This window comes from Pongo pygmaeus, chromosome 1 (assembly GCF_028885625.2).
Source record: "Pongo pygmaeus isolate AG05252 chromosome 1, NHGRI_mPonPyg2-v2.0_pri, whole genome shotgun sequence".
In the NCBI taxonomy this organism is placed as follows: Eukaryota; Metazoa; Chordata; class Mammalia; order Primates; family Hominidae; genus Pongo; species Pongo pygmaeus.
Window position 1 is genome coordinate 199,345,002 of NC_072373.2, and position 71,500 is coordinate 199,416,501.

Genomic DNA, 71,500 nt, shown 5'->3' on the forward strand with positions numbered 1-71,500 from the left:
GATAAATTTAAAGCCTGCAGAAATCAAATAGCTGCAGGATGTAAGCCAATATTTTGGTGGGTAACAATTAATAAAAACGTAGATTGGATAAATTACATTTATTACAACCAACAGCAGTTTATTATAAACTACACTAGAGATGCTATTAAAGAAATAGCTGAGCAATTAGGGGCTACTAGCCAAATGGCTTGGGAAAATAGAATAGCCTTAGACACAATGTTAGCAGAAAAAGGAGAAGTGTGCATCATGATTAAAACTCAATGTTGTACCTTCATCCCAAACAATATCACTCCTGATGGAAGTATAACAAAGGCATTGCAAAGTCTAATTGCTCTATCTAATGAGTTAGCCAAAAACTCAGGAGTAAATGACCCCTTCACAGGGTGGCTAGAAAAATGATTTGGTAAATGGAAAGGAATTATAGCCTCAATTCTTACTTCTCTTGCAGCTGTAGTAGTATAGTCATTCTTTTCGGGTGTTGTGTCATACCATGCATCCGTAGGCTGGTGCAGAGGCTCATAAAGGCAGCACTTACTAAAAGCTCCCTTAATTCTCCTCCACCTTATTCAGAGAAGCTTTTTCTTTTAGAGAATCAAGCAGAACAACTAAGCCAAGACATGTTAAAGAAGTTTGAAGAGAAATAACTGTAAAATTTCAAGATGGGGGATTGTTAAAGATAGTGAACTCCAAGTTTCTTTTCAAAGAATCAGTATGTTAGTATGTTCAGCTCATTTATTCTTTATTCTCCATTTTAAAGTCTAGCTTCCTGGTTCTCTTGCCCCCCCTTGCCTCTAGTTTCAGTAAAAAACTTTCCTGCCAGTTCTAATCAGCAGTTCACATCTGTTCCCCTGGTCACCTGCTTTGACCTGAGTCACCCCGGCCACCTGCTCCATCCTGAGTCACCCCTGTTACCTGCTCTGACCTGAATCATCCTGAGTCACCTGTTCTGTAACCGCCCTTCCTGCCAAACTACTCACACTGCCACTCTGGCTCATACCCCTGCTCTCTTTAAAATAGCCCATTGGAATTAGCTTAGACTGTGCAGTCCAATCCTAGCTAATAGGAGAATGACACAACAGCAGGGGTTACCTGCATCAGGAATAAGAACCACTTCCCTTCTCTTGTTTAGGCATGCTTTCACCATTACTCCATCTGTGAGTCACACCCTTCTGTAGAAGTAAAAATTGCCTTGCTGAGAAAATTAATGTTCAAGTGCTATTTCTTTGTGGCATCGAGGAACAAGCATTTGTTTCTAACACCCTGAACAGACCAAAAACAAGCAACAGGATTTAAATGGTAATAAAAAGTTACCTAAAAAAAGTCCAGGATCAGACAGATTCACAGATGAATTCTACCAGACTTTCAAAGAAGAATTGGTACCAATCCTATTGACACTGTTCCACAAGATAAAGAAAGAGGGAATCCTACCTAAATCATTCTATGAAGCCAGTATTACCCTAATACTAAAACCAGGGAAGGACATAACCAAAAAAGAAAACTACAGACCAATATCCCTGATGAACATAGATGCATAAATCCTTAATGAAATACTAGCTAACCAAATCCAACAACATATCAAAAAGATAATCCACCATGATCAAGTGGGTTTCATATCAGGGATGCAGGGATGGTTTAAAATACGCAAGTCAATAAATGTAATACACCACATAAACAGAATTTAAAACAAAACTCACATGATCATCTCAATAGATGCAGAAAAAGCATTTGACAAAATTCAGTCTCCCTTTATGATTAAAACCCTCAGCAAAATCAGCATATAAGAGACATATCTCAATGTAATAAAAGCCATCTATGACAAACCCACAGCCAACATAATACTGAATGGGGAAAAGTTTAAAGCATTCCTTCTGAGAACTGGAACAAGACAAAGATGCCCACTCTCACTGCTGTTCTATTTAACATAGTACTGGAAGTGCTAACCAGATCAATCAGACAAGAGAAAGAAACAAAGGGCATCCAAATTGGTAAAGAGGAAGTCAAACTGTCCCTGTTTCCTGATGATATGATTATATACCTAGAAAACCCTAAAGACTCCTCCAAAAAGCTCCTAGATAAATGAATTCAGCAAAGTTTTGGGTTACAAAATCAATGTACACAAATCAGTAGCTCTCCTATACACCAACAGCAACTAAGCTGAGAATCAAATCAATAACTCAACCCCTTTTACAACAGCTGAAAAAAAACTCAGGAATATACCTAACCAAGGAGGTGAAAGGCCTCTATAAGGAAAATTACAAAACACTACTGGAAGAAATCATAGATGACACAAACAAATGGAAACACATCCCATGTTCATGGATGGGTAGAATCAATATTGTGAAAATGACCACACTGCCAAAAACAATATACAAACTCAATGCAATTTCCATCAAAATACCACCATCATTCTTCACAGAACTAGAAAAAATAATTTTAAAATTCATATGGAACCAAAATTCATTTATAGCCAAAGCAAGACTAAGCAAAAAGAACAAATCTGGAGGCATCACATTACCTGATTTTAAACTATTCTATAAGGCCATAGTCACTAAAACAGCATGGTACTGGTATAAAAATAGGCACTTAGACAATAGAACAGAATAGAGAACCCAGAAATAAACCCAAATACTTACAGCCAACTGATCTTCAACAAAGCAAACAAAAGCAAAAAGTGAGGAAAGGACCCTCTCTTCAACAAATGATGCTGGGATAATTGGCAAGCCACATGTAGGAGAATGAAACTGGATCCTTGTCTCTCACCTTGTACAAAAATCAACTCAAGATGGATCAAGGAGTTAAATCTAAAATATGAAATTATGAAAATTTTAGAACATCAGAAAAATCTTTGTAGATATTGGCTTAGGCAAGGATTTAATGACCAAGAACCCAAAAGCAAATGCTATAAAAACAATGATAAATAGGTTGGACTTAATTAAACTAAAGAGCTTTAGAACAGCAAGAGGAACAATCAACAGAGTAAACAGACAACCCACAGAGTGAGAGAAAATCTTTACAATCTGTACATCTGACAAAGGACTGATACCCAGAATCCACAACAAACTCAAACAAATTAGCAAGAAAAAAAAACAAACAATCCCATCAAAAAGTGGGCTAAGGACATGAATAGACAATTCTCAAAAGAAGATATACAAATGGCCAACAAACACATGAAAAAATGCTCAACAACACTAATGATCAGGGAAATGCAAATCAAAACCGCAATGCAATACCACCTTACTTCTGCAAGAATGGCCATAATAAAAAAATAACAGATGTTGGTGTGGTTGCCGTGAAAAGTAAACACTTCTACGTTGCTGATGGTAATGGAAACTAGTACAACCACTATAGAAAACAGTGTGGAGATTTCTTAAAGAACTAAAAGTAGAACTACCATTTGATCCAGCAATCCCACAACTGGGTATCTACCCAGAGGAAAAGAAATCATTCTATGAAACAGATAACTTGCACACGCATGTTTAAAGCAGCACAGTTGCAAAAATGTGGAACCTACCCAAATGCCCACCAACCAATGAGTGGATAAAGAAACTGTGGTATATATATATGATGGAATACTACTCAGCCATATAGGAATGAATTAATGGCATTCACAGCAACCTGGATGGGATTGGAGACTATTATTCTAAGTGAAGTAACTCAGGAATGGAAAACCAAACATTGTGTGTTCTCACTCATAAGTGGGAGCTAAGCTATGAGGATGCAAAGGCAGAAGAATGACACAAGGACTTTGGGGACTCAGTGGGAAAGTGTAGGAAGTGCGTGAGGGATAAAAGACTACAAATTAAATTCAGTGTATACTGGGTGACACTGTCAAACAGCTTAATCAAGTCTCATCTGATGCCAGACCTACCTCTGACCTTCTTAGTCATATGAATTAATAAATTTTCTTTATTTTTTAAAGCAGTTTGAATTGGGCTTTGTGTTGGCTATACTTCAAAGCATCCTAAATGATACACGAGGTCATGAGCCAAAACACATGTTTAATCAATCCATACAACAAACATTTAATCAAGCACCTACACTACACCAAGTCATTAGACAGACTCAAAGGTTAATAGAGGCCAGATGCAGTAGCTCATGCCTGTAATCCCAGCACTTTGGGAGGCCAAAGTGGATAGATCACTTGAGGTCAAGAGTTACAGACCAGCCTGGCCAACGTGGTGAAACTCTGTCTCTACTAAAAATGCAAAAATTAGCCAGGCGGGGTGGTGCACACCTGTAGTCCCAGCTACTTAGGAGGCTGAGGCAGGAGAATTGCTTGAACCTGGGAAGTGGAGGTTGCAGTGAGCCAAGATGCCAAGATCGTGCCACTGCACTCCAGCCTGGGTGACACAGAGAGACTCTGTCTTAAAAAAAAAAAAAAAAAAAAAAGAAGGTTAATAGAACTCTGCCCTCCTGGAACCCACTCCATCCAGTAAGAAAGACAGAAAAGAACATAATATCACCATACTTTGTGTGGTGTGATGTGATGTGATGGATACATTGGGTCAGCACCTTCTTCCAGCATGCTATGCCAGGATCCCTGGCAGCCAGGACTCTCGCAATTAAGACTCAGCCAATCAGATTCACTGACACAAGATGCAGAAAATGGAAGGAAGGTGAAGGCCATCTTCCTGTTACTTTTGCCATTTCTGCTAACAACACAGTTGTGGAGACATCTGGTTTTTCTGTCGTACAGTTGGTAAAGATGTGTTTTTCCTAGCTTAGTGGACATCAAGAATAAGACATGAACACGCATTTATTCTGCTGCCAAGGACTGTGGCAGGCGTGGTGTGACAGTGTGGCACATCAGTAGCAGCCTCCTGATAATGGCGGCTACCTAGTGGTAGCTGTGATACATTCTGGAGCCCGTGGCTTTCTGATTACAGCGGTTTTCTTGATGGCCTAGTCCTGGGAGTTGTTCATGCAACTTCAACTCAAAGTCTGTTTCTTCAGCCTTTGGTGAAGTCCTTATTATTTAAACCAGTTTGAATTGAGCTTTCTGTTGGCTATACTTCAAAGCATCCTAAATGATACACAAAGCCATGAGCCAAAACACATGTTTAATCATTTAACACCCTAATAAACTCCTTTCTACCTAAACCAGCTAATGTGGATCATGTTGTATGACACCACCATTTAACCTTCCAAAGCCACACCATTGGATAAACTGTTGACACTCCCTTTCACCAGCTTACCTCCACTCATTTCCAATCCATCACCAACCCCTGTTGATTTCACCTCCATCCTCTTCCTCCACCACCACTACCCTCATCCAGGCCACCACCATCTCCTCTTGGATTGGCAGTATTCTCCTACACATTCCCCTGGATCCACTCCACCACCAATCCATCGTCCACAATGCATCCAGAGTGAGCATTTCTGAAGGAAAATCTGAGGCTTGTTGAAAACCCTCCAATAACCAAAACAGAGAGCCCGGACACAGTAATGCATGTACAACCACCTGATTGATGACAGTTCTCCTGTGGGAGGGAAGGGATTGTCTTTTCCATAAGTAGTGCTGGGCCGATATGGAAAAATATGAACTTTGATTTCTACTTCACACTATAACAAGAAGTAATGAGATAGATCATAATCATATCCCTAAACGTAAAAAGCAAAACAATAAAGATTCCAGAAGAAAAAATAAAATAATATCTGACCTTGGAGGGAAGCAAAATTTTCTTAATAAGGGCAAAATAAGTATCATAAAAGAAAAGATTTAGGCCAGGTGCGGTGGCTCACGCCTGTAATCCCAACGCTTTGGGAGGCCGAGGCGGGAAGATCACCTGCGGTCAGGAGTTCAAGATCAGCCTGGCCAACATGGTGAAACCCCGACTCTAGTACAAATATAAAATTTAGGTGGGCGTGGTGGCATATGCCTGTAACCTCAGCTACTCGGGAGGCTGAGGCAAGAGAATTGCTTGAACCTGGGAGGCGGAGGTTTCAGTGAGCCGAGATCGCGCCATTGCACTCCAGCCTGGGCAACAAGAGTGAAACTCCATCTCAAAAAAAAAAATAATAATAATAAATAATTTTAAAAACTAAAGAAAATATTTAAAAATTAGACTTCTTTGAAATTAAGAATCACTGTTCATCAGAAGACAACATAAAGAGGGTGAAAAGATAAGACAGAGACTATGAGAAGATATTTGCAAAATATATATCCACCAAGGATTCACTTCCCACATAACTGCTACAAATCAGCAGGGAAAAAACCTTCCAATTTAAAAATGGGCTAAAGAGTTAAATAGGCACTTTACACACAACAAAAAAGGATATTCAGTCCAATAAGCACATGAAACAGTGTCCAACGCCGGTGGTCATGAAGGAGATGCAAATTAAAATCACAAGATACTTCCATACCCCTGCTTTGGACCTCAGCTCACCCCTTCCGGAGTGCGTGACATTGGCAGTCTTTCTATCATGGCCCTTGACACATTTACAGTGTACACATGTTTGTGTGGCTACTGGATTTACGTCCATCTCCTCCACCAGATCTCAGCCCCCAAATGGCAAGTGTGACAGCTGCTGCTGATCCTTGTGTAAACAAGGCCTGCTATGGAATAGGTGTGTGACACACAGCTAGTGGATGAATGAATGAAGGAAGGAATGAAGAAATGAAAAAGGCACTATCATTGCCATTTTACAGGTCGGGAAACTGAGTCTCCTTTGTTTGAGAAATTTGTCCAAAGTCCCATTACTCGCCTGTGGTTACTAATGCACTTCAGGGTTCAGATCCTACTAGGGAGCAGATGAGTTGTCCTGCCTTGGTTACTGAAAGTTCTAAAGACTCTCAGTGGGGGAGGCATCTTATTCAGACGTTCCTAGGTGATCTGAACAGAAAAGCCTTGTAAGTACAGTAAGATGAGGGTGTGGCTCAGGCTGATCTGTCCTAGGCACAAGCCAAGTTAAGATTTTGTTGTTTGGTCCAATTCAGGAAGAGACCTGCCTAGTGGACATTCTGGTTTTCTGCTCAGGGGAGAGTCAGGGTGAAGGAGGTCACAGTGTCCTCCCTTGCACCTCTCTGAGCAGCCAGTGGCATGGTGTAGCCTGATTTCCATGTGAGACATCCACACATTCAAAAACACAATTTTAGATACCACTCCTAGGTATATACCCAAGAGACATGAAAACAGCTGTTCAAATAAAAACCTGTGCATGCATGTGTACAGCAGCATTTTTCATAACAGTTAAAAAGTGAAACAACCCAATAATTTATCAAAGGATGATGAATGAACAAACAAAATGTGGATATTCACACAATGAAATATTATGCAGCCATAGAAAGGAATGAAGTAGGCTGGGCGCAGTGGCTCATGCCTGTAATCCTAGCACTTTGGGAGGCTGAGGCAGGCGGATTGCGAGGTCAGAGATCGGGGCCATCCTGGCTAACAAGGTGAAACCCCGTCTCTACTGAAAATACAAAAAAAAAAAAAAAAAAAAAAATTAGCCGGGTGTGGCAGCAGGTGCCTGTAGTCCCAGCTACTCGGGAGGCTGAGGTGGGAGAATGGTGTGAACCCGGGAGGCAGAGCTTGCAGTGAGCCGAGATCACACCACTGCTCTCCAGCCTGGGCAACAGAGCAAGACTCTGTCTCAAAAAAAAAAATTAAAAAAAAAAAAGAAAGGAATGAAGTAGTGCAATATGGATGAACCTTAAAAACATTATGCTAAGTGAAAGAAGTCAGACACAAAAAAGGTCACAGAGTGTATGATTCCATTCATATACAATATCCAGAATAGACAAACCCACAGAAACAGGAAGCAGATTAGTGGTTGCAAAGGCTGAGGGGAGGGGGAACGGGGAGTGATTGCTTCATGGATATGAGGTTTCCTTCTGGGGTGAGGAGAATGTTTTGGAACTGGATAGAGGCGATGGTTGCTTAACATTGTGAATGTACTCAATACCACTGAATTGTATCTTTAAAATGGTAAATTTTGTTATGTGAGGGGAACCCTGGCTCTAACTCAGAACCCCCTGCAGCATGGAGCAAAGGCACAGAAAAGTGGGGTGAATGGATATTGAATGTCAGCCCGTTGAATGCATTGCTGTGTGCAAGTATGCTCATGTCCGTTTGTGTACACATGCTATGTGCACGTGTGTGCATATGTGCATGCATGCATGTGTGTGTGAATCTGTGTGTGTGTGTGTGTGTGTGTGTGTGTGTGTGTGTGTGGTGGGAGGGCACTTGGGCCAGTAATAGGCCATTGAGACCAGAGGGAAAGAGGCATTCTCAAAGAGACCACCACAGACTCTTCTTCTGTGAGGACCTGGACCAGAGCTCCTAAGAGCCATTGGGCCAAGACAGGAAACAGACGTTAGCTGTCAAATTGCCTAAAACTACCCCTTATTTTACTAATGAGAAAAGCCAGGCCAGAAGAGTTCTACCCCTTGCCCAGGGCCACACTGCAAGTCAGTGGCACTGACTTAAACCCCAGCCAGGTCTCCAGGATTAGGGTCCATGTTTTCCACTTGAGGTGTGACTAGGGTCCTAGGTTTTACCCGGCTTGGGGGGGGGGGGTCCTCCCACTTTGGGCACCCAGCCCTGAAGACACCCAACAGTGCCAGGCCTCCATCACCCTCTGGCTGCTCAGCAGATCCTGGATCCTGGTGGTTCGGGGGCATGTTCCAATGCACTTCAACAACAGCAAACATTTACAGATGTCTGCTCTCTGCCAGTCCCCAGGGAGTGGAAGGTGACAGAATGCAGCAGTTATGATTCCTCCCCCCATTTGAGCAATCTCTAGGCTTGTGGAGGCATTAGGTAAACAATCTCATCAGAGTCAAGAGGCCAACAAGGAGGCAAAGGCCCCTGAGAGGGCATCTCGACTGCTATCAAAGAGGAAACTGAGCCTCAGAAGATCCCTGACCTGGCTGAGGCCACCCAACCCAGATGCAGCTGAGCCTAGAATTTGAACCTGATAACCTACAGGTCACATTTGGCAGGCTTCCAAATCCAGGGGAAGGTCTTGTGATTCATGGCAATACCCTGTCCCTGAATAAAGAATCTTATCACAAGTCCCTCAAATCTTACATGACTTCCTCCAACTGTTGACATGCTGATTAATATGTAACCTACTGACATGGAAAAGGACACTGATTTGTGTCTGAATCACGAAGTTTACTGCCTTACATATAGAGCATTTTCATCCGTGTGATATAACCTGTGGTCAATCATTGTAACCTCTGTATCGTGCCCTCCAATGAGAAAGGGCAAATCTGAAATGAGGAACCCCCTGCCCCTTTTCCTAAACTTTCCTATAAAAGCAATCCTGCTTGTTACAGACTTGGGAAGATGCCTAATTGTGTTGGTGTGTCTTCCAGGTCAATCTTCACATTTGGTTTCTGACAAACTTTTGCCAAATTACTTCTGCCCCAACAGCCTTAATTTCGGTCAACAAACCCAACATATTTGAGTCCAAACCCATGCTTTTAGAATATAGAAGGTAGCAGAGCAGAGAGTGTGGACTTAGATGTCACCTAGACTTGTGTCCAAATCCTAGGCTCAGCACCTTATTGGCTGTGTGCCTTGGGTGACACTTCTCCTTGCCTTAGTTTTCTCATACATGAAATAGAACCATGAATATGTCTACTTCAGGGGGTGGGTGGGAGAGTTAGTTGAGATAACACATGGAAGTGGTTGAGCCACTGTCTGGCACATAGCAAGTGCTCAGTAAGTATGAACCGTTTACCTTATGCCCTCAACCTGCCAGCCCCAGACTTTTCAGACAGTAAGAGAGGGTAGAGGCCAGGTGGCTCCTCTGGGATCTTCCAAGGGGCACAAGTCCCTCTTCCAGGCTGACCTTATGTACAGGAAAGACTTTAAGCTTGCCAAAAAGAGGTCTGGCCTTTGTCCTTGGTAAGTAATCTCTGTTTGTCTGGGGATCTTGGGCTAGCCAGATAGCAACAGTTTGATGTAGAGTGGGAAGACCAACCACATGATTTAGGGTAGGAGCTCTGGGTCACACTATCTCAGTTGACCTGGAGACTGAAATCAACCACATGGGCAATCAATCAATGATGCCTGCGTAATGGAGGCCCAATAAAAACTCTGAACTCCAGAGCTCAGGAGAGCCTCCATGGTTGACAATACTCCATGCACATCATCATACATGGATGCTGGGAAGTAATGCATCCTGGCTTCAGGGAGAGAGGACAGTGGGAACTCTGCATCTGATACTTCCCTAGACTCTGTTCTATGCACGTCTTGCCATAACTGATCTTAATCTTTATCCTTTCCCTGTAATAAACCATAACTCTGAGCCCAATAACTTTCAGTGGATTCTGTGAGTCCTTCTAGTGAATAATAAAACTCAAGGATGGTTTGGAAATTCCTGGACTTGCAATTGGTGTCAGAAGTGAGGGTGGGCCTGGCCAACATGGTGAAACCCCGTCTCTATTAAAGATACTAAAAATTAGCCTAATATTAGCTGGGTGTGGTGGTGGGCACCTGTAATCCCAGCTACTCGGGAGGCTGAGGCAGGAGAATCACTTGGAAACAGAAGGTGGAGGCTGCAGTGAGCCCAGATCGCACCACTGCACTCCAGCCTGGGCAACAGGGCAAGACTCCATCTCAAAAAAAAAGAAGTGAGGGTGGTTGGCTGGGCATGGTGGCTTATGCCCATAATCCTAGCATTTTGGAAGGCCAAGGTGGGTGGATTGCTTGAGCCCAGGAGTTGGGGATCAGCCTGGGCAACATGGCAGAACTTCATCTCTAGCTAAAAAAAAAGGAGGAGAAGAAGAAGTGAGGGTGATCTTGTGGACTGTGTTCCCTCTCAGCTATAGTTGGCCAAACGCTCACACCCTGGCATGTTAAACAAGTGAGAAAGTGACTGGGTTGTCCAGAACAGCTCATGGTCAAAGAAAATGTATCCAAACCCTGCACGGAGTGCTTTAAGTGCAGTGTGTCTCTATGTCTCTCCAGCAAGTCTGTGGGGTAGGAGCTCATCATCCCTTTTTACAGACAAGGAAGCTGGGGCTCAAAGAGGTGAGGTAAGGGGAGGAGCCGGATGTGAGCCCGGGCCTGCCTGACTCCACACTCAGGATCTGACCACCATATGGTACTGCCCTCTCCCAAGGGCCCTTCTACACTCACACGCTAAGATGTCACTAGTCTGGGACCTCTTGAGAAGTCAAATGGAGAAAGGCTGAGCCTTTTCAGAGCAGGGTGGTATCAGGCCTCTTTGGTGACCCCATGACAACATCTTCATCACTCTCAACAGCCCTGATCACAGTACTTGGCCCTGCATCAGGGCGTGCAAACACAAATGTCTTCACGGGCCAGACAGGTCCCTTAAAGGATGAAACACCAGGTGAACACTGAGGAGGAGCAGTGGGAAGTGGGGCGGATGGAGAAGGTGCTCTGTGGCCAGGTATCACAGTCTGTGTTGAGTTCTTGTTCGATTTTTTTTTTTCAGAAGCAGAGTCTGTTGTCCAGGCTGGAGTGCAGTGGCACAATCATAGCTCACTGCGGCCTTGAACTCCTGGGCTCAAGCGACCCTCCCACCTCAGCCTTTCAAGTAGCTGGGACTACAGGCACACGCCACCATGCCCAGCTAATTTTGGTATTTTTTGGTAGAGGTGGGGTTTTGCTATGTTGCCCAGGCTGGTCTCAAGCCCCTGGCCTCAAACAATCCTCCCATCTTGGCCTCCACAAGTGTGGGGATTACAGGCATGAGCCACCGCACCCTGCCTGTTCTTGTTTTTTTATACACAGTGAGGGCCAAACCAGACATGCCTTTGGGGCCCAGCCTGTGACCTCTGAACCACATAACCCTGCCCTTCTCCCTTCTGCAGCTTCACCCCAAACCGCAGAGCTCCAGCCCCTACCCTTCGCACAGCCGCTGTCCTCTCCCTGCAGAGCCTCTACAGGTGCTGTTCCCTGCCTGCACTCTCCCCAGCCTCTGTGCCCCTCTGGGTTCTCACCATTTCTGCAAGTCTCAGCTTCACAGTCATTTCTCAGAATTGTCCTCTGACCCTGCACACCTCAGTAAATAGAGCTCAGGCCTCTTGACCCAGTCCAGGGCTCCTCCTCTCCCAACTCCTTTATAAACTCACCACTCCTGCCCCCAGGCCTTCCCATGGCTGCTGCAGAATCAACTAATGTTCATTCAGATGGTCAGCCAATCAAGGAAGCTGGCGCTTGCTGAATAACTTCTCTTTATCAGGCTCTGTTCTAGGCACTGGGAAACTATAAACAACAAAGATAGATTCTCATCCTCATTGACCACATGAGGAGTCAGAGAATATAAATAGATACATGATTACAGCCAGTAACAAAGGCCATGCAGACCTGGGCAACATAGTGAAACCTCATCTGTACTAAAAATAAAAATAAAAAAATTAGCTGGGCATGGTGGTGTGTGCCTGTAGTCCTAGCTACTCAGGAGACCAAGGCAAGAGGATCGCTTGAGCCTGGGAGGTTGAGGCTGCAATGAGCTATGATACCACCACTGCACTCCAGCCTGGGTGACAGGAGGATTCTATCTCAAAACAAGAAGGAAAAAAGGCTATGCAGAGAATATGGAATGGGCTAATTAGACTAGGGGTCAGGGTCTCCATCTCTCTCTTCTGTTTCGAATTACTTTCTCTGTACACTAGCAGGCTTGCTATAGGGATTAAAGCTCCTTGCTCCAAGCGGGGGCACACAGAACTGTTCCATAAACAATGGCTCCTGTTATCATTTTCCCCCCACATCCTGCCATCTGTCATTCACAGCCACCTCCAGAGGGGCAAAAGGCAGGTGTCCCTGGAGGGAGAGGAAAGACTAAGGTGACCTCATCAGTCAGCCTAGCCTTCTCTCTTAGTACCTGAGAACTGATAGCCGGGGAAAGGAAGGGACTATATCTTCTTTGGCCCCCACTCTCCCAGCATGGTGCTACGCCCTTTACAGATGTGCTCTCACTGACACAGGCAGCATGCCATGGGGTGGATGCTACTACAATCTCCATTCTGCAGATGGAGAAACTGAGGCCCAGAGAGTCCCTAGAAGCTGGGGGGCAAAGCTGAGAGATGAGAACATAGAGGATCTTGGCTCTGAAGCCCATGTTCTTCCTGGAGCCCAGCAAGCTCCTAGAATCACCACAGCCGCAGATGGTAGCAATAACAAAACAGAACTACAAAACACTGAAGGCAGCATAGGTGCCCATCAATTGAGGATTAGTTACATAAACGATGGAATATTCATTCCATAGAATCCTATGCTGCTGCTTGAAAAAAGTCAAGTAGATAAATGCTTTTCATACTCCTGTACTGTTTAAATGGGGCTTTATTTTAAAACCATAAACTTGCAGCCAGGTGCGGTGGTTCACACCTGTAATCCCAACGCTTTGGGAGGCCGAGGTGGGCAGATCACTTGAGGTCAGGAGTTTGAGACCAGCCTGGCCAACATGGCAAAACCCTGTCTCTACTAAAAATACAAAAAGTAGCCGGGCATTGTAGCCCATGCCTGTAATCCCAGCTACTCAGGAGGCTGAGGCATAAGAATCACTTGCACCTGGGAGGCAGAGGCTGCAGTGAGCCAAGATCGTACCATTGCACTCCAGCCTGGGCAAGAGTGAGACTGTCTCAAAAAAGAAAAAGTAAAAACAAACAAACCATAAACTTGCATTATATCTAAAATTATTTTAAAGTGGATATGAGGCCTGGCGCAGTGGCTCATGACTGTAATCCCAGCACTTTGGGAGGCTGATGTGAGTGGATCACCTGAGGTCAGGAGTTTGAGACCAGCCTGACTAACATGGTGAAACCCGGTCTCTACCAAAGAAAAATAATAATAATACAAAAGTTAGCCAGGCATGATGGCATGCGCCTGTAGTCCCGGCTACTCGGGGGGCTGAGGCATAAGAATCGCTTGAACCTGGGAGGCAGAGGTTGCAGTGAGTGGAGATCGCACCACTGCACTCCAGCCTGGGCAACAGAGCGAGACCCTGTCTAAAAATAAAATAAAATTAAAAATAAATAAATAAAGTGGATATGACACTCAATTCACAGGTGTGCAAGAAACAGCACCATTCATTTGCTTTATATCAACATTTTCTCTCCCTTTTTTTGGAAACAGTCTCACTGTGACGCCCAGGCTAGAGTGCAGTGGCACAATCTTGGCCCACTGCAGCTTCGACCTCCTGGGCTCAAAGGACCCTCCCACCTCAGCCTCCCAAGTAGCTGGGACTACAGATGCATGCCACTACACTTGGCTAATTTTTTTGTGTTTAATAGAGATGAAGTCTCGCTATGTTGCCCAGACTGGTCTCAAGCTCTTGGGCTCAACTGATCCTCCTGCCCCTGCCTCCCAAAGTGCTGGCATTACTGGCGTGAGCCACTGCACCTGGCCCATTTGCTTTGCATCAACTTTCTATCCAAATTTTCCATCCCACCATGCTGGTGGGAAATTCAACCTCAGCCCATTCATCATTCTCTCTGACACACACACATCCCTCACTAGGACAGAGCAGAAGTCCTGGGGTCACCTGTGGGAAGAACCCAGCACCATTGGACACCAATCCACACTGGTTACTGCCAAAATACCCACTGTCCCAGCCCACCAGGGCGCACTGCAGGGCTGGGCTGGAGACTATGCTTCTCTCTCTCAAGGTCTCCAGCTGTGCTTCACTCTCTCCTCTCCCTCCAGGAAGCCCCTGTGCAGCCTCCATCACTGCCCCGTCCCTCACTACCCAGGAGCTCCTCAGTGAACCCAGGCTTTTGGAAACCAAAGTCAGGAGAGGAGTTATATTTTGCAGGTAACTCTCTCCTGCTTGCTGCGCCCCCACAAACTTCCTCCAAAAGGGGGAAGAAGGCCCAAAACCTTCAAAAAACTATCTTGTCATAATTTATCCTACTGGTAAACACATATGTATATTATACAAACATATATAATACATGTTTATAAATATACACATTGATATGGGGAGGTTGTGCACACAGAGTACACTATTGGCAGCCAATGTCCCTGAGTAATGGAGACAGGTTTCTCCTGTTTGTTATTTTTATTTTCACTAAAATGAATGACCATCTCACAAGTCATATCAGTTAGCAACACATTCAGTTGCAAGGAATGTAATACTCAACTAACAGGGCTTACATGTATTGGAGTTTGTTTTCCTCCTCACATAACAGGCATCTGGAGTCAAGGACAGCAGAGATGATGTAATGACTTAAAGATGCATCAAAGACCCAGAGTCTTCCTTTTTTTTTTCGAGACAGGATCTGGCTCTGTTGCCCAGGCTGGAGTGCAGTGGCACAATCACAGCTCACTGCAGCCTCGACCTGCCAGGCTCAAGCGATCCTCCCACCTCAGCCTCCTAAGTAGTTGGAACTACAGGCACATGCCACCACGCCTGGCTAATTTTTTTTTTTTTTTTTTGAGACAGAGTCTCACTCTGTCACCCAGGCTAGAGTGCAGTGGCACAATCTCGGCTCACTGCAAGTTCCGCCTCCCAGGTTCACGCCATTCTCCTGCCTCAGCCTCCCAAGAAGCTGGGACTACAGGCGCCCGCCACCATGCCCAGCTAATATTTTGTATTTTTAGTAGAGACGGGGTTTCACCATGTTAGCCAGGATGGTCTCGATCTCCTGACCTCGTGATCCGCCCGCCTCGGCCTCCCAAAGTGCTGGGATTACAAGTGTTTTGTTTCTTTTTTGTTTGTTTGTTTGTTTGTTTGTTTTTGAGATGGAGTCTTGCTCTGTCGCCAGGCTGGAGTGCAGTAGCACAATCTCGGATCATTACAAACTCCGCCTCCTGGTTTCAAGCGATTTTCCTACCTCAGCCTCCTGAGTAGCTGGGATTACAGGTGCGCATGACCACAGCCAGCTAATTTTTGTATTTTTAGTAGAGATGGGGTTTCACCATGTTGGTCAGGCTGGTTTCAAACTCCTGACCTCGTGATCCACCCACCTCGGCCTCCCAAAGTGCTGGGATTACAGGCGTGAGCCACCGCGCCCAGCCTAAATTTTTAATTTTTTGTAGAGATGGGGGTCTCACTGTTGTCCAGGCTGGTCTTGAATTCCTGAACTCCTGAACTCAAGTGATCCTCCTGCCTCTGCCCCCAAAGTGTTGGGGTTACAGTCATGGGGTTACAGGGGAAGGAGGTTCAGGCTGCTCTGAAGGTTACAGGCATGAGTCACCGCGCCCAGCCAACTTCCTATTTTTCCGAACACCATCTTCTCTAGGTTGGTTTCTCATCCTCAGACTTGTTGCCTCATTGTCCCAAGACAGCTGCTGCAGCCCCAGGCACTGTGGTTGTGTCCAAAGAGGAGACGGAAGAAGCGGTGCTGTGTAATATGAAAGCAAAAACTTCTGGAAATATCCATGAACATTTCCACTTAGATCTAATTAGCCTGAAGGCTTCTAACTCTGAGGGAAGCTGCAAAGTGACCACCTGGCTTTTCCAGCCTCAGTGATGGAGGCAGAAAAGGGCACGGGGGTTGGGAATGGCAGGCTCCTCGCATGCACCACACTGCCTCTGTTCCTGACATGATCTATAAGCTTTGCACTCACTCTGCCCAGATACTTATTCCACAGCCTGGGTCCAAAGATGCGCCAGGACTGGTATTTCTGCAGTGACAGCAGCCCAGTCCCAGGGACTGCGGCACAGTGTCCAGGGGCACAGCATGGGCCCTCAGGGCTGAGGGCAGCGTTTTCTCCATTACCAGTCCAACAGGGAAGTCCAATGTGTCAGGGGCTGGCAGACAAAAAGAGTGGGATCCTACGGGCCTCTCCCACCTATTGACAAAGGAGGGGAGGTGACCAAGGAGAGTAAAGGAAAGAGAAGTGACAGAGAGGATGATGGAGAAGAGGAGGTGACTGAGAAAGAGAAGGTGATGGAGAACAGGAGGCGGAGGAAAGATGAGGGTGAGGGAGGAGAAGGGAAGACAGGAGGATATATGGAAACCACAATGCTAGGCAGCAGGAGACAAGGGAGCACCCAGCAGACAGGCTAAGTGGACGTCCTGGGTCCTGGGTGGGCAGCTGGTCAGGCCTGACATTGACCAGCAGGTTCATGAGCATAGCCAATGCCTGGAGGGAAGAACAGGGGCTGAGGAGACACAGGGGGAAGCCCTACCTGTGGGATTAGAGGTGGCTTCCCAAAGGTGGTGACCTCCACACTGGGGACCTGCAGCTCCCTAGCCAGGCATTCCAGCTCCTCAGCCTGGCCCCTGACCCTTCCCAGCCAGTCCCGCTCCAGCCCAGCCCAGCAAAGAACTCGTGCTCAGTACATTTGTTGAATGAATAATTTAAAACCTATAGAGCAACAAGGCTACAAAAGCTGGACAAAATTGCCCACTTAGGCTGGGCGCGGTGGCTCATGCCTGTAATCCTAGCACTCTGGGAGGCCGAGGCAGGTGCATCTCCTGAGGTCAAGAGTTTGAGACCAGCCTGGCCAACATGGTGAACCCCTGTCTCTACTAAAAATACCAAAAAAACAACAAAAAAAATATATAGCTGGGTGTGGAGGTGCATCCCTGTAATCCCAGCTACCCAGGAGGCTGAGGCAGGAGAATCACTGAAACCTGGGAGGCTGAGGTTGCAGTGAGCTGAGATCGTGCCACTGCACTCCAGCCTGGGTGACAGAGTGAGACTCAGTCTCAAAAAAAGAAAAAAAAATTGCCCACTTGCACAAATGCAAAGAAAATGTTATCAAGAGCACAACATGGGCTTTTTCTCCCAAGGGTGAAATAAGAAAAGCAGCAAAATCTGTGGTTAGGGGAAGGAGGTTCAGGCTGCTCTGAAGACAGGGTTCTCAGATGAAAGGCACCAGGGACAAGAGCATCTGCAAGATCCATCCCAGCGGCGAGAGAAGCCCTCCTCGGCCCCTGCCCCAGCAGGCCCCGACTCCCTCTGCCCTGAGCCTTGGCACCTGCCCCCAGCTGCTGCACTCCCCTCTATCTCATCTAGGGAAACCTTTCTAAAATGGCAATCTTAAAATGACATGCCCCTGCTGTGTTCGAAATCATGTAGGGCCTTTCCGTGGTCAGCCCACACCTTCACTTCTCCCCTGCTCTAAAACCCTCCATGGTTCCCCACTACCAGCAAGATTAGGTCTGGTCTCCCCACCATGACTCTCAAGGGCCTGTGTGATTTGGTCTGGCCCATGTCTCCAAGCTCATACTAACCTCGCCACCCCACCCCTCTCTGTGCCCTGGCCATCTTGGCTTCTCCCTGGTCCTTGAACCCCACACCCTCCAGCTCCTGTGTTGTCCCCCCGCCTTCAGCGCTGTGGCTCCTCTTGGCCCAGCTGACTCCTACACATCCTCCAGAGGCCTGTCCTACCTCCTCGGTGACCCCACAGGTCCCTGTGCAGCCCCGCCAGTCACTCACCCCAGAACCCAGGAGAGCCTTAGAGACAGGCTGTGTCCCCAGCACCCATCCCCAGCACCTTCATACCTATTTTTTATCCCCACAAATGGAAAGGATGAATGGCCTACAGTCCATCATCGTAACAAGACCAGGCCTTGGGGCCCTAGCCAGAAGCCTGTCAGTCTCCCTCACATCTCTCTGCCCTTGTGAGATGGGGGCTGATGTTATTTCTCAAGAACTTGCTGTGCCAGGCAGGTTGCATGGGCTGCTTCCTCTGATCCTCACAACGGCCTAGGAGGGGGTGGCATTGTTCCCATTGAATGAATGAGGAACCAGGGCCCAGAGAAGACAAGGACCCATCCGATGCCGGACAGCAGCCCCACGGCTTCCGTGGTACAGAGGGATCTGGGCCAGCCTGGCTGACTCAAGAGCACATGCTCCTCCCCACAGCACCCTGAGGCCTGGGGCTTGACTGGTCAGGGCAGGTACCAAGGGTGGTAACAATTCCAGGCAGGTCAGAAGTGGGTGGGACCTTGAGACAGGCCCTGGTGAGAGGGGACCTGAAGACCACCTTCTGGTCCCGTCATCTCCCCCTCCTCCCCACCGTGACTCTCTCTCACTGCCCTCCCTCGGATGGTCGGATGGTCGGGCAGCCTTCTGCTGGCCCCACTGCCTCTAGGGTCTCCTTTTCTGACCACCAAACACACCCCACTTTCCCAAAACCCTGGTCTTCCCCTCCTTCCTCATTGGCCCCCTCCCCTCAGGTGCTCCATGACCCAGAAGACAGAGCCCAGGCCATTCTGTCTGCCTTTGAGGCTCCTCCTGGTCTGGCCCTGATGTCCCAGACTCCTCAGCCCTAACATTCTATTCCCAAACCCCACACTGGCCCCCATGCAGTGGGGCTCCGTGCTGAGGGTGAGGGGCACAGAACATGGTACACGCACTGGCTTGTTTATTAGAAAAAGTCTTAGAGACTCAGTAAGGCACGAAGTCCAGGAAGGGGGCAGGGTCCCCTGGGGGATGTGACCAGGAACACCAGGGCCTCAGTGCCAGATGCCCCACTGTGGTGGGAGTTCCCCGCTCTCTCCAGCAGCCCCACTCCCTTGGAGCCTGAGGACAAGGGAGCCCTTTCATCCGAGATGCTGAGTATGGGCAACAGGGAGGAGGGGAAGGAAGAGGCAGCTCCACTGTGTGGGTGTGGCGGGGGGATGGGGCTCTGCAGGAGCCTGATGCTCCTCGGACCCTGAAGGCACTAAGACTAGAGGGCCCGGCTCAGGGGCAGGTCCTGGAGCTGGGGCAGGGGTGGGGGCTCAGCCTGGCTGATTGGTGTGGGGAGGGGGCAGGTTGGCTGTCACTGAGCCGAGAGGCACCAAGTGGCAGGAGGCACCAGGTGGCAGGCTGTGAGGCTGCCTCAGCTGAAGTCGCGGTTGCGCAGGAGGAGTGGGGCTACGAGGGTCCACAGGTAGAGGAGCAGCCCTGCCCAGCTGGCACAGATCTTCACCCACACGGCGGTCCACGTGCTGATCATCTTCCGGGTCTCGCCGGGTCTGGAACACACCATCTTCCCCATGAGCCCGGTGCCCAGTCTGGTGACTTCCATCTTGGCCCCTGGCCTTATGACCCAGTTGTGACCCCTGACTTCAACTCTGGCTCTTACCCTGTAACTCCAGTCCGTCTCTGACATTTTTAACACCCGGCCTTGTGACCGTGGACATAGCTCCTGACCTCGATTCCCATCTTGAGCCCAGTGTTAGTCCATGAGGTCGTGACCTGACTCCTGGTCTCCAACCTAGTGATCCTAATTCTGGGACCTCAATCCTAGCCTCTGAACGTGGGACCCTGGAGCTCCTGACCTTAGTCCTGACTGCTACCCTTGATTCTGACCTTTGATCCTGTAACTTAGGGGTGGCCCCTGACCTTATTACTGTCATTTAGCTCCTTGACCTTGCCACTTCAGTCTTGGCTTTATGGCCTTCTACTCTCAATTTTAACTTTAACCAAATGACCAAATTTGTGACACTAAATGACCACAATCTCAGCCCCAGACCTCATGACTTCTATCCTTGACCTTGTAACTTTGGTTCTGAACTCCTCACCCTGATCCTAACCCTCCAACCATGAAGCCCAAATCTGACCCCATGACCCCTGATTTGTAAACACCGCCTGCCCTGTATAGGCCCAGCCCCAGCTGCTGTGCCTTCCCCGGTTCAGCCTCCTAGTGAAGGTGCGGGAGCTGAGCAGATGAAGGCACTGGTGGGGAAACTGTAGCAGGGTGGGCAGGCTCTATGGAGGGTCCTTGATACACACCCCCACTCCCAAGCCTTAAACAGACATCAGGAAAACCCAGTGAGGGGCCGCAGGAGAGATGTGTGGACCTGCACTCTGCACCCCCGGGCTCTGTCCATGCCCCACCGGCTACGCACTTGTACCAGTTGGTGAGCGTCATCATGACGTGCAGTGAGGCCAGCACCAGGCAGAAGTGGAAGAAGGAGTAGCTGTAGGTGACGCCGTCCTGCTCGTTGTCAAAGGCCCGGCCCTCACAGGCCGCCACCTGCTGCTGCTGCTGCTGTGTGGCGTCTAGCATAGGTGGGCACTTCTCGGTCTGCATCAGGCTGTTCACCTGCCGGTGGTCTGAGGAGCGCAGACTGCAGGGGAGGGAGGAAAGTGGGCAAATACATAGCCCCAGCATTGGTCATAACACTGGACACAAATGGTCCCAGAGCCTCAGAGGCCAGTAACCCGGTTACTGGGCCTGGGAGTTAACAAACTGCTTTGCCTCTCAACTCTACCCCTACCCCCACTCCCATTTTCTGTGTGACCTTGAGCAAAACACTTAACCTCTCTGAGCCTCTGATTCCTTGTCTGTAAAATAAGAGCTAATCGTACCTCCTCTAGAGGGCTGCTGGGGGGACTAGATGGAATAATGATGTAAGGTCTCTAGCATAGTGCTTGGCACAGAATATAAATTCAATCAACAGTCACTATTGTTAGGATCGTTCCTTTGCCATTTCCATAAACACGTATCAAGTACCTAATACTATAAAGCACCATACCAGGTACTACATCCGTTAAGAATGTTAATAATTAATCATGCTCATTTGCCATTAATTTTAAGTTTCCATTTTATTAGTGTCAGGTGGTTTTACCAATGGCCTCCCTTTCCTTCATGCTTACACTAAAAAAAGAACAACAGTAATGATTGTATGTCATGCTTTTCTGTGATGAGCCTTGATGTTTTTAACAGAATTTGATAGTTTGAGACATAAAAATTTTTGAAAAACCAACTCGCGTTTCCAAACAAAAGTGAAAAGAAGGAGAGCTGGATTCCAGCCCCGCCACCCCAGCAAATTGAGAAATCACCCCTTGCTGTGAGTCGGTGGGTCCCTATCCACCCTCTCCACCCTCTCCACTCTCTCCACCCTCTCCACCCGCTCCACCCTCTCCACCCTCTCCACCCTCTCCACCCTGTCCACTGTAACCACTCTATCCACCCTATTCACCCTAACCACCCTATCCACCCTATCTACCAAATACCGTATGGGTATCATGCATGGGAGCCCAGATTGGGTGGTCCCGGCCCTCATGGGTTGCATATGCTTCTTTGCTGCCTGTGCTGTAAGAACCATGCTAAGAACAGACCTGTGCCCCTGGGTGCTCAGCAGTGCATGTGCCAGGGAGCTGTGGGTGTGGAAGCAGCAGGAAAAACAGCTGTGCCAGGTCGGGGAGGGGAAGGGACAGAGAACCAGGAGCAGGGAAAGAGTTCCAAGCTCCTCGGCCGCCAGCCACCTGTGCTCAAGGCCTCCTCCCTGGCTCTCAGTTTCCCTATCTGTAAAATGAAGGTAATCAGGCCAGGAGCGGTGCACTCCTGTAATCCAAACACTTTGGCAGGCTGAGGTAGGAGGATTGCTTGGGCCAGGAGTTCAAGGTCATCCTGGGCAACATAGTGTCTCTACAAAAAAAAAAAAATGTTTTTTTAAGTAGCCAGGGATGCTGGTATGCACCTGTAGTCTCAGTGACTCAGGAGGCTGAGGTGGGAGGATCACTTGAGCCCAGGAGTTTAAGGCTACAGTGAGCTGTGATTGTGCCATTGCACTCCAGCCTGGGTGACAGAGGAAGACCCTGTCTCAAAAAAGAAAAGGGAGAGGAGCGGGGAGGGGAAGGGAGGGGACGGGAGAGGAGAGGACACAGAGGTAATTCAAGCCTTTCCAGCTTGAAAAGGAATCAAATGTGACAAAGAAGACAGATGTTTATGAACTGTACAGAACTGACTTGGAGAACATGTTTTGAAAAAGGCCAAAACAGAAGAAAATGTGAAAAAGCCTTAAAATGTTCTAGCCCAGGGGCCTGGAGGCAGGGGTGCTGTTGGAACTGGGGTGGATGGATGGGGGAGATCAGAGGAGCAGAGCCAAGATTCCCTCTAGAGTTAAGGGCAGATGGAAAGTGGTGCTTGGAGAAATGCAGGGCCACAGGGAGGCAAACTCAGGGTCTGCCTGATCCGGTGTAAACAATAATTAAACCTAATCTTATGATCTAGTGACTCATAAGAACAGCCACCACCCACGGCTACCTAGTTGTGCAAATGTTCACAATATTATGTTCATACTAATATACAAATGTTTACAATATTATGCAAATGTTCACAATAATATGCAACACTTAATTTGGCAAACTCCCAGGCTCAAGCGATCCTCCCACCTCAGCCTCCTCAGTCACTGGGACTAGAAGGTGCACACCACCATGCCTGACTAATTACAAAACCTTTTTTTTTTTTAGAGACACCATGTTGCCCAGGCTGGCCTTGAACTCCTGGGACCAAGCAATCCTCCTGCTTCAGTCTGGCAAAGTGTTTGGATTACAAATAACTTACTACTTGCCAAGTTCCTTTCTGAGTGTTTTTGTTTTGTTTTGTTAATTTTTAAAAAGAGACAGGGTCTTACTATGTTGCCCAGGCTGGTCTCAATCTCCTGGGCCCAAGAGATCCTCCCACCTTGGCCTCCCAAAGTGCTGGGGATTACAGGTGTGAGCCACCACACCTGGCCCCTTTCTAAGTGTTTTACACATACTGATTCATCTATAGCCCTTCAACAATCCAGTGAGGAAGGTACTATTTTTATCTCTATTTTACAGACAAGGAAATGGAGGCCTAGAGAGGTTAAGTGACTTGCCCAGGATCACATAGCTAGTAAGTGGCAATGCCAGGCTCAAATGCAGGCAGTCTGGCTGCAGAGTCCACACGGATAAGCACCTACTAAGATGCCCCTTTGAAAAGAGCCGCGATGTGACCTTCAGCATGAGCTGCCTTCTCGCAGGGGAGAGTGTGGCGTCACAGCCACACCCACTACAATGGAGGTTGTCATCCTCTTCTTACTGAGGAGGAAACAGGAGCTCAGAAAGGTTAAGCCACTTACTCCAAGCCACACAGCAGGCGAGAAACAGACCCTGGACCCACTGACCCCAGTCCATGCTCTTTCCCTGACCCCACAGCTGTCTGCACCCAACTGAACTGGCCCAGTATGCAGGAAAGGGCCGTGAGCCAGGAGGCAAGGTCACGCCTGCCTCTGTTGCCCACTCATGCCATGCCCTCTGAGGGACTCAGTTTCCCCTCCCGCACAATGCAAGAGCTGGACACATTGAAGGTGAAAAGCGCGTTCCAGCTTGGTATCCTGGCTCCCACACCCTCCCCTCCCTCTGGCTCAGGGCCCCTAATCATGATCCTTCCCCAGAATCCAGACCTGGCCATACCTGATGAAGAGGGTGCACAGGAGAAAGATGATGAGGCCCACAATGCTCGGGGCATCCCACCACTGGGTCTCATAGCCCTCGGGGCCTGCCACGACCGTCTCGTTGCCCAGCTGGGTTGGCAAGTGGGGGTTGCATTTCTGTTCTGCAGATGGGAGCACAATCACCCTCAGCCCATGCAGGCCAGGCCTAGGTAGCCAAGCGGCCCTGAGGATGGCTAGAGAGCCACCCCTAACAGACAGATACACAGCCAACCACTCAAGTCCCAGCAACAGAGCGCTCAGCAGTCACAAGGGCAGAGAGACAACTCAGGAACAGACGGGGCCCTCCCATCTCATGGGAGGACTGAGTCTCAGAATGGGCTGGAGCAGGGGTGTCCCTGTCACCTGTGAGGCTCCCCAGCCCCACAGTAGACTGATACTGACCCAGGAACGAGGCCAGGCCTCCTTGAGCCTGGCCCATACTTACCAGGGACACTGGATAGGGCTGACCAGGTGACAAACATGGTGTAGAGGGTGATGACTGAGGCCTGCAGCAGACCCGAGTTGGGCTGGGCGTCCTGGCAAGAGCCATTCACTGGTAAGACCCCTGCCAGACCAGAGACACCCCACCCCACCCAGCCCACTCACACCAGCCAAGGGACCTCAGAAACTCCCACCCACCTAGGATACCCCATCACACCCCACTTAGGGAAAACACCAACCAGGCCACCTACCACCCACCTCACTAACCAAAGGCTGATTCCTAATTCTTCTTTCTCTTAACACCCCTCAGATTACTTGCCCTCCTCCCCTGCTGAAACCCCCATCTCATCACACTGAATTCCTTCATCTCCACCTGGCCCGCTGACCCCTCCTCCCTGCTCTCTGTCTGGAGAGCCTGCCCAGCCTTTCCCACAGCAAGGCCTTTGCCCTCACTGTGCCCTCCCTCTGACATGTTCCTTCCCAGCATCTCCGCACAGGCAGCCCCTCTTCAGTATTCAGACAGGACTCCCGCGGGAGCCCTAGGAACCTGACTACGGCAGCCCTGCGCCTGCCAGCCACCTACCTTTCAGCCCACACTCTCTCTCATGTTCCACATTGCACATATTACCCAAAATCTCCTCATTGGGCCTAGTCCCCTGTTGCCTGTCCTTCCCCACCCCTCACCACACATGCACGTAAAAACATGAACCTAAACTCTGTGATTAAGAGCACAGGCAGCTAGGCATGGCGGCTGATGCCTGTAATCCCAGCGCTTTGGGAGGCTGAGGCGGGCAGATGGTTTGAAGTCAGAAGTTCAAGACCAGCCTGGCCAACATGGCAAGACCCTGTCTCTACTAAAAATACAAAAATTAGCTGGGTGTGGTGGTGGGTGCCTGTAATCCCAGCTACTCGGGAGGCTGAGGCAGGAGAATTGCTTGAACCTGGGAGGTGAAGGTTGGTTGCAGTAAGCCGAGGTCACACCACTGCACTCCAGCCTAAGTGACAGAGTAAGATTCTGTCTCAAAAAAACAAAAACAAAAAAAATTTTAGGCTGGGTGTGGTGGCTCATGCCTGTAATTCCAGCACTTCGGGAGCCTGAGGTGAGCAGATCACTGGTTACTTGGGAGGCTGAAGCACAAGAATCGCTTGAACCCAGGAGGCAGAGCTTGCAGTGAGCCGAGATTACACCACTGCACTCCAGCCTGGGCAACAGAGCCAGACCCTGTCTCATAAAAAAAAAAAAAAAGAAAAGAAAAGAAAGAAAGAAAAAAGAAAACCAGAGCACAGACTCTGGAGCCAGCCTGCTTGGGTTTGAATCCCAGCTCCCCATGTGACCTTGGCTAGGCCTCTTCTCTAAGCCTTCGTTTCCTCATCTATGAAGTGAGGATGAGGATGGTGTGAGGATCAAATAACATGTCTGAGGCCACTAACTACTGGCTATCATCATTACTCCTCCTCCCCTTCCTCACAGCCATATCCCCAACATCTAGAAGAGGGCTTGGTACACAGGAAGTGCTCAAGAGGTATTTGCTGGATAAATACTGATTGCTGTGTGACCTGGGACACAGACATCACCTTCTCTGGGCTTCAACTTTTCTTACTGGGATATGAGGCTCTGACCAGAAGGCAGGTTCCCAGCCTTTCTGCTAAAGACCCCTGAAGACTACCTAAGCCCCCTGAAGCCGCTGGTATGCTGAGATCTCAAACCGCAAAGCACCACTGGACTCACAAGGGGCTCCAGCGGTACTTTCTGAAGAACACGCAGTTCCTCTGGGAGCTCCTGCCCATTATTCCAGATGGTCTTGATTGGAGATGTGAAACTGCACCTTCCTACACTACTTCCAGAGGTGTCTAGGAATCACCACTCACGGACTCCCCCTAATGTTCTACTGATTTGCATAAAAACAAAATGACAACAATAATAACTATAATAATACCTAATGTCTGAGGGAAATCTACAGGCCAGGCATGGAGTGTTTACAAATAGGATCTCAATCCTGAGAATAACTCCAATAGTAGGTCTTATTATCTCCATTTAATATTTGAGAGGCAGAGAGAGGTTAGGGCACCTCCTAAAGACACCCAGCATGAAGCCGTGAGAGCCTGACTATAACCTGGGGAGGCTGACCTGGAAGCCCACGCACTCGGGCTGAGCCTCTGTGATGACAGCCCTAGCCCCAGGACCCAGGTTCCTACAAGAAGTCCCACCCACTAAGGGGCCGGGCCTCAGGCCGGGGAGGGACAGGCAGGCTCACCTGGACCTTGGGCAGGACAGCAACGATGGACACGCAGACACAGAAGGTGAGGTTGAGGCTGATGAAGACCTTGCCCTCGTGGCAGCCGCTGGGCTCAGTGTAGTAGATGAACATCAGCGCCACGGCCGCGATCGACAGCAAGTAGAAGAGGAGAGTGAAGAAGAAGAGGCCTGGGCCAGAGGGATAGTGAGAGGCTAGGCAGGGGAGGGGCAGGAGGAATAGGGACCCCTAATCCTTCGAGGGACCCTGTTGGCAGCTCTCCCCCTCTCCAGCTCTCAGTTTCCCCACTTGAAGAATGACGTCACTGCCTTTTACCAACACCTCTGTGAGTCATTGCCCCACCCTGAGCTAACATGATTCACTTGCTACCTTGTAATAAGGGAACTGTAACAATAAATACAATGAACTCAAAACAGTCTTGCAAAAACTGAACGAGGTACGGGCTGTTGACCTGCCCTCCCTGTCTGAGAGAGACCGGCAAGTTTAGGGAGGTGTGGAAACCAAACAGCACCCAGGTGAGCCTTTCTCCTCGTTGTGTTCAGAACTGAAAGAACCTGGGACTCACCCTGCTACTGGGGTTTCAGGGACCAGGTATCACTTGAAGTTCAGCCTGGGCACCACCAAAAGGGCTTCACACACTACTGGCTGTGTGTGGCCCACCCTGCAGGAACCCCCAAACAAGACCCCTCCAAGGCCTCTCCAGGTCAGCTCTCCTCGGATCCCCCGGAAGTCACCCCAGGATCAGCTGGCACCCCCCCATCTCCCTGAGACAACTGGAATCTTGCCCCAAGGCAGTGGCTGCTAGAGATGCCCCCCAGTTTTATCTAGCTTCAGGGACCCTCGATTTCTCAGGCAGCCCCAGCCCTGCCCAGGCTCGAGTCCCCACACGGAGGCAGGGTGGCAGCACTGACCTGCGTACCAGGCGCGGGAATCGCACTCCTCGGCCTTGCCCAGCCACCGCTGGTTCCAGGAGTGCGCAAAGTCGATGAGCAGCACCAGCTGGATGAGGATAAAGAGGAAGGAGCCCACGACGCCAAAGTAGAACCAGACTGGGTGGGGAGAGGGGAGTGAGGCGAGGAGGGTCCCTCTCTCGCATCTACTCGTTCAACAAGCGTTTTCTGCTATGCCCTGGACCGGGGACACTGAGAAGAACAGAGTCCCTGCCCTCAGGGAGCCCCTAGCTACGCACAGAGGGCAGGATATGGGTTGGGGCAAGGCAGCTCCCCCTACCCCTGGGTTGCACAAAGGCCATGTGGCCAAGCACCACAGTGCTGTCTCACGGGTGGGGAGCGAGGACCCAGCCAGCAGCCTGGGGTCTGTGCGCCCCAGCAAAGAGCAGCCCCACCACATTCCTCCAACCTGCTGCCCCGCCTCCCTCCCCACAGCCCCCCATGCCTCCTGCTAAGTCCGCTTACTGTTGGTGAAGGAGCCGTCAGGGATGTAGAAGGCACCCACGGTGAGGCCCACCAGGATCAGGAACTTAAAGAACCAAAACCTATGGAAGGGGTGGGGGAATGGACAAGGAAGCTGAGTGCAGGCAGGGAAACTGGAAGCCAGACTGCGCCTGGCCCCAGAGCCCCCACCCACAAAAAGCAGGTGCTGGGAGGGGTGAGGGTGGGCTTTCTGGTGGTCTGATGGGCACAGGAAGTCTCTCCTGGCCCTGGAAAAAACCCTAAGGGGCAGGAGGAAGGACCAAGCAGTGGTGAGGGTGGTCACCCAGGTCCAGCCCCAGCTGTGTCACTGAAGTGCTGCGGGGCCTGAGGCTTGCTGCCACCCTTTCTGAGCCTTACTCTTCATCTGAGAAATGGATATAACTCAGAGCTCTTCTCCATGCTGTGCCCTCCCACGGCTCCTGAGTCTGAAGGTAGGATCTGCAGATCCCTGGACAGGCAGAGGAGTGGGCAAGGCACTGGGGGGAAGGTCCCAGGGTGCAGGCAGGGACCCCTCTCTCACCCGTTCTGGATGGCAGCCCGGGGGTCCCGGCTGCTGCTCACACAGAGCATGAGCAGGGTGAAAAAGAAGAAGAAGGCCGCTGTGGCGAAGCACATGCGGTAGACAGCACGGTAGCCAAGCAGGGAGCCACAGTCGATGTGGCCCTGCAGGACGGTGGGGATCCCGGCCCCCTCCTCACACACCCAGGGCAGCTGTGGAGACAGACAGAGCAGCATCAAAGCCCCACCCGACACAGAACGCTGGCAGCTCCCTTTATAAACCAGAGCCCTGGTCTCCCAAGGCCGGCCAGGAAGGCTCTCCCAGCAGGGGCTGGACCAGGCAGGGAAGGGAGCCCCCCACCTCTGTCTCCACTGCCTCCACCTCCATTTCTAGCCCTCTCTGGGGCTGAAGCCCTGGGAGGGAGCTCCCCAGTTACATCTTGTTATTGTTTATTTCCCACAGCCTCAGTAACTATTGCACTGTCTAAAGCAGGGGTTCCCAAAGTGTTCTCCACCCACCACCTACATCAGAACCACCTGAGATGCTTGGGAAAACAGAGATTCCGTGGCCCCTCTCCCATGCAATAGAGCCTCAAGGTGGGGTCTGAGGATCTGCATTTCTACAAACTCCCCAGGGAATCTCATCTTTATACACACTACAATGTGCATAAGGCACCTACAGTGATGCCCACGTCCTCCTGGGTCTGTGCTAGGCTGTAAAACACTGAGATGAAGGGAATAGTTAGGAGCCCCAACCTGAGCTTAAGCACTAAGAGGGAGAAGAGCATCCCCCAGGCCAGTGTCCAGGGGGGCAATAATGATTAATAAGATTTTCCAAGGAGACTGTGGCCTAAGAGAAAGAAGAATCCCCCCAAGAGGCTCAAGCCCTCCTCCTCTCATTTCCAACCTCAGATCATCAGTGCACCCAAACACCCTGCCTCCTCTTCTGGATGAGCTGTGACCCCAAGCCTGGGCCCTCTATCCTGGAGCCACTGAGGCCCCTCACTGGAGGCCGCCCTGCCTCCCCTGGGGCACTCACCTTGTAGAGCTGACTCTCCACGCCCGGGCTTAGCATAATGATGGACACCAGCACCCCCAAGAAGAGGAAGAATGTGAAGATGAGGCGGCTCACGGTGGAGTTGCGGCTGGCGGGGCAGCAGCTGCACAGGATGCAGGGGGCAGAGCCGCAGAGGCAGGACGCCTGCAGGACAGCATTGTCACTCTCCCCTCTCCCCTTCACCGCCCAAGCGCACACCTCTCACCACCTGCCCAGAGGTCGGCTCATCTGTGCTGCGCTAGGCAGGAGCACACTGTTCCCCAGACACCAGCCCATTGAACTTTCAGGTCCGAGAGGGAGGCTGGGTCATATAGGACTACAGAGCCAGTAACCATAGAACCCAGATTCATACCTGGGTCTATCTCAAGTGATACTGTGGCTTGAAAGCGAGAGCCAGCCGAGGTCACACTGTTTCTTTCTTACAGAGAGGGAGAGTAGTTTAAAAAAAAAATCACAAGGCCAGCTGTCACCGATTACCTTTGTGACCTTATACAACTCACTCAATTTCTCTGTACCTCAGTGTCCTCTTCTGTAACATAGTGGTATGTACTCCTCACAAAGCAGTTGTGAGAATGAAATAGAAATTCCAAATTGTAGCCCCCTTGGGCTCCCTTTCCCCTTGCCCGCTTAATTTTTCCCCGCGGGACTTCCTGCTGTCAGCGAGGCTTTATGTTTTGTCGGCCTCCGCTTTCCAGCAGGGCAGGAATTTTTGCGTTTTGTTCATTGTGGTATTCCTAGAAATTGGAACAGTACCTGTCACACAGCAGGAGCTTACAGGCTATCTGTTGAAGGAATATGACGTGTTTGGCATAGTACCAGTCACATGTTAAGACCTCAAAAAACAGCAAGTGCATAATAAACATTAGTTGGATGAACGGAATGATTTTCGGCTCTGATGCTATACCAGCACTAGACAGCAGGTGGCGGTCTAACCCTTTCCCTCTCCAGGGTCCTCTGCCCTAGTTGCGGTCAGCCCTTCCTCTGGGCTGGCTGAAATCATTCAGGGGCTGGTGATGACACACTATGCCACACCTGAAAAGGAGACTCACCCTCCTGGGAGCCCAGTCCACAGCCCAGCCTTTAAGGAAACAGGCCCCACATCCAGATACCTCTGGTAAACTTTATCTTCCCCCAAACAGCCCCTACTCCTCACCCAGGGATTTAAGAGCCTGGAGATAGGCCTCGACTTCCTGGAGCTTACACAAGCAGGAAAAACACTAAACAAATCATGACTCACATCGTGACGAGCGCTAAGAAGGACACGTACCCACTGCCAGAAGAGTGCTAATGCGGCCTAGGTTTGATTGAGGGTGGCATGTCAGGGAAGCCCACCTTGAAGAAGTGACTTTTAAGCTGAGAGCAGGCCAGGTGCGGTGACTCACACCTGTAATCCCAGCATTTTAGGAGGCCAAGGCAGGAGGATCGCTTGAGTCCAGGAGTTGGAGAATAGCCTGGACAGCATAGCGAGACCATATCTTTTAAAAAGAAGGGTTTTCTTCTTTTTTTTTTTTTTTTTTTGAGATAGGGTCTTGCCCTGTCACCCAGGCTGAAGTGCAGTGGCGTAATCTCAGCTCACTACAACCTCTGCCTCCTGGGCTCAAGCCATCCTCCCACCTCAGCCTCCTGAGTAGCTGGGACTACAAGCACCCACCACCATGCCTGGTTAATTTTTGTATTTTTTGTAGAGACGGAGTTTCACATGTTGCCCAGCCTGGTCTCAAACTCCTGGGCTCAAGCAATCCACCAGCCTCAGCCTCCCAAAGTGCTGGGATTACAGGCGTGAGCCACTGCACCTGGCCTTTTAAAAAGAAATATTTTAAAATAAAATAATAAGCTGAGAGCAGAGGGATGAGGAGACACTGCTAGACCAAAGGGAGGAAAGAAAGTTCCAGACAGGTGGCTCTGTGGGGGGTAGGGGCTGGGCATTTGAGGAATTTAAGAAGGCCCTCGTGGCCAAAGCTTGGTGGGCAGACTAGTCAGCGGTGAGTATGAGGTCAGACAGGCTGGCAAGGCCAGACCACATAGGCACCAGCAGTCAGGAACAGGACCCTGGTTTTCATCCTAAGAGCAGTGGGCACCCACTCGAGGGGCTGGAGCCAAGGGTCAGGAATTGAAAGATGAGCTTTGAAGAGAGCAGGCTGGCAGGGGCCCCTTGCTCCTCAGAGACCTTCGCTCTTCTTTCTGGACTGATCACAACGCACACAGCACACCCTGCTGGGGGGTATCTGCCTCCCCTCTTACTCTCCCCCAGACTAGAAATGCTCCTTGCCTATCTCTCGTTCACACAGATGCTAAACAAAATGCTTTGGCAACAAAACTATTCCTCATGGTCTAAATCAAAACAGTCCACCTGTCCAGCAACTTCTAGTTACATCTTGCAGCTGCCACCCCAAGACCTGCCTCCTATCCATGGCTGTCCTTGGTGGGTGAGAGGATAAGAAAAGCCTGAAAAATGTTTTAGAGGCCATAAAGCAGTGGTCCCAAACCTTTCTGGCACCAAGAGCCAATTTCAGGGAAGACACTTTTTCCACAGATGGCAGCAGGGGTGCTGGCAGGGGGCAGATATGGTTTTGGGATGAAACTGTTCCACCTCTGATCATCAGGCATTAGATTCTCATAAGGAGCATGCAACTTAGATCCCTCACATGCACAGTTCACAATAGGGTTCACACTCGTATGAGAATCTAATGCTGCTGCTGATCTGACAGGAGGCGGAGCTCAGGCGGTAATGCTTGTTCACCTGCTGTTCACGTCCTGCTGTGTGGCCCAGTTCTTAACAGGCCATGGATAGATACTGGTCCATGGCCCAGGGGTTGGGGACCCCTGCTATAAAGAACATTCTGGGTATCAGTTAGAGCAGCTTATTAGTCCCATTTTACAGACGTGGAAATTGAGACCAGAGGGACTAAGAAACTTACCAGAGGTCACACAGCAAGTTGATAACAGCACTGAGATTCAAGTAGTATTAGTGACAGCTACCATTTATGAAGGGTTACTCAGTCCCAGGCACTGTGATAAGCACTTTATCTACATTAAGCTTCACTGATGCTATGAATTGTGTGGTAACTTTCCATTTTCAAATGGGAAAACTGGGACAGAGAGGTGGCATGACCAAGGTCACACAGCAAGTAAGCTGAGGAGCTGGGATGCAAATTCAGATCTGTGTGCACCAAGGGCCAGGCTCTGCCTACAGGACTACACTAGTTCCCAGCTTGCTAATTCACTGATGGTCACCTCATTTAATTTAAATACATCCCAGTGATTAAAAAACAAACAAACAAACAAACAAAAAACCCAAGACCAGAAAACCAAGGGAGGTCAGTGGGTACTGATCTCAGGAGCCAGGCGCCTGGGTACCCTGTCAGGTCCTGACGCTGGCTTGTTACCATTTAATTTCAATTTGAAACATCTGAGACACAAGAAAGCTGTTTCGCTTTCAGAGAGCTTGGCCTTTCAGTTCGCTCCGGTTCTTAAAGATCAAAATCCAGGTGTTCCTGATGCCTGAAACCTCAGGATTTCCACGGGCCTGATCAGCAGCCAGAGAGACCAGGTCAAAGAGAAAAACACACACTGCTTCCAGAGGATCCTTGGAAATGTTTATCCACCTTGGTCCATTCACCCCCACCCCAGAATGGCTCCTACAAGAACCTCTTCCATTTGACCAAAATGTCATTTTATATATATTTAAATCTCTTCCTACAGAAATGCCAGACCACTGGAGTAAGGGCAGATGTGTGCACATATATACAAACACACGGAAATTCATTGTGGCACTGATCGTAATAGAAAAATAATGGGGGAAAAAATTTTTTTTGAGACAGGGTCTCGTTCTGTCACCCAAGCTAGAGTGCAATGGTACCATCTCAGCTCACCGCAACCTCCACCTCCGGGGCTCAAGCAATCCTCCCACCTCAGCCTCCTGAGTAGCTGGGACCACAGGCACCAGCCACAATGCCCAGCTAATTCTTGTTTTTGGTTTCTTGGTTTTTGTTTCAAGAAAGGGTCTGGCTCTGTCACCCAGGCTGGAGTGCAGTGGTGTGATCTCAGCTCACTGAAGCCTCAACCTCCTGGGCTCAAGTGATCCTCCTACCTCAGCCTCCCAAGTAGCTGGGACCACAGGCATGCACCACCACACCCAGCTAATTTTTGTATTTTTTGGTAGAGACAGGGTTTTCTCATGTTGGCCAGGCTGGTCTTGAACTCCTGGGCTCAAGGGATCCTCCCACCTTGGCATCCCAAAGTGCTGGGATTATAGGCATGAGCCACCATGACTGGCCATTAGGGGAAAATTGAAAATAACAAAACGCCCATCAATACATCATGGTACTCCATAAAATGGATTTCTCTGCTGAATGGGGCAAATATGTAGGTAACACTTAACTTGGGTACATTTCATTGTATATAAATAATACTTCAGTTAAGTTAAATTTACAAATATAAAAAAGATTTTTATATAAAGAAAAAACTTAAATACGCTTTAGGTTTTGTGAGCCTATTGGAGTCTCAAGAAACTACAAATAACCTAAATGTCTAACACCTGGGGACAGCCGTGGCCCTTTCACTCCATGGAATGCTACAGAGCCAGAAAGATGAATTACCTGGCTACAGAGCAACAAGGAATAATGCTCGTGATGCAGTGTAAAAGGAAGACAGACTAGAAAGCTGTTCCCACACTACGATTACAACCACTCCCCTCTTCCTGCAGATGCACTCAAGGGCAGCAACAGAAAAGCCCCAGAACACTTACAGTGGCTGAATCTTAGTACCAGCCCAGGTTCTCAGAATGGAGAACTCAGAATTTAAGAAGCCCCGGGCCTTAGAGTCTTACATCTGCAAGGTTCCTTGGCATTCAACCAATCCATTCTCTTTCCAATGAAGAAACACCCAGAAAGCATCTGGCCATCCTCTGCTGCTTGCACACTACCAATGACAAGGAACTCACTACCTCTCAAGGCAAGGCAGATAGCTCTGCAGCCGTGAACAGGCCGTCACTGAGTCATTCACATTGTCTCCTGGTTGTCCTCAGAGCCAGGGACAGAAGTTCTTAGAACCACTCGTAGGGTGTTTGGTGGGTAGGGGAGGCAGCTGAGAGCTGGATGAATTTTTCTATTTAAAACAAACTGGCCATCTGGGCGTGGTGGTTCATGCCTGTAATCCCAGCACTTTGAGAAGCCGACACAGGCAGATTACTTGAGATCAGGAGTTTGAGACCATCCTGCCAACATGGTGAAACCCCGTCTCTACTAAAAATACAAAAATTAGCCAGGCATGGTGGCAGGCACTTGTAATCCCAGCTACTCAGGAGGTTGAGGCAGCAGACTCGCTTGAACCCGGGAGGCAGAAGTTGCAGTGAGCTGAATCGCGCCATTGCACTCCAGCCTGGGTGACAGAGCATGAGTTTGTCTCAAAAAATAATAAAATAAAATAAAACAAAGTGGCCCTCCACTTCTGGATATATATCCAAAAGAAATGAAGCAGGGACTCACATATTTACACACCCATGTTCATAGCAGAATTATTCACAGTAGCCATAAGGTGAAAACAAGCTAAATGTCCATTGGTGGATGAGATGAATGGATAAACAAAATGTGGTATATCCATATCCATACAATAGAATATTATTCGTTCTTAAAAAGGAATGAGGCCAGGCACGGAGGCTCATGCCTGTAATCCCTGCACTTTGGGAGGCCAAGGCGGGCGGATCACCTGAGGTCAAGAGTTCGAGACCAGCCTGGCCAACATGGTGAAACCCTATCTCTACTAAAAATACAAAAAAATTAGCCGGGCATGGTGGTGTATGCCTGTAGTCCCAGCTACTTGGGAGGCTGAGGCAAGAGAATTGCTTGAACCTGGGAGGTGGAAGTTGCAATGAGCTGAGATGCCATTGCACTCCAGCCTGGGCAACAGAGCAGGACTCCAACTCAAAAAAAAAAAAAAAAGAATGAAATTTTGACACATGCTATAACATGGATGAACCCTCAGGGCATTATACTAAGTGAAATAAGCCAGACATCAATCAACAAATATTGTATGACTCCACTTAGATGGAGAGAGTAGCCAAACTCATAGAGAAAAGCAGTGAATTGGTGGTTACGAGGGGCTGGGGAGTTACTGTTTAGTGGGAGTTTCAGTCTGGGAAGATGAAAAAGTTCTGGAGAAGGATGGTGGTGATGGTTGCATAACAGTGTCAATGTACTTAATGCTACACTTAAAAATTGTTAAAATGGTACACTTTATGTTATGCATCTTTTACCTCAATTTTTTTAAAAGGGAGGGGGCAGGGAGTTTTCAAAGAAGAGCAGGAAGAGGGGAGAAGGGTATTCCCAGCAAACAGAATGACACGTGCAGAGCTACAGGGACACTGTATTTTCAGGGCAGCTGAAAGGGTGAGAAAAGCTGCAGAGGTCATGGAAGTGGTGGCCAATGTCCCTGTACGCCATGCCAGGGAGTCTGGACTTCACCCTGAAAGCAATGGGGAATGATTGTGAAAGAAGAGGAATGACAGCAGATTTGCATTTTAGAAATATCACTTTGATCACAAAAAGACAGGTCAGGGGGTGGTGTGTGGTATCTTTGGGGGAAGGCAGGAGAGTCAGGGGCTGTTGTCAGTAATCTAGATGAGGGCTGACAGTAAGAAGATGTTCTAGAGTTACCGTGTGCCTTAGCTGGCACTACTCCTTCTGACAATGCCATTCATTTGGGATTAATTTTTATTAGGGTTGTATTTATTAGATCTCCATTTTAATATACATGTCTTCTAAAATAAATTACAGGCTGGGTGTGGTGGCTCATGCCTGTAATCCCAGCACTTTGGGAGGCCGAGGCTGGTGGATAACTTGAGATCAGGAGTTCGAGACCAGCCTGGCCAACATGGTGAAACCCGGTCTCTATTAAAAACACAAAAATTAGCCAGGCGTAGTGGCGCACGCCTGTAATCCCAGCTACTCAGGAGGCTGAGGCAGGAGAATCACCTGAACCTGGAGGCAGAGGTTGCAGTGAGCCAGAATGGTGCCACTGCACTCCAGCCTGGACAACAGAGCAAGACTTCATCTCAGAAAAATAAAGTAAAATAAAATAAAATAACATACAAACTCCTTGAAGACTAAAATAAAAGGTTAAAAGAGTAAATTTTTTAACATATATTTCGTCACAATTTAAAAAATGCAAAACTGGCCCAGGCAAGCATGCACCTTGCCGCCTTCATGAACAACTCCGTAACTGGCTGAGCCGCCCCAGGGCTAGTCAAAACACAGCAGAGAAGAGGTCAGCCGGAAATGTCCCAAGGTGCACTTACTTCCCCCATGCAGCGCCAAGAATGCAGGTCCTAATGGTGGCTCTGCCACAGCTTGTAATCTGACCTCAGGCAAGTCTCTCCTCCCCTCCATGGGACTCAGTTTCCTCATCTATAAAATGGTCTCCTGGGGCAGGAGAGTACAGTGGCTCCGAGCCCAGGCTCTATAGTTAGGCAGCCCTGGGTCTCACTGGCTTCAGCACTTCCTTGCATGTAGTCTTGAGTCATGTACTACTGTGGGGTGTTGATGGACCAGCCACTGCACACCAGCTTGGTGCTAAATATGCAGCTGTGCTAACCTCAGTCCCATTTAATCTTCACAACAGGCTAAGGGGCAGACACCATTGTTTTCTCCACTTTACAGACAAGGGAATGGGCAAAGTGACTGCCCACAGTCACAGAGATGCGAAGAGGCAAAGCTAGGATCCGAGTCCAGTGGTCTGACCCAAAGGCCTTTCACACTCCCTAGGATGTACAAGACCCTCCTGAAATCTTTGCAGACAGCCGAGTCATCATGTGCCGGCGGCTTGCCTGGTGGCCGCATCCCCTGTGGACCCATCTTACCTCCCCATCCAAAGCAGGACCCACCTTCAGCCCATTTCACCTTCAGCCCAGTTCCAATGCTGAGAAGCACAATCAGCAGATGAATCACACCCGGCAGGGTACAAAAATCTTCCCCACTGACCCATGCATGCAAAAAAATCCCTCCTGAAGTTGCCCAGAAACCCCACATGGAACTTCACTCCTGTGCAGCAACTCTTCACTGCAACAGGATGGTACCGGTGTCCAGTAGTGCCCAACCACACCACTTAATGTTGTGTGGCTGTGGAGAAGTCACCTTCACTCTCTGAGCCAGTTTCCTGATCTGTGAAATGGGAACAATATTAACTGCCCCAGTGGGGTCTTTGTGAGGATTAAATGGAAGGAGATATATATATACACACACACACATACTGCTCACTACTGTATGGGGCCTAGGCCACTCCTGGACAGCTGCACGCCGCGAGTGTTGGGATAGTTATCTGAAAATGGGCTAACGATTTCATAGGGTGGAGGAGGTGGGGAGAGCCAATGAGACGGCATGGTGAGGGACTTGGAACAGTACCTGGCTCAGTAAATGTCAGAGGCCAGAACCTCAGTAAATGTCAGAGGCCAGAACCCCAAGGGGATGGCACTGAAGGGAGGGCTGGGTCCCTTGCTGATATTACTCACTAAGTTATCTCCCAATTCTTCCCTGGACCAGCCCTGTGCCTCAGGCAGCCAGAAGGTGGGGAAGGGAGGGAAGGTGTGGGCAGAAGCCTGGACCAGGAATCAGATGTTGATCCCAGCTACGCAGTTCTCCATCCTTTCCCTGTGCAACGTTAGGCAAGTCAGCTATCTTCTCCGGGCCGCAGTCTTATCTGTAAACAGACGGTTTGAGCAGGCCTATCTGCTCTCAGCATTGTAGAATGCTGTGACTCAGAGACCAGCACTTGACTTTGCATTGTCTCCAAATGGAATTCTCCACCCACCTTTCCTTGATGTTAGCAATAATTCCCACAGGGAGCACTCACGATGTGCCAGGAGCTGTGCCTCATCTCTCAACAGCATTGTGAGAAAGACCCTGTTATTGTCAACTGCCAGATGGGGTGACCAAGGCACACAGGGCTGGCAGGCTGCCCCTCAACATCTCCACCCCCAGGCCAGCCCAGCAGGGCCTGTGCCTCACCAGGTGCAACCGATGGAAATCAGGTCCACTGTGGAAGCTCTGCCTCCCTCACCAGGAAGCAAACCCTTGTTGGCAGAGACCTGGCCCAAACCTTGCATTCTTTGGGCTGGGAGGGATTTCAGGCACCAGCTTGATTCCTCCTCCTGCACACGCACATGCACACGCACACACACACACGAAAAATGGAGGCCTAGTGAGGCGAGAGGCTCTCTTGCCTCTCTGTGCTGTCTATGCTGATCTCATTCTCAGAAAATGGCTGTGAAGTAAATCTCTAGACCCCCAGCTCTCCCCTACACCCCCTCCTCTCTCTCTCTCTCTCTCTCACACACACACACACACACATACCCACACCCACACACACCCGTCAGGGACAAAGGAAAGCGAGTCCCGAGATTCAGCAGCCGCTGGAGCCCCTTCTCCCTCTCAGGGCCTCTTTGTGTGGGGCCAGAGGGGGAGGGGGCTGCCTGAATGAACCTCAGATTTAATGAGGGGAAGAGGGAAGGAGAGGGGGGCTGGGGAAAGGGAAGGGAGAACGGGCCTCCCAGCCAGGGTCTTGCTGGAGCCCCTCCCCTCTGCAGCTGCAGCTACAGAACAGAGGTTGGCCTCCCCCCAGGTCCCGAACCCGCGACCGCGCACTCCCCGCGCACACCCGAACCTCCCTCGATTCCTGCTCTCCCAACCCAGAGTTCCGCCCGGTGGTCCGTGACGACCCGCACCCGCCTCACTCGAGGGCAGCTAAGAAAGTCCGGGGCTCCCTCCCCTCCCATCCCAGTCTCCGCGCTGGGGCCCAGATGGTCCGGGGCGAGCTGGGGAAGTGCCTGGGAGGCAGCGCGAGCCAGACTGAGGACGGTAACGGGACCGCAGAGAGACTGAGGGATGGACGGGCAGACGGACAGAAGACAGCAGACGGACAAAGTCGGACGAACGACGGACAGAGACAGGAACCAGACAAATATGAACGGACAGGCGGAGCCCGAGCGACAGGAACAGGCGGACTGGCAGGCGGCCAGAGGGGTAGGGCAAGGCACTCGCCAGGAGGGACGGGGCCCGGCCGACCCACACACAGAACCAGGGCGTCCGGGACGGGGACAGAGGCCACCCCGAGGACCGCCCCAAGTGGGGCGACGAGGGCCCACAGAGCTGCCCCGACCCCGGGATCCAGGCTCAGTCTCTCCAGGTCCCAGGAAGGCGCCCGCCGAGGGCACTCCCCTCCTGCCCGCGGAAACCCGAGCCGGGACCGCAGCTGCCCGGCGCCTGCCGGCCAGGACTGAGCAGGGCGACGTGTGCAGCAGGATCCGGGTGCCGAGTGAAGGTCCGGGAGGGCGAGCAGGAGGGGCACCGGCCCAGAAAGACAAGTTTGCAGGAAGGAAAAAGAAGAAACTACTCGGAGCAGAACAGAAGAAAGTGAGGGCCCGCAGCAGGAACGGGCGGCGCGCGCGGGCGGGCGCCGGGGTCGGGACTCACGCAGCTGAGCAGGGAGCAGGCTCCCAGGCAGGCCCCCATGGCGGCGGCTCCGGGCTCCGGGCGCCCGGCGCTGGGCGCTGGGCGCGGACCTCGGGATCCGGGTGCCGGGCCTGGCCCCTCCCCGGCCCCGGCCCCGGCCCCGCCCCGGCCCCGCCCCGCCTACCGAAGCCGCTCGACGCTTTCCGGCGGCGCTCGGGGCCTCCCCAGACTCACCTGGGGCAGGTGCGCCGGGAGGGACCCTGGGGGAATGGGGTGGTCGGGGATTCCCGCGGCCACGCGGGCTGCGCAACCTGACCCAACCCTGGCCCGGGCTCGCATCCTGCTCCAAAGTGAGCGTTCGGAAATCGACCTCGGTTTGAGCCCGTGTGACCTCAGGACACTGTCACCCTTGGGAACAGAAGCCAAGAGGTGGTCACCGCTGACTCCTCAGTGCTTGGCGCAGGGCCTCTGCTCAATACGTAGATGCTGAGGTTGAATGCTGAATGACTGGATAAAGAAACTTCGGTAAGTCACTGCAACTCTCTGAGCCTCAGTTTCCCGGTCTGTAAAGTGAGGATACATACCTCACAGGGTGGTTACAACACATGGTAGGTGCTTGACAAATGTAAGCCCCCATCGTCACTGTTTTCTTCTTCCTTTTTAAGAGACAGGGTCTTGCTCTGTCACCCAGGCTGGAGTGCAGTGGTGCAAACATAGCTCACTGCAGCCTCGACCTCCTGGGCTCAAGTGATCCTCCTGCTTCAGGCTCCTGAGTAGCTGGGACTACAGGTGCATGCCACCATGCCCACCTACTGCTTCTTCTAAGACCCCAGCCTCTCACTCTAAACCCATCCTCCCTTCTCTCCATCTGTTCTTCAAACTCCACTGACTCCCAACAGCCTGCTGGGAGCTACACACTTCCTACAGCCACCCCTGCTTGATGGCTTATCACTCCCTAGGGATGCCCAAACTGGTCCCTAGCTAAGGAGGTCAGAAGGCGGGGAGGGGTGGCCACATTCCTGACAGATGGCTCTCCAGGGGTAGGTGTGAGAGACCCAGAAGTAGGGCTCTGTAATTAGTCTCCCTTCACACTTAGCCCTGTCCTCAGCCACCTCTGGACAAGATAATGTTAGGGAAAGAAGTCTCTGTGCCTCGAAGCTGGCCCCAGGGCCAAAGAGCTGGTTGACTGCATCCTTGGGTGATTCACTGGGCGCCAGGCTTAGCCATTAATTGCACCAGGACTGTTCCACAAACACACCCTACACTTTCCCTCCTCCACACTTTTGCCCCACAATGCCTTCCTCTTTTTTTTTTTTTTTTTTTTTTTGAGACAGGGTCTCACTCTGTCACCCAGGCTGGAACACAGTAGCCCAATCACTCACTGCAGCTTCAACCTCCTGGACCCAAGTTATCCTCCCACCTCAGCCTCCCAAGTAGCTGGGACCACCAGTGTGTACTACCACACCCGGCTAATTTTTTAAAAATTTCGTGTAGAGATGAGGTCTCCTTATGTTGCCTAGGCTGGTCTCGAACTCCTGGGCTTAAGCAATCCTCCTGCCTTGGCCTCCCAAAGTGCTGGTATTACAGATGTGAGGCACTGCACCTGGCAGATGCCCTCCTCTTGAAGGTCCTTCTCCTTATCCCTCTTTCTCCCCTTTGAAGCTTGCTCACATGCCATACCTCTCAGTGAAGAGAGCCACCACCATCACCCCCAACCCACTACCTGGCTCCATTAGGAATGAACATCCTCCCGATTCCCCCAAGCCTCCAAACAATATGGGCCTCCCTTATGGCCTCACAAACAACCTGAGCACATGCCCAACTTTCCCCCATGGTACCATTTGAGCCCCACAACAACCCTGAGAAGTCGATTAATTCCCCCACCCACTCCAGTTTACAGATGAGGAAACCAAGGAACAAAGAAGTAGTGACATGCTAAATGTAAACCAAGCATTGAATAAACGTTGACTGTGATCACTGTGGTTGTTGTTACTGTTGCTGAAGGCCACACGGCTCAGAAGAAGCAGAGCTGGAAGGCCACCTGGCCTGGCTTTCACCCTGATGTCCTAACGCTTCCCTTGAAAAAGTAGAGGTGACAATATCTAGTCTTCCTATTTTTCTGTCCAGTAATATTTCAGTCCTTCCCTAACCCGAGGCCTTTAGGGAACTGTGAGCCACCCAAGAACAGTCTGCTCTCTGGCCACCCCTCTCCTACCCACAGCACAGTACAGGGCCTGGCACACAGTCAGGCAGTGAATGCTTGCTGGATGAATGTCTGACATTTTACCATCCTTTAAGTCCACTTTCCTCTTTCTGCTGTGACTGACAGTCTGATCCAAAAACAGCCCCTACACAGTCATCTTCTGCACAGAAATCCTTTAGACTGAAATGCCACCAAGCAGTCTCAAGTGAGCCCTCCTCACATGCTCCCGTCCCAGGGTCAGCTCCCTTGGACACTTCTGCTCCAAGAGCTGAACTTTTCACCCCCAACCCCTCCCTATCCATGACCTAGAACAGTAGAAAGCACCCAAGACCAAGAGGAACAACCCCTGGGATTCTTGTTCTGCCACAGATGACCATGCCTCATGCCATCCTTGGGGGGCCACTTCACCCCACAAGGGGTGTCCGTCCATCCCCTGCCCTGAAATAGGGAGGGTTATTCTGTTTAACCTCACAGAGCAAGTGTGAGCATCTGCGAAAACATTCTCAGAAATAAGCAGTTATTTGCAAGGAACAAGGGATTAAGATGACTGTAGGTGTAAAGGGACAACCACTCTGGCTTCAGGCTAAAATTTTCCAGAGCAAGGTAAAATGCTGCCACTGTCCTGGCCTCCTGCCTGCCCAAGACCAAGGCCGGCTGGGCTATCACATGCCCGGCATGGAGGGCATAACTCACTGTGTGGCTGGGTCCCGGTGACTCCTCCTCTCTCAGCCTCATGCTTCTCATCTGTAAAATAAAGATAAGTTTTTTACCCCAGCTCTCTGAGCAGACTACTGAGGAGATGAAATGAGGACATAGATAAAGAGCTTCATTTCTTGGTGTCCCGGCCAGCCCGTCAGCCTTTACTCCCAGATTTGAACCTCCTGCATGGGGCCAGAGTAGCTCTGTCTCTTGAACCCCCAAAAGCACAGTCACAGTCAGCAGCTATGTGATACTGGCAAGTCACCCAACCACTCTGAGCCTCACTGGAGGGTTGGAATTCAGGATTCAGCTTCTCCACCCAATGCTATGTAAACCATGTCCCTTGAAATAAACATGTAGGGGTCATTTGGTCCATTGCCCTGTGCCCATCCCTCAACCCAGACAGATGCTCAACTCCAGTTCCCAAAGGAAGCAGGCTCTGACTTCTTGGACCACCCACCCCAAGCTTCTCTAATCTGATCTCAATGGGCCTGAGTTTTCAAATCTGCAACACAGGAACAAACTCCTGCCCTGACCCCAGTGCACCCAATCCATTCTCACCCCATCCCCACTTACCATCCTCCCATCCATGAGGACTCAGATGTGTGCCGGCTTTGAGCCTCCTATCCCTCGGGCTTCGCTGTCTGTACTGGCCTCTATTTCCTGCTTCTGACCCATTTACAGAGCAGGGCTGAGGCCATCCCTTATGAATATGCATATAGGATAATGAGAGCTTGGGATTGGGGGAGCATCTAGGGAGAGGTATTCACATAGGCACCATCCACTCTGCTCTCCCCATAAACACCCCCCAACCAAGGCTGTCCTTCCTCACAAAGCATGCATGGGATTTCGGAGCAAAGGCTAAAGTAACAATAATCATATTCACAGCAAGCATTTTTAAGAGCTTACAACATGCCAGGTACTCTGCTGAGATTATCTCCTTTAAGATGCATTTAAGGTAGGAACTATTGCCCCCATTTAGCAAATAAGGAAATTGATGCTCCAAGAAGTTAGGTAACTTGTACATAAATCATATGGGGAACATGCACAGTGATCATGTGCAGAGCCAGGGTGGAACCCAGGTTTTCTCAGGAGAATGGAATTCCAAAGCTGGTGCTCTAAACCCCTGCTGCCCAGATATTCAGGGCCAAGCCAGGAGCCCTGAGCGGTCATGGGGCCACATCTGGATCTCACGTGCCAGCAGATGAGCCCACAGTGGTCTTAGGTGATTTTGTGAAAGGACCCAGGTCCTGGCAGGGACTCTATCTGGAAAGTATGGAGACAGGCAGACACGATGCATGTTCACATGCGTGCAGGCACACAGTGATGCAAGCTTGAGCATGCACACACACACAGGGTGTTCTGCGTGCATGGATGTAACTGTGTGGGGTGGAGGTACCCCTGTGGCTGCCCAGTGTATGTGCCTCTGTGCTGCTCTGGTGACTTTTTTCCAATCAACACTTAGAGAGAGCCACAGTGGGCCAGGAGCTGGGAATGCAGTGTGGGTAGGGCAGACACAGTCCCAGCCTGCGTGGAGTGGATGGTCTGTGGGATTTGCTTCCCATACTCAGTAATACTCTGGAAGGAATCCACTTCGTTTGTGGGAAGCGACTAGGGGTTGAAAGAGAAGATGGGTAAGAGTGGAAAAGGTAGGACATCTGAGGTAGGTAGCTCAAAGGAGCCTCTGGCACTTGCCAGAAATGTGTGGAGGAGAGAGCCAGGGCCTGGCACCGGCTCCACGAGAGTCACAGGTCTGAGGATTCCCAAAGGTCTCCAGTTGCTTTCCTTACAGATGTCCAGGGTCTTCTGTGAGTGCACATGTGGGCAGTGTGTGTGTGTTGGGGAGGGGGGGAGTGTTTAGGTATATGTGCACAGATGAGCATGTGTGGTTATGTGAATATGTGCATGGAATGTACACGTATAAATGTGGGGACATGGGTAAGTCATATATGGTGTGTACACATGTGGGGTTTACATGTAGAGGTAGGGGTGTGCTTGTGTGTGTGGCAGGGCATGTTACTGCAAAGGAGAGAAGAGAGTGCCATTTGGCCCAGGCCTCACATTCAGAAGTCTCAAAAATGCATCCAAAAATGAGATGGAATGAAAGGAGGGAGGGAGGGAGGGATGGCTAGGTAGATGGATAGGCAGAAGGCTGGCTGCGCAGAGAGATGGACAGAGGGTTGGACAGAGGAATGGATATGTGATAAAGCAGATACTGCAAAATGTTCATTGTAGCCCCCAGGTGCTGAGTATATGGGTGCTCACTGTACCATTCTTTCAACCCTTCTGGATGCTTGATACTTTTCATAATACAACGAGCACACAAAGTGGGCTGGATGTCTAGCCCCAGATAATCATGGATGAGATGGGAAGAACAGAATGTTCTTCATGCCATTTGAAACTTACATCCCATCACTGGACCACACAGCAATGTGAAATCACATTTTTTATAATTCTTGTGATGATCTTGTGTCTCTCAGTTGCATTGCATTGGATGTGTGTGGGTGCATGTGTGTGTTAAAAAACATTAATTTGTTAAATAAAAACATACCACAATTGTCAACATCCTATTTAGGACTTTCTTCATTTTTAAATTAGCAGGAGCCTTAAAAGACAGAAGTGGTCTGGCTCAGCCGGGCGCGGTGGCTCGCGCCTGTAATCCCAGCACTTCGGGAGGCCAAGGCGGGCAGATCACCTGAGGTCGGGAGTTTGAGACCAGCCTGACCAACATGGAGAAACCCCACCTCTACTAAAAAATACAAAATTAGCCGGGCATGGTGGCGCATGCCTGTAATCCCAGCTACTCGGGAGGCTGAGGCAGGAGAATCACTTGAACCCGGGAGGTGGAGGCTGCAGTGAGCTGAGATCAGACCATTGTACTCCAGCCTGGGCAACAAGAGCGAAACTCCATCCTAAAAAAAAAAAAAAAAAAAAAGAAGAAGTGGCCTGGCTCTTTCCGTCTGTGAGCCCCTACTATGCAGGCTGTGTGTGTGGGGGTTTGCATGTATGTGCACATGTCAGGGATGTGAGCACACGTAGGTGGGTCAGGCTGACACCCATGTGAATGCCCACACAGAGAGTTCAGCCTCATCCAAGCCCCGCTGGGGTCAGCACCACTCTGAGGTGAGGAGGACGTCTTAGGACCGAGGAAGGGCAGCCACCAGCCCCAGGGCAGCATAGGCGACCAGGAACTCTGTCATCTGAGGCTTGGACACGCTCAGGCCAAGCGGCGTCCTCCGGCCAGCAGCGAGAGTGTGGGAGGCTGTTTCCTGAAGGAGGATGGGGCAAAGGCAGGATGTCCACAGCCCTCCTGGGCCCAGTGGCTCCTTTCTTCCTCCCCATACATTTATATCTCCTGTCGGGACCATTCATCCTCCCCTGCTCCGTGCCTGTGGGCCGAAGTGGTCAATACCCCGTCATTGGACAGATGGCGAAATGGAGGCCTGGAGAGAATGCAGCCACTCAGGCCACACAACAAGTCAGCCCAGAGCCAGCCTGAGATCCAGCCTGGGTTCTAATCTCCGCCCCTACTGCCTGCCATCTCCACATCTCCCTCCTTCAGTCATTTGTCCACCAGCCAAGGCCTGCAGGGGTCCTACAGAATGGGCTCCAGGCCCAGCAGACCCAGCAGGAGAGGCCCCAGAGTGCCCTCCTGCCTAGGGAGGTCACATACAAAATCCAGGAAGACAGGTAGGCACCAGAAACAGCAGGTGTCTGAGAGGCAGGGCCTGGCTCAGCCACCAACCCTGTTAGAATGACCCTAGACAGCTCCCTGCCCCTTTCTGGGCCTCAGTTTCTCCATCTGTAAAATAAATGGGTTGAGGCCGGGAGCAGTGGCTCACACCTGAAATCCCAGCACTTTGGGAGGCCTAGGTAGGCAGATCACTTGAGCTCAGAATTTCGAGACCAGCCTGGGCAACATGGCAAGACCCCCAGCTCTACTAAAAATACAAAGAAATAGCCAGGCATGGTGGTGCACACCTGTGGTCCCGGCTACTCGGGAGGGTGAGGTGGGAGGATCGCTTGAGCCTGGGGAGTAGAGGTTGCAGTGAGACAAGATTGCACCACTGCACTCCAGCCTGGGCATAGAGTGAGACCCTATCTCAAAAAAAAAAATACATAAATTAAAATAAATAGGTTGAACTATTAACAGTGGCTTTCAAATAATGTTTTGAAGCAGAATCCCTAAGTAGCTACAAGAGGAGCTCTCCTGGCCCATGTGGGGAAGGCAGGTGGATTTTGGCCCCTCGCCCACTCTCCACTAAGAAGCTGGCCAAAGAATGTCCCACTGAATCACAGAAGCAGTGGACAAGAAACCAGCCTTCAGCACATAACCAGGGCCCAATTCCAGCTGGGCCATTTACCAACTGCATAGACCTAGGCAAGGCTCTCCAAGCCTCAGCTTGCTCATCTGTAAAATGGGGGCAATGATACCAACCTCCTACAGCTGTGTGACAATTAACTGAGATAATTCATGCCCAGTGTTTGGTATGCAGTGAACATATTAAAACTTGAAGCAACAGTGACTGTTACTACTAGTTAGCCCTCAGATGAGAACCAACATGAATTTGCTGGCTTCACCATGAGTTGTATCTCTTGTGCCAGACCCCAAAGCCAGTGCATTTTGGCAGCTGCTATCCCAAATTCCTCAGCTCCACCTACCTCTGCAGCTGCTCCAGAACAGCTGGGCATGCAGGGGCTGCTGCAAGGCCAGGCGTGGGCCCTGGGGAGGGCAAGCGCAGGGCCCCTGTAATCAGGCCAGGCCTCACAGCAAGGCCCGTTTCATCTGGACAACCAAGCCCCTGGCAGGCCATCATTAACTTCCCCACCCTTGCTCAGCACCCAACCCTGACCCAGCTGCTGAAGCCTCAGAGAGAAGGCAATAGGCGTTTAGCCAAAGCCTTTCATTCCTAGGATCCCTCCCCAGGGTCTCCCAGGACCACTGGGCTCAGGGAAGATTCTGGTGACATAAGCAGGAAGGAAAGTCTTTCTGAAGCCAGGACCTCCACTTACCCTACAGGCAGCAGTCCACCCTGAGGAACAACGGAGACCCGGCATTGAGACTCCTACAACCTCAAAGTTGAAGAAAGCTCTAAAGCCATCTCATGTACATACATACAATACAATAGTATTCAGCCTTAAAAAGACAGGAAATTCTGACACATGCTGCAACATGGCTGAACTTTGAGGATGTTATGCTAAGTAAATAAGCCAGACACAAAAGGACAAAAATTGTATGATTTCACTTATACAAGGTACCCAGAGTACTCTAATTTGTAGAGACAGAACGTACAATGGTAGTTGCCAGGGACTGGGAAGAGAGCAGAATGGAGAGTTATTAAAAAATACAAGATGGGCCGGGTACGGTGGTTCATGCCTGTAATCCCAGCTACTCAGGAGGCTGAGGCAGGAGAATTGCTTGAACCCGAGAGGCAGAGGTTGCAGTGAATTGAGATCTCGCCATTGCACTCCAGCCTGGGCAACAAGAGTGAAACTCCGTCTCAAAAAAAAAAAAAAAAAAAGATGAAAGACAAGTGTTGGCTGGGTGCAGTGGCTCATGCCTATAATCCCAGCACTTTGGGAGGCTGAGGCAGGAGGACTGTTTGAGCCCAGGAGTTCAAGACCAGCCTGGACAACATGGCGAGGCCTCCATTTCTACAAAACATTTAAATTTTTCTTTTTTTTTTTTTGAGACGGAGTTTCGCTCTTGTCGCCCAGGCTGGAGTGCAATGGCACGATCTCGGCTCACTGCAACCTCCACCTCCCAGGTTCAAGCGATTCTCCTGCCTCAGCTTCCTGAGTAGCTGGGATTACAAGCACCCGCCATCATGCCTGGTCAATTTTTGTATTTTTAGTAAAGACAGGGTTTCACCATGTTGGCCAGGCTGGTCTCGAACTCCTGACCTGAGGTAATCTGCCCGCCTCAGCCTCCCAAAGTGCTGGGATTACAGGCATGAGCCACCACACCCAGCCTCATAAAAAGTAATTTTTTTACTTTTTGCAAGTGTTTATACTTTTTACAAGTGTTGGTGAGGATGTAGAGAAAAGAGAACACTTGTACACTTCTGGTGGGAATGTAAACTGGTGCAACCATTATGGAAAACAGTATGGAGGTTCCTGAAAAACTAAAAATAGAACTACCACACGATCCAGCAATCCCACTTTTGGTTATGTATCCAAAAGCAATGAAATCAGTAAGTGAAAGAGATATCTACACTCCCATGTTCACTGCAGTATTATCCACAATAGCCAAGATATGGAAACAATCTAACTGTCCATCACCGAATGAATGGATAAAAAAATTGTGATGGCTAGGCACAGTGGCTCACGCCTGTAATCCCAGCACTCTGGGAGGCCAAGGCAGGTGGATCACCTCAGATCAGAAGTTCAAGACCAGCCTGGCCAACATGGTGAAACCCTGTCTCTACTAAAAACACAAAAATTAGCCAGGCATGGTGGCAGGTATCTGTAATCCCAGCTACTTGGGAGGCTGAGACAGAAGGACTGCTTGAACCTGGGAAGTGGAGGTTGCAGTGAGCCAAGACCGTACCATTGCACTCTAGCCTGGGGAACAAGAGCAAAACTCTATCTCAAACAAACAACAACAACAAAAAAATTGTGATATATACACAATAGAATACTATACAGCCTTTAAAAAGAAGGACATCCTGTCATTTTCGACAACATAGATGAACCTGGAGAACATTATGTTAAGTGAAGTAAGCCAGGCACAGAAAGATTAATACTGCATGATCTCACTTACGTGAAATTTTAAAAGTTGGACTCATGGAAGCAGAGAGCACAACAGTGGTTAACAGGGGCTGGGGCCAGGCCCAGGAGAAGCGGGATTGAGGAGATGTTGGTCAACGGATACAAAATTGCAGTTAGACAGGAGGAATACATTCAAGAGATTTATTGTACAACATAGTCACTATAGTTATTAACAATGTATTGTATACTTCAAAATCACTAAGTAAATTTTAATTGTTCTCATTGCAAAAAAAATTAGTATGTGAGGTAATGCATACTTAGCCCAATTAGCCATTCCACAATATATATATATTTATTTATTTATTTATTTATTTATTATTTTTTGACAGGGTCTTACTCTGTCACGCAGGCTAGAGTGCAGTGGTGTGATCCCAGCTCACTTCAACCTCCACCTCCCGGGCTCAAGCCATCCTCCCATCTCAGCCTCCCGAGTAACTGGGACTACAGGTGTGCACCACCGCATCTAGATAATTTTTGTGTTTTTTGTAGAGAGAGGGTCGCATCGTGTTGCCCAGGTTGGTCTCGAACTCCTGGGCTCATGTGATCTGCCCACCTCAGCCTCACAAAGTGCTGGGATTACAGGCATGTGCCGCCGTGCCTGGCCAATATATACATATTTCAAAACATTATATTGCACACTATAAATGTATAAATTTGTATTTTTCAATTAAATTTTTAAAGTTCTCTGATTTGAATAATAAAGAGACAAACACACACATCTAGTGCCTTCTCTCAGTTAACAGATGGAAAAACTGAGGCCAAGACAGAAGAAGGGACTTACCAGAGTACACACAATGGGTGTGTGTTGAGAGGCATTCTCTGGCTTCCTGCTTCTTCCTAAACAAGCCCTCACCCCCACTCCCTAGTCTGCCCTACTGCTGGAACAGCCCCCTAACTACAAGCTTCCAGCTGGTTCTTCAGCACATCCGGAATTTCATCAGTCTTTTAAAAAAATAACTTTGCTCCTTTACTCTAGGTTTCATTTCCTCCAATTATAAAATCCTACCTGTCCCACGATAGCAGGGATCTTATCTGCCTGGTTCACCACAGGATCTCAACTCCCAGAGTTGCATCTGGCAGGGCATCGCAGAGGCTGAATAAAAAATGAAAAATGAATTTTAGGCTGGGTGCGGTGGCTCATGCCTGTAATCCCAGCACTTTGGGAGGCTGAAGTGGGTGAATCACTTGAGGTCAGGAGTTCCAGACAAGCCTGGCCAACATGGTGAAACCCTGCCTCTACTAAAAATGGAAAAATTAGCCGGGCATGGTGGCGCACACCTATAATCCCAGCTCCTTGAGAAGCTGAGGTGGGAGAATCGCTTGAACCCAGGAGGTGGAGGTTGCAGTGAGCTGAGATCACGCCATTGCACTCCAGCCTGGGCAACAAAGTGAGACTGCATCTCAAAAAACAAAACAAAAAAAAAGAATTTAAAAATTCAAAAGAATTCACCAATGGATTCCCACCTTCGACATACTTTATGTCCCATTCTCATCTATTCTAATGCTTAAACGCTTTTTTAAAATTAATTTAAAAAAATTTTTTGAGACAGAATCTTGCTCCGTCACCCAGGTCAGAGTACAGTGATGTGATCTAGGCTCACTGCAACCTCCATCTCCCGGGGTTCAAGCGATTCTCCTGCCTCAGCCGCCTGAGTAGCTGGGATTACAGGCATGCACCACCACCTCAAACTACTTTTTGTATTTTTAGTAGAGATGGGGGTTTCACCATCTTGGCAAGGCTGGTGTTGAACTGCTGACCTCAAGTGATCCACCCACCTCGGCCTCCCAACATGCTGGGATTACAGGTGAGAGCCACCACGCCTGACCACTTAAACACTGTTAAACAACCTGGACTCACACTACCTACATAATTTTGTGTCCCATCTTTTTCACATAACATTCCATCATGAGCATTTTTCCTTGCCATTAAAATATTTTCTTAACAGCACTGAGATGGCCCCATACTCGCTGTCAGTGGATGTCCTCCACCCAGAAGCCGCCTTCTCAGCCAGACTTCTGGGACCACTCAAGATGGGGCAAAAGAGAACAATGTACTGCTGGATTCCAGCACACAGTCCCCCTCAACAAACATCTACAGAACATCTGATGTGCCAGGCACAATTCTAGGCCCCGGGAGGACAGCAGTGAATCAAACAGACAAAAGCCTTTGCTTTCATAGAGCTTGCACTCTAATGGGGAGTGAATGAATGAATGAACCAACGAAACTACTTCCTGTGGTTGGACGTTGAAGTCAGTGCTCCTTAAACGTTCCCTCTGCAGTAGCACTAGTGAACTGCAAGCAGAAAATCCCTTTAAAGTCTTATGTATTATTATTAATATGAATGTAAAGTCTGCATTCTATGTGGGGTGGCCAACTCATCCTGCTTTGCCTGGGACCTTTCTGGTTTGGGTACTGAAAGTCTCATGTCCTGGAAAAACTTTCTTTTTGAAACGAAGTTTCATTCTTGTTGACCAGCCTGGGAGGCAGAGGTTGCAGTGAGCCGAGATCGCGCCATTGCACTCCAGCCTGGGCTCACTGCAACCTCTGCCTCCTGGGTTCAGGTGATTCTCCTGCCTCAGCCTCCTGAGTAGCTGGGACTGCAGGCATGCACCACCACGCCCAGCTAATTTTGTATTTTTAGTAGAGACGGGATTTCACCATGTTGGCCTCTGCCTCCCGGGTTCAGGTGATTCTCCTGCCTCAGCCTCCCAACTAGCTGGGACTGCAGGCATGCACTACCATGCCTGGCTAATTTTATATTTTTAGTAGAGATAGGGTTTTGCCATGTTGGTCTTGAACCCCTGACCTCAGGTGATCCGGCCGCCTCGGCATCCCAAAATGCTGGGATTACAATACGCATGAGCCATTGCGCCCAGCCCCTGGGAAAACTTTTTGTACTGGGCAAACTAGAACAATTGGTCACTCTAATTCTATGCCATATCATATCCATTAAAAAAAAAACTTTATTGAAATATATTTCACATACCATAAAATCCACCTGTGTTAAGAAACCATTCAGTGGTTTTTAGTACATTCACAAGGTTGTGCAATCACCACCACTAATTCCAGAACATTTTCATCACCTCAGAAGGAAACCCCATGCTCGTTTAGCAGTCACCCCTCATTCACACTTCTCCTAGGTCCCAGCAACCACTCATCTACTTCCTGTCTCCATGGATTTGCCTATTCTAGCCATTTCTTTTATGACTGTCTTCTTTCACTTAACATAATGTTTGCAAGGCTCATCCATGTTGTAGCAGGTATCACTGTATCAGTGCCTCATTCTTTTTACTTGCCAAACAAGATTCCATTGTACAAATATAAACCATACTTTGTTTATCCACTCATCAATTGTTAGATGTTTAGGTTGCTTCCACTTTTTGACTCTTATGAATAATGCTGCTATGAACATTCATATGCAAGTTTTTATATGAACATATGTTTTCATTTCTCTTGGGTATATGCGTGGAGTTGAATTACTGGGTCATATGGTAGCTCAATGTTTAACTTTTTGAGGAACTGCCAAACGGTTTTCCAAAGTGACCACATCATTTTACTTCTTACTAGCAATGTAAGAGGGCTTCAATTTCTCCACATCCTTAGCTACACTTGTTATCATCTGTCTTTTTTATTTTAGTCATCCTAGTGGTGTGACCTGCTATATTGGTTTAATATAAAGTTTTTGTTCTAAATTAGTCACTATCAAGTAAAACCAACCCCCTTTGAATGTGCACCGTGTCTACCATATTGCTTAGAGCACCCTAACACACGACTCAGTACCTCTGAGGGCAAAGGTGCCAGCCTGAAGCATGTGAATTAAAGCCATTTGTAATGTTTTTATATTATAAATGACACTGTGATAACCAGCCTTGTACAGATTTGTGCACCTCTATTATTTTTTTTCCTTAGGAAAAATGCATAGGGATGGAACAATTTGGTTAAGGGATACACATTGAAAATGTAAACATGTGGCACAAAATTTCAAAGGGTATACAGAGAAAAGTAAAGTTTCTTTCTTCCCCTGCCCTCAGGTCCCCTCCCCAGAAACAACCACAGGCACCAATTTCTTAAGTATCCTTCCCAAAATATCTTAGGGTGCACATTTTTGAGGTTTTCCAAACAAATTGCCACCAGAAATTTGCACTCATTGATAGACCCACTGCTAGTGGGAAAGTTTTCTTTTCACCATTTTGCCTACATTGTTCTTTTTATTTTTCTTTTGAGACAAAGTCTCGCTCTTGTTCCCCGGGCTGGAGTATAGTGGCCTGATCTCAGCTCACTGCAACCTCCGCCTCCCAGGTTCAAGTGATTCTCCTGCTTCGGCCTGCCGAGTAGCTGGGATTGCAGGCACACACCACCATGCCCAGCTAATTTTTATATTTTTAGTAGAGACAGAGTTTCACCATGTTGAACAGGCTGGTCTTGAACTCCTGACCTCAAGTGATCCACCCACCTTGGCCTCCCAGAGTGCTGGAATTACAGGCGTGAGCCACAGCACCTGGCCTTGCCTACATTGTTCTTTTTTGTCTTTTTGCCACATTAATCTTTAATTTTTTTAAATTGCTAATGAAGTTGAACTTCTTTCCATTGTATTTGTTGTATTAGTCATATATATTATTATTTGTCTTTTTTATATGTTTATTATTTGTATTTCATATCTGGTGCCAGAATGATATTTAAAAAAAAATCTGGCCGGGCGCAGTGGCTCACATGTGTAATCCCAGCACTCTGGGAGGCCGAGGAGAGTGGATCACTTGAGGTCAGAAGTTTGAAACCAGCCTGGCTGGTTTCATGGTGAAACCCCATCTCTACTAAAAATACAAAAATTAGCCGGGCATGGTGGCACATGATTGTAGTCCCAGCTACTCAGGAGGCTGAGGCAGGAGAATTGCTTGAACCCTGGAGGTGGAGGTTGCAGTGAGCCTAAATCGCACCACTCTACTCCAGTCTGGGCAACAGAGGGGAACTCTGTCTCAAAAATACATAAATAATTTTTTTTAAAAAAATCTAATAATGCTCTTGGTTAAAAATTATTAGATTTTTTTAAAAAAATCTAATAATGCTTCCCCACTGCCTGGGAATAAAGACCCAGCTCCCTAACGGGTCCACAAAGTCCCACATAGCCTGACTCCAGCTGCTCCTGGCCCTTTTGTTTGGACAACTTGCAGTTTCCAGAAACAGCCATGTGGCTTCTCTCCTCCTGGCCCTGGCAGTTATAGACATCACCTCCTCTCTGATGACTTTCAGGCTCACCTCCTTCACACATCTCTCATGAAATCACTTGCTTACAGGGCCAGCTTGTATGGCCAGCTTGTATGGGTGTAAGACCTCTGCAGAGGGACCCTACGGTTAAGAAGGGCCCCTGGACTGGTTTGATGCTCTGCTGTCACTGTTTTGAAATTCATAGTACATTTTGGACAAGGTGCTCTGCATTTTCATCTGCACTGGGACCTCCTGGTCCCATGTAGCAGGTCCTGCTGGTTTACCTTGTGCTTCTCACAGAGGATGAGACACCCCCTGACCTCAGGGTCAGTCCCACCCCCTCTTGCATCCCCAGTGCCTGGCAGGAACCAAATGAATGCCTAAATTTTATGAATGAAATGAATGAATGGATGAAAACAAAGAAAGAATGATGGCATGAATTAAAGGAAGGAGTCTGTTATTCCTTGAAGAGTAAGGTAGATGGAATTGTCAATGTAAACAAAAGTCAAAAAGGCATTCCAAGTAGAGGGAATGAACCCGTGGGCAAGAATTCACTGTGGGCAGGGCTAGGAGGCCCTGGGATTGTGGTTGTACTAGCCTCAGTGGAACCGCCAGAATCTGGAGGAAGTGGGAGGGGTGGGGCCATGGCTGATCTCTGGAAGGAGCTGTTTCCCTGACCGCAGTCAGGGAGAAAGCCCTGGAATCTAGAAGAGGAAGTTCTAATTAGTGCCCTCAAAGGGACTTCTCCTGTCACTGGGGGTAGCAAGCAATGAGGCCAGGAAGTTGAGGGGGGTCAACGGGATGGCTTGACTCAGGGTTGGGGCATCAAAGCTTGGTGATCTTAATGACCCCAATTAAAGTGCCTTTGCACTACCTGGCCTCTGACTCACGGGTCAACACCTCCTGCCCACCCTGCATTTAGTTTAAAGGGTTTCTCTGGGCCCTAGGCCCTCCCTTGGCATCCTCCCCAACATTCCAGAAAGTGGATGGTCATCAGAGTCCCAGGACCAGTGGGAGATTAGAGGCAGCCCCTCAATGGATGCCCTAGCCACCCATGGAGACAGAAAGATAATGACATCTTGGGGTTTATGGGCATAGGGCTTGGCCTTGCCCGAGCAAGGGAAGAAGCCCAATGGCTGCAAACCCCTTAAAGGGTTTTATATGGCCAACCGGGGTCCATCCACCTTTCCCCTCACCTCCTTCCACTCTCTCCTCTTCATTCCTGCCCTCCTAGCCATAGAGGCTTCCTTTCCAGCTCTTGACCACATCAAGTTCATTCTTGTCTCAGCCTTTGCACTTGCTGTAGTAATCTTACTGCTTGCAACACTCATCCCCCAGATCTAGGCATGGCTGCTTCTCATTAGGCAGGTCTCAGCTAGAAGATCACTTCCTCCCTGAGGAAATCAACCCTTCTGCACCCCATGTCCTTGCTTAATTTTCAGACTGTCTGAATTGGAATCCTACCTCTATTAGCGACTAGCTTGGGCAAGATACAGAGCCTCCCTGTGTCTCTGTTTCCTCGCCTATGCAATGAAGATAACAGAAGCATTTATATCATTATGCTGTTGAAAGCAGTAAATGAGTTGACACAGGGCCCGGCACATAGTAGGGCTCCATGCATATTAAGCATTATGACAATCACTGTCTGCCCCCTGGAGGTCACTTTGGGAGAAGAGACTGTCTCAGCCTGCACAGAGCTGTTACCCCAGGGCCTAAAACAGTGCTACATAAAAGGCACTCCAGAAACAGGTATCTAAATCATTGATTCATCTGTTTCTCTCTGGGTATTTTCCCTTTTGTTATTCTCCCTCTCCCAATTCAAGCAGATTGTTGGTTAGGCAGACAAGAGGCTTCCGAGGCTGGCAGGGGAGGCAAGATGGAGTGAATGGTAAGTGCAGAGACACCTCTGGCTCTGCAGATGGTGGCCAGAGCCCAGTGACCAAATGACCCCGAGCAGCACTGTGAACTCAACTCCGCAGAACAATTCTTGCCTTGCTAGTAATGCCCAGAAGAAGCAGAGAGAGAGAGAGATGTCAGCCCCAGAAGGGCCACTCAGAGCAAAAAGGACAATGGGTGTTGCAAGGTGACCCATTTAGAAAACATGCCTGGGAACACACATGGACCTACCAAGCCTTAGCTGCACATACATTTATCTCCCATCCCAGCTTAGACACAGCTCCGGATTGAAGAGAAAGAAAGTTCTACTTCTTATACCCCTAAGTCAATCACACCTGGCGCTCAAATAAAAAGTTCCCTTATGACCCCTCACTGAGAGCCTCTCAGAGCCTCAGTTCTGCCAGTGTAAGGTGAAGGCAGTTCCATCTCTCCTACAATGCTTGTGCAGGTTTCAATCATGATAAAACGTTCCTAAGGGCCAGACGAGGTGGCTTACACCTGTAATTCCAGCACTTCGAGAGGACGAGATGGGAGGATCGCTTGAGCCCAGGAGTTGGAGACCAGCCTGGGCAACAAAGTAAAACCCTGCCTCTACAAAACAATAAAAAATTAGCCATGGTGGAGCCGCATGTGGTCCCAGCTACATGGAGGCTGAGGCAGGAGGATTGCTTGAGGCCAGGAAGTGGAGGCTGCAGCGAGCCACGATCGCGATACTGCACTTCAGCCTGGGATACAGAGCAAGACCCTGTCTCAAAAAGAAAAGATCCCAAGGACTTGCTGTGCTACCTCTTTTAATCCTCTCAACAACCCTGTGAGATAAGAACTATGATCTCTGCTTTAAAATAAGGAAACCAAGGCACAAAGTGATTGTGTAACGAGGTGAGTTTGAGTAGCTGGTCCAAGACTGAAGTTCAGGTCTAACCCCAGCCCCCGCCACCCTTCCTCTCTACGCAGAAAAAGAAGGTAATCAGAGGGTGTGACAATGTTTGGTAAACGGCAAAGACTTGCGCTGATACGGGGTGACAGAAGGCGGGGCGGGCGCGGTGACTCACGCCTGTAATCCCAGCACTTTGGGAGGCCGAGATAGGCGGATCACCTGAGGTCAGGAGTTCAAGATCAGCCTGGCCAACATGCTGAAACCCCGTCTCTACTAAAAATACAAAAATTAGCTGGGCTTGGTGGCGGGCGCCTGTAATCCCAGGTACTCTCGGGAGGCTGAGGCAGAAGAATGGCTTGGACCCGGGAGGCAGAAGAATGGCTTGGACCCGGGAGGCAGAGGTTGCAGTGAGCCGAGGTCGCGCCACTACACTCCAGCCTGGGTGACACAGCGAGACTCCGTCTCAAAAAAAAAAAAAAAAAAGAAGAAGAAGAAGGCGGGGCAAGGAGCGGCCCTGGACAGAGAGGGAATGAGGCATGTGTCGCTCAGCACCAGCCACTGTCCAGTGGAGGTGCAATGCCATGCCAGACAGAGCTGTGGCTCTGCACAGCCTGGCCCAGGAGGGCCTTCGCTGACCCCGGTTGACAGGGAAAGAAGCAGCAGCCCGGCCCCCGGAAGAGGGGGAGGGACGCGCTTAGACGCCGGGAGAGTGCACCTGACTGGTGTCAGGAGGTCCGCGTCAAGTGCCAGCTCTGTCTCTAGTTCTCAGGGTGACCTCCGGCTAGTTCCTTTCCTCTCGGGACGCCTGTTTTCCCGCCTGGCTCAAGTGCGGATGAATCAGGGCTGGGAGGCTCCGGGAGCCCGCGCGCTCTCCTAGCTCGGCTCCGTAGTGCCCCCCGGTGGACAAACTGGTGCGTGCCGACCTCAGCTCCGAGAGGAACACCTGCAGGAATCGCCCCTTCAGTCTTCACGCCTGGCCCTGGGTGCACGGAGGAGGCGCGCACATGCCTCATTTCCAGGGCCCAAGAGGAAGGTGAAGGTTCCGAGGAGATCTGGGTAGGCGAGGAGAATCCCCAGGCTCTGGCTCTGACGCTTGTTTGCTGTGTGAATTTGCGCTCACCTTCCTCTCTCTGGGCCGGCTTCCCTATCCCTAAGAAAGGAGTTAATAGGATGAGTCCTGACCTGGGAGCCATAAGACTTGGTTTTCAATGTTAATGAGCTTAAGCAAGTCCCTGCCCTACCCTGGGCCTCAGTTTCCCCATCTTCACAAGTTGAAGGCACCAAATGGCCTCAGGACCCTTCTGGCTCTGATATTCAGTAGTCTAAATGGGAACGATGTGTTTGGGAGAACTAAGAGGCGGTGCAAGTGACCCCAAGAAGAGTTTCTTGAGGTCTGGGAGATGATTTTGACTGGGTCAAAAAGTATTAATATTTATAATTATAAATATTATATCATGGGGCCTCTTTTGTTGACAATGCCCCGTGGGATGCCTTTGGCTGGGGACAAGTCCATCAGTGTATAAGAGCTGCTCACACCAGCTAGCAAGAGCAAATTGCTAAAGTTTCAGGCATTTTGCAAGCGGGCTGTTGAACAGTCATTGTTAAAAATTAAACTGTATACTGGGCACAGCAGCTCACACCAGTAATCCCAGCACTTTGGGAGGCTGAGGTGAGAGGAGGATCACTTGAGGCCAGGAGTTCCAGATCAGCCTGGGCAAAATAGTGAGACTTCCATCTCTATTAAAAAATCATAATACCAGGCTAGGCAACATAGTGAGACCCTGTCTCTACAAAAAATTTTAAACATTAACGGGGTGCGGTGGCGCATGCCTATATTCTCAGCTACTCAAGAGGCTGAGGTGGGAGGATTGCTTGAGCCCAGGAGGTCAAGGCTGCAGTGAGCTGTCATCATGCCACTGCACTCCAGCCTGGATGACAGAGTGAGACCCTGTCCCCAAAAAAGATATACCATCATAATAAAAATTTTAAAATTAAATTGTATACTTTTATAATTAAATAAATTATATTAAAACAAAGATATTAAAAATCATCACTTCCTAATTATTTTACTATATTTCACTATTATCTATTCTCTTGAGTTTACCTACATCTATTTTTTTTCATTTTTATTTATTTATTTATTTTTGAGACAGAGTCTTGCTATTGCCTGAGTGGCACCATCTCAGGTCACTACATGGAGCTGAGTGGCACCATCTCAGCTCACTACAACCTCTGCCTCCCAGGTTCAAGCAATTCCCCTACCTCAGCCTCCCAAGTAGCTGGGATTACAGGCGCACACCACCATGCTGGGCTAATTTTTGTATTTTTAGTAGAGACAGGGTTTCACCATGTTGGCCAGGCTGGTCTCGAACTCCTGACCTCAAGTGATCCACCCACCTCGGCCTCCTAAAGTGCTGGGATTACAGGCGTGAGCCCCCGCACCCGGCCCTACATCTGTTGTTATCTGTGTAGCAGAATTATGACATAATGATGTGCTTCTGCACATCTCATCCTAACTCTTGGCTCCATAACGTCACGGCAGCAGCTTGAATCAGCCGAGTGGGGGTATTTACACCACAGAAATTGGTAAACAGTATATGGGGGCCAGGGGAAATTTTCCCTTTTGCCCTCTGAAGGTTCATGGAAAAATCAACTCACAAAAAGCAGAAAATTGGAGACAAAGCATACAAAAGTTATTATTAACATGTACGTGGGAGCCTTCAGCATGAAGACCTGAAGAAAAACAGAAAACTATTCATTTTTATGCTTAGGTTCAACAAAGTATGGACAGCCATGTAGAAATATGACTGGATGAAAAGGCTATGATCAAATGCTAATAGACTGAGTGAGGAAGCCCAGCAAGGACTTCTGCCTAGGTTCTTCCTGGCCTCTCTGAGCGTACATTCCTTCCTTCTGAATATGGGGCAGGACCCACTCTGGTATGAGGATCTTATGACCTAGAGTCAAGGTAGGTAAGATAACTTCTTTTCACACAGAAAGGTGGAGGAAAATCCAGAGTAATTCTTTTAGGTTTTATGGTGGCTTCGGGGGAAAAGGGGTTTGTTTTCCATGAACTGTCTTGGGGAAAAGGGATGCTAGCCTTGGGGAAGAGAGATTCTAGTTTCTATGGCTAGCCTCAGGGGAGAATGGGACAGAAAGACAAGAGGACAGGAGAAGGTCAAAGAAAAACTTTTGCTTCTGAGGCCTTCATTTTGGGGTATTGTTGTCTGAGTCCTGATAGGTACAAATAAGGAACTGATTTGTTGTTTTGTTGACTTTCAAGACTAAAGAAAGTGATATACAAAATGTTAAAAGTGCAAATTAAACTTAATAGTTTGTCAAGTCTGGTGCTAAAGCTGAAAGAAGTTTCTGTTTAATGAATATATCTGTAGAAGGGTGAAAAATATTACAACAGTAGGTTGGGTGCAGTGGCTCACGCCTGTAATCCCAGCATTTTGGGAGGACGAGGCGGGTGGATCACTTGAGGTCAGGAGTTCGAGAGCAGCCTGGCCAAGGTGGTGAAACCCTGTCTCTACTAAAAATACAAAAAAAATTAGCTGGGGGTGGTGACGCACGCCTATAATCCCAGATACTCGGGAGGCTGAGGCATGAGAATCACTTGAACCTGGGAGGTGGAGGTTGCAGTGAGCCAAGATCAAGCCATTGCTGCCTGGGTGACAGAGCGAGACTCCGTCTCAAAAAAAAAAAAGAAAAATATTTTAATAGTAGATCCTGTAGCACGTTTAACGACAATAAATTTATTAGGAAAATAATTAGCAGATTGGTATGCAATTCAATTTCAAATTTTGGTTGAATTGCAACCATAGGTTGGCTACAGATATGAGTTCAGCAAAAAATTAACGAAAGCATTCTGCGAGAATCAATTGGCTGTATGGAATTTACTATCAAGTGTTTGTATATGGACCAGCATGGTGCCTCCCATCCATAATGCTAGTGCTTTGGAGACCCATGAGAGAGGTTTGCTTGGGGTCAGGAGTTTGAGGACAGCCTGGGCAACATAGCAAGACCTTGTCTAAAAAACAAAACAAAACAAAACAAACAAACAAACAAAAAAACTGTTTAAATGATCTGGGTGTCATGGTATGAGCCTATAATCCCAGCAGTCAAGAGGCTGAGGCAGGAGGATCACTTGAGGCCAGTAGCTCAAGGCTGCAGTGAGCCATGATCGCCCTACTGCATACCAGCCTGGGTGACAGGGTGAGACCCTGTCTCAAAAAAAAAAAAAAAAGGAGTTTGCATATTGTGTCATTTGTAAGTTAAGCTGTGTGCTACACAGCCTTTATTTATTTTTTTGAGACAGAGTCTCACTCTGTTACCCAGGCTGGAATGCAGTGGCGTGATCTCAGCTCGTTGCAACCTCCATCTCCCGGGTTCAAGAGATTCTCCTGCCTCAGCTTCCTGAGTAGCTGGGATTACAGGTGTGTGCCATAATGCCTAGCTAATTTTTGTTTTTTTAGTAGAGACTGGGTTTTATCATGTTGGCCAGGCTGGTCTCGAACTCCTGATCTCAAGCCATCTGCCCGCCTTGGCCTCCCAAAGAAAGGGCTAGGATTACAGGCATAGGCCACTGTGCCCAGCCTACACAGCCTTTATATCAGTAAAATTTATAATAAATATATGTCCATATATAACCTATATATTTGGATTTTTGAGAAACATTCTCTTTGATGTTTTCTAATTCAAGTGCCTTAAATAAGGCCCTTTGACTACAAGGAACAGAAACTGTCTCAGGCTAACGGAAAGAAAAAGCAGGCATTATCGTAAGGATTAGGGGAGCAATTGTGGCCCCTTGTGGAGCTGGATGGCTTCTGGAGCTCAGCACTTTCCCCCCTTCACTGCCTCATTCTCCTCTACTCCTGTGGATAGCTTTCTGCTTCTTTTCTTCTGTGTAAACGGCAGTGAATGTGAAGGTGGCTGCTTTACAGTTCTCAAGATTACCTGTTCTTAGTTCAGGGGCCAGTCCCAGCCAGTGGAATGCAGATTCCCAAGCCCCAGACAAAGGACCTGATTGGCCTACCTGGATCAGGTAGGCATTCCTGGATCAGTCAGTTGCTTCTGAGGCCTTCATTTTGGAGTATCCCCTCCGGGAAGCTGGAGGGGCAGGAGTCAAAGCATACAAACACGGCCTTAGGGGCCATACCTAGTGGGGAGCGGCAACTCTCAGAGAAGGAGGGTGGGGCTCCCGAAGGTTTGTAATATTGAGCTAAGTCATAAATGAGGCCCGCTGCATGCCCAGAACACACTGGCAGAGCAGGTTTCCTTGCATTCCCACCATTGAGAAAGCCCTCTATCTAGGCTGGGTAACCAGCCGCCGTGTGGACTGTCCATTATCTGACAGTGTACGCTATCAGTGAAAATGCCTTTATTACATATTTGACAATTTTGTCTGTAAAAAGGTAAAAAGGACTATGTCTCTCATGCAGACATCTTCCAAATATTGTGACTGTAGTGAAAGAAAATCATCTCTGTTCCTCCAGCCAAGTGACCATCCTGGGGACTCCTGGAACTGACCATGGACCCCAGTCAAAAAGACGCTGCATCATAATCATCTTTTTTCATCATTTCACAGAGGACCTGAGCTCCTCAGGGGCAGGCCCTGGAACCACTGGGTTCACAGTGCCTGACATGCCCAGTACAGTCACATCAACAACTGGCAGAGCATGCTGTCTGCAGCAGGTTAAAATCCCGGCTTCCTCTCCTATTAGCTGTGATCTTGCTCAAGTGACTTAACTTTTCTGTGCCTCAGCTTCCTTACCTATAAAATGGGGATAAAAAAATATTACCTACTTCAGGGCCGGGCATGATGGTTCACGCCTGTGATCCCAGCACTTTGGGAAGCCGAGGACGGTGGATCGCCTGAGGTCAGGAGTTTGAGACCAGCCTGGCCAACACAGTGAAACCCTGTCTCTACTAAAAATACAGAAAATTAGCTGGGCGTGGTGGCAGGCACCTGTAATTCCAGCTACTCTGGAGGCTGAGGCAGGAGAATTGCTTGAACCTGAGAGGCAGAAGTTGCGGTGAGCCGAGATCCCGCCACTGCACTCCAGCCTGGGCAACAAGAGCAAACTCTGTCTCAAAAAAAAAAAAAAAAAAAAAAAAAATTACCTACCTCATAGGGTTGTGGGATTAAATGAGTTAGTATTTATAAAGTGTTGGAACAGTGCCTGGCACATGGTAAATGTTCAAAAAGTGTTAGGTTTTTGGTTTTTGGTTTTTTTTTTTTTTGAGACAGAGTTTCGCTCTTATTGCCCAGGCTGGAGTGCAATGGCGTGATTTCGGCTCACTGCAACCTCCCTGCCTCCCGAGTTCAAGCGATTCTCCTGCCTCAGCCTCCTGAGTAGCTGGGATTACAGGCATGCGCCACCACTCCCAGCTAATTTTTGTATTTTTAGTAGAGACGGGGTTTCACCATGTTCATCAGGCTGGTCTTGAATTCCTGACCTCAGGTGATCTGCCCACCTCGGCCTCCCAAAGTGTTGGGATTACAGGTGTGAGCCACCGTGCCCAGCCAGGTATTATTATTGGCATCTTATCCCCAGCTGGGTCCCTGCAGGCTGGCTGCAGAGTGGGTGGAAGAGCTGGCATTGCCCTCTCCTCTATCGTCCACGGCCAGCCCAGCAGGTAGGCTAGTGTGCGTTTGGGGGAGGGACTGTGTGGAGCAAGAGGGTGGAGGAGACCCTGGCAGCCCGAGGGAGGGGTGAGTGTAATGGCCCTGTGCCCTGGTGGGATGCCTGGACCCACCCAGCTGGGAGGAACTCTGGCTCTAGGTGAGGCTCTGTGGTACTGGGGCTGATGTGACTCTATGTGTCTGGGGTGGAGAGGTGGGTGTGCCCTCAGTGGTGATGGGTCTAGGGGTGTGAATGTTTGTCCCTGGGTGAGCATGTCTCTCTAGCAGGATGGTGTCTGTGGGACTGTGAGTCCCCAAGGGAATGGCTGGAATGTGTTAGGAGCAGAGCTAGCATCATTGGTGTGAAACCAACCTGTGCAGTCACACAGAGCCCTCAGAAGGGCCCTGCTCTTGGTTTAATGATCTGCTGTCATCATCTTGAAATTCTTTTTTTTTTTTTTTTTTTTTTTTGAGACGGAGTCTTGCTCTGTAGCCCAGGCTGGAGTGCAGTGGCATGATCTCGGTTCACTGCAAGCTCCGCCTCCCGGGTTCAAGCGATTCTCCTGCCTCAGCCTCCTGAGTAGCTAGGATTACAGGTGCACCGCTATGCCTGGCTAATCTGTATATTTTTAGTAGAGACAGGGTTTCTCCATGTTGGCCAGGCTGGTCTTGAACTCCTGACCTCAAGTGATCCACCTACCTTGGCCTCCCAAAGTGCTGGGATTACAGGCGTGGGCCACTGCCCCCGGCCTTATCTTGAAATTCTTAATAATTGTTGAACAAGGGCTCACATTTTCACTTTGCACTGGATCCTGCCAATTTGGTAGCCAGTTCTGTGTAGGGGCTGTGTGTGTATGGTCCACCATGGGCCAGGTGCAGGCCTCTGCCCCAGTCTCTGATGCCAGGTATGTGGTGAGGATATGTGGGTGAGGTTGTCTGCATGGATGTGTCTGGGGGTGTGGGTGAGGTCGTCTGTGTGGATGTGTCTGGGGGTGTGGATGGTGAGGTCATCTGTGTGGATGTGTCTAGGGGTGTGGATGGTGAGGTCATCCGTGTGGATGTGTCTAGGGGTGTGGATGGTGAGATCATCTGTGTGGATGTGTCTGGGGGTGTGGATGGTGAGGTCGTCCGTGTGGATGTGTCTCGGGGTGTGGGTGATGTCATCTGTGTGGATGTGTCTGGGGGTGTGGATGGTGAGGTCGTCCACGTGGATGCGTCTGGGGGTGTGGATGGTGAGGTCGTCCGTGTGGATGTGTCTGGGGGTGTGGATGGTGTGGTCGTCCATGTGGATGTGTCTGGGGGTGTGGATGGTGAGGTCGTCTGTGTGGATGTGTCTGGGGGTGTGGATGGTGAGGTCGTCTGGGGATGTGTCTGGGGGTGTGGATGGTGTGGTCGTCTGTGGGGATGTGTCTGGGGGTGTGGATGGTGAGGTCGTCTGTGGGGATGTGTCTGGGGGTGTGGATGTTGTGGTCGTCTGTGTGGATGTGTCTGGGGGTGTGGATGGTGTGGTCGTCTGTGGGGATGTGTCTGGGGGTGTGGATGGTGTGGTCGTCTGTGGGGATGTGTCTGGGGGTGTGGATGGTGTGGTCGTCTGTGTGGATGTGTCTGGGTATGTGCATGTCTGGGATGTCTCTTCTGGACTTGAGAACCAGAAAACCATCGTCTCTGAAGGGGTTCCAGAAATATTAGAGAAACCTTACCTCACCCCAACCCCAGACACAGGGGAAAGCTCTGTGCTCAGTTCCTCCCTGCACATCCTAGCCCAATCTCATGCCCCTACACCTGGACCTCTTTGTCACTGCAAAATCCCAACCCCCTTTTCTGCTGCTCCTGTTCGACTGCACCGCTATCCTGTCCTTGTGGAAAAGATGAGATGGTTAACTGGAGACTTCTCAGATTAACAAGTCCTGAGCAGAGTGCAGGACAAGCAGAGAGAAAAAAGGAAAGGGAACACAAGCCCGCTGAGCTCCCATTGTGTTATCTGTTTCCGCACCTCGCAGGGATGTGGAGGGGCCATCTCCCTGCTCCCCAGACAAGGCTACTCCCTGTACCTTCCATCAGAGCTTCCTGTGAGGAGAAGCTGGAATAGATGGTCAGCAGTCCCAGTTTTCATCGTGTCTCTGTCCACAACCCATTCTGGGACCCTCGACAACTGGTCTCCCCACATCCAGCCTGTTTCCCCATCTATAAACCAAAAAAGTTGGAGGTTCCTTCAGCACTCCCACCTGACTCTTGGTTTTCTACACTACCTCTGACAACCACTCCTGGCTCTGCACAATGAGACCGTGACCCTCACCTGGGCCAGCTGCAGGCCTCTGCCCCAGTCTCTGATGCCAGGTGCAGTCACTGACTCCTGGGTCTGGGAGCATCTAGTCCCATTAGACAGATGGAGAAAGTGTGGCCCCAGGAGGGGACAACACGCACTAACTTAGTGGCAGGGCCCAGGTTCAACCAAGTCTTCCTACCAAACCTCCCTCCAAGGCTCAGCTGCTGCAGCCACCATCACTGGCTCTGAACTATAAGCAAGATGCTCTCTCGGGAAACTCAGCACCCACAACACAATCTCTGCCCCCATCCCCACTCCTATCATTCTGCCAGTCACAAATGAAAGGGCATTCATCCCTCATTGTACTGATGGAGAAACTGAGATCCAGAGAGATGCAGTGGCTACTCTAGATCACTTAGCCAGGAGCCTCCTGGCTCCAATCTCGTGGTCCCCCCGAAACACATTTCTTCTCTTCCCAACCCCCTACTAAAGACCCCAATCCCTGCTAAGCATCCAGAGTCTCTGGAATCTGAGGGCTCTCTCTGGGCCCCTCCCCCAGCCCAAGGGACCCAGGGCGAGACCACTGTGTCTGTGTGGGGTGGGGCTGGGGTGAGTGGTGCTATTTCCCAGAGATTGAAAGACAACCTCAAGAGGGGTACTGCTTGCTCTTTGCAAGTTGACTGGCCCCCCATTCCCACCCAGGCTGCAGAAAGGACATGTGGAGGTACTGGGGATGGGATAGCAGGCAGGGGTGGGATAGCCAGGCCTGCTTGAGGCCCAGAGAGCACAGCTTCCATTCTTTAAACTGGCCTCCGCAGATCCCCCAGGACCATATAAGTGGGTTCCAACACCCTTCCTGGCTTCCACCGGTGAAGATCCCTTTTATCTCCTGGACTTCCAACTAAGAATTTGTGGTTTTTTGAGACACAGTCTCACTCTGCTGCCCAGGCTGGAGTGCAGTGGCATGATCATGGCTCACTGCAACCTCTACCTGGGCTCAAGTGATCCTCCCGCTCTGCCTCCCAAGCAGCTGCGACTACAGGCATGTGCCACCACGCCCAGCTAATTACTGAATTTTTTTTTTTGTAGAGATGAGGGTCTCACTTTGTTGCCCAGGCAGGTCTCAAACTCCTGGACTCAAGCGATCCTCCCACCTCAGCCTTCCAAAGTGTTGGAAATACAGGCATGAGCCACCACACCTGGCCTAAGAATTTGTTTGAAGATAGGATTTAATGGAGTAAAAATAGCTCTCAAACCACAGCCATGGACTCACATTACTCAGATGGGGAAAGAGCTTTAGAGGATAAGCGGTTTGCCCCAGGTAGCACAGCAAGGCACTGAGGGAGCCCTAGCAGGACCCGCACTCCTCTCTCCCAGCTGCCCTTCCTTCTCAAGGCTGCCTTTCAGATCCTCCCGTAAGCAGGGCCTGGGTGGGGAGGCTTCATGAAGGCTCGGTGGGGGACCAAGTCTGGGGTTCAGTCAACAAACTCTGACAGCAGAACTGTTTTCAGTGGAGGCTTACACTGTGCCCCGCCCTGAGAAGAGGACAGAGAGATGAATAAGGCACAGCGCCTACCCTCAGCAAGCTCCCCATCTGCGCCTGAATATGGGGAGAGTGGGTTCCCACAAAGCTAATTCTAGACACCTCCCCCTTCACTGTAAGTTTTCATTTTCCTCAGCCGTGAGCCCTCAATCTTACCATCCTGCCTTTCTCCTGATGTTGCTATCCTCCTCCCTCTTGTTTCCTTCCACCCATCCTTTCCCTCCCACATTACTCTCTTATCCCATCCTATTTTACAACCAGTAGCCTAGGGAAAAGAGCATAGCTCAAATGAGGAAGAAGGCAGGACAGGCAGTCATGGCTTAGCTGGACTGAGCTGCAGTGCTTCTCCTTCTGGGGAAGGGGGTGCACTGTCATCTGCTACTGACACATCCCTCCAAGGCACTCAGCCCTGCAGGGAGCAACCTGATTCTATGACTGACATCTAATCTTCACACTCACCTTGCAGGAAGTCAAGGAGAAGTAATCCCAGCCTCCAGATGGAAAGATCAAGGCCCAGAGAAGGTCAGTGGTGGTTGGAGGCCTGAGGTCACACAGCAGCCAAGTCTGGAGTCACTAGTCAAGGTGACCTTGACTAGCCACCCCACCTCCCCTTCCCTGCCCCACCATGGCCCTGGGAGATCTGTTGTCCTGTGAGGGAAAGGGGCTCCAGGCTGGACTGCATCTGAAGCCCCTAGATCCAGAGACATCATTTCTTGGGCTATCTATCCTTGAATTATCTCTAAAATCCACCTTCCTTTCTTTTCTCAGGACCCCCATACCCTGCTCCCAGCATCGTCTGCCTCAGCTAAGCCATGGGGATTGAGAGAATGGGGCTAAAGGGCACAGCTCATAGTCCTGGCTGCCCTAGCCAGACATCTGCCCCACTGTGGGTGCCTCAGCGATTCCCGGGGAGTCAGGCAATACCTGTTCCCAGAGCCCCCCACTTCTCTTAGAAACAGAAAACAGCTCTGGGCCTCACTATGTGCCAGGATCTATCTAAGCACTTGGTGTGTGTTAGCTCACTGTATCCTCAGAGGAGGCAATTGAGGCACAAGAGAGGGTGAGTAATCTGCCTGAACAGATGGTAAGTAGTTAAGGCAGGACTTAAACTCAGAAATCTAATTTCAGAGACTTTTTTTTTTTTTTTTTTGAGACAGAGTCTCGCTCTGTCACCCAGGCTGGAGCGCAGTGGCACGATCTTGGCTCACTGTGTAGCCTCTGCCTCCTGGGTTCAAGTGATTCTCCTGCCTTAGCCTCCCGAGTAGCTGGGATTACAGGCATGCACCACCATGCCCGGCTAATTTTTGTATTTTTAGTAGAGACGGGGTTTCACCATGTTGGCCAGGCTGGTCTCGAACTTCTAACCTCAAGTGATCCGCCTGCCTCGGCCTCCCAAATTGCTGGGATTACAGGTGTGAGCCACCATGCCTGGCTCAGAGACTTTTAACCACTGTATCAGAGACCTCCAGTACCCTGATATCTACTCTCTCCGTTTTCTAGAGTAAAAAGCAGTCCAGAATAATCACTATATTTCCTAGTCTCACTTGCATCTAGATGCAGCCAAGAGAGAAGAGACGTGTGCAGTGGCCAGGCCATGCCTTTAATTAGGAGGAGTGTGTCCTCTTCTCTTTCCCCCTCTCTCTAGTTGCAGTGTGGGCATGGGTGAGCCCTGCCGGACTGTGCAGTCTGGACAGCTGCCACAGCCTCCTAACCGATATCTTCCATGCAGCCTCCACACAGCAGACAGGGAACTCTTCCCATAATACAAATCAGATCATGAAGGTCCCCTGCCCGAAACCCTTCATTACTCTCAACTGCTTTCAGAAGGAAGGCCAGACTCCTGGATGATGAGCAAGTTCTTCTCCTGTGTGCCCTACATTATCTTTCCATTCTCATCACTTGCCATTTTTATCTTCTGCCGTCACCCTAGGGCAATCATCAGGAAAATCTCATCCTCTCTCAACGAATCCTTCTCCTCTGCCTTCCCAATTCCCCTCCCCACATCTAGTGGACTCCTATGTGCCTATCCTTCAAGACCCAGCCCAAAGAGTGCCTCCGTATGAAGCTTTCCCTGACTTTTCTGGCAGAGTGGGGGGCTCCCTCCCTCCATGGTATAGAGACAGCCCTATGTGATAGTAATAGCCTTTCTGTATTGTCATAGTCTGTAGACAAGTCCACCTCTCCCATCCCTCTATGAGGGCAGGGACCAAGTCTAGGTCATCTGTTGGTTATCCATACTCAGCACAAGGCCAGGCATCAGACTAGTGACAGTCAAGTTCAATGAGTGATTGACAGAGAAAATGTGTGTGTGCACACGCATGTGTGTGTGCACACGCATGTGTGTGAATGGCCTAATCTGGCTAGAGGACCAGGCCAAGGAGACAGAAGACATCTATAAATAGCCCCATCCCCGGGCCCCACACCAGGCCTGGTGCCAGATAAACTGATCCTGGGTGAGGGGACAGGGGCCCAGAATGGGCGGGTAGAGACTGAATACTGAAGAAGAGTCCTCTGGAGTCTGTTAGCAGAAGCAGATGGGCCTTGCCTGACTATTGGCAGGCGGACCTGGTGGTCAGACCTCAGTGATCCTCAGGGACCAGTGACTATTTCAGGCTGGGGCTGAGCATCACCTGCTCCCTTGGCCCCACTTATAGGGCAAAGGGGAGCCTGCCAGCCTACTCACTGATGAAAAGGCAGAGACACTGGAAAAGTTTGTCCTCTCTCTGCTCTGGCCCCACCTCGCCCTCTCCCCTACTTGGAAGTTCCTTTCCTGAACCACCGACTGCCAAAGCTTGAGGGATTAAATAGATCACCTGGCCCAACCTCCTACCATAGAGTTGGGAACACTGAAGAAAAGAGACTGGCCCAAGGTCACAGAGAAGGCAGGGTGAACACTGTCACAGGGAGAGCCAGTGTAGAGTAATGGTTAAGCCACGCAAGCTCTAGAGCCAGTCTATCTGAGTCCAAATCCTGGCTGTCATCTGTAACTCAGGGATGAGAATAGTACCTGCCTCACTAGGTTATCGTCAGGGCGACATGAGTTTGAAAGACAAAAAGCTGCTAAGTCTGGTGCAGTGCTCAGGGAGTGCTGCACCAATGTTAGCCACAATTTTCTGCACCTGGCTCATAGCACACAAAGCTTCTCTATACCCACAGTCTCATTTATTCTCTCGAAAGATTAGACATTACTATCCTCATCACACAGAGGAGGAAACAGGCACAAAGAGACTGAG

The 71,500-nt window shown here is 49.6% G+C and overlaps 1 protein-coding gene across 4 annotated transcripts; it reads right to left on the reverse strand.

The window, feature by feature from the left end:
* Positions 1-19,225: 19,225 nt before the first annotated feature.
* SERINC2 (serine incorporator 2) lies at positions 19,226-50,948 on the reverse strand. 4 transcript variants are annotated; one of them, XM_054465440.2, is made up of 11 exons: positions 50,861-50,948; positions 43,078-43,128; positions 29,722-29,883; positions 28,705-28,895; positions 28,167-28,246; positions 27,663-27,800; positions 26,752-26,921; positions 24,501-24,591; positions 24,036-24,177; positions 20,717-20,938; positions 19,226-19,840 (listed from the first exon to the last, which is right to left on the reverse strand). In XM_054465440.2, exons 2-11 carry the CDS (start codon positions 43,126-43,128, stop codon positions 19,705-19,707), a joined length of 1,383 nt encoding a protein of 460 aa, XP_054321415.1. In that variant the 5' UTR covers positions 50,861-50,948; the 3' UTR covers positions 19,226-19,704. The 4 variants fall into 4 exon arrangements, with proteins under 4 accessions (XP_054321415.1, XP_063522703.1, XP_054321407.1 ...); XM_063666633.1 differs by having other exon boundaries at positions 50,636-50,929; XM_054465432.2 differs by lacking the exon at positions 50,861-50,948 and adding an exon at positions 43,660-43,734.
* Positions 50,949-71,500: the final 20,552 nt, after the last annotated feature.

Excerpts from the sequence above, each read along its gene's own strand:
- SERINC2 (XM_054465432.2), bottom strand. Across the intron at positions 27,801-28,166 it reads TGACGGCTCCTTCACCAACA|TCTGGTTCTACTTTGGCGTC; the intron begins GTAAGCGGACTT and ends CTCCCCACCCAG. Across the intron at positions 26,922-27,662 it reads TTCCCGCGCCTGGTACGCAG|GCCTCTTCTTCTTCACTCTC; the intron begins GTCAGTGCTGCC and ends CCTCTGGCCCAG.